The sequence below is a fragment of the Emydura macquarii genome, unplaced genomic scaffold, assembly GCF_026122565.2.
Source record: "Emydura macquarii macquarii isolate MOO-44397 ecotype Brisbane River unplaced genomic scaffold, CSIRO-AGI_Emac_v2 contig_3188, whole genome shotgun sequence".
In the NCBI taxonomy this organism is placed as follows: Eukaryota; Metazoa; Chordata; order Testudines; family Chelidae; genus Emydura; species Emydura macquarii.
The window spans coordinates 31,496-100,134 of record NW_027133325.1 but is presented as its reverse complement, the minus strand read 5'-3'; the positions used below and the strand labels follow the sequence as shown (position 1 = coordinate 100,134).

Below are 68,639 nucleotides of genomic sequence, written 5' to 3'. Positions count from 1 at the left end.
TCTGTGGCCAAGAAGAGATTGTCACACAGATACAGGCCATGCCCCACGCAGAGCCGGCTTCCGGCCCCACCGAGGGGGACTTAGTCAGGGGGTGGGAATGGGGCACGGGGACTTTCCCCTCTAGGAGGAGACAGCGCCGATCTGCCTCAGGGCAGGGACTGGCTGGCTCTGTGGTGTGGGGAATGGAGCACCGAGCCTTTGCCCCCTAGGGGACGCTGGCTGTGATACGCCCCAGGGTGGGGGACAGGCTGGCTCTGTGGGGTGGGAATGGGACCTGGGTGTCTCAGCAGGGGAGACATTTGCAAACCGCAGCCGATCAATAAGCACAAACGTTTGTTTTCTCTCTCTCGGTTCCTCAAACGACCTCACAATCACTAGGAACCCTGAGTCTGGGGCTGCCCCACAAAGGAGATTCCCAGTCATGTTCCACCATCATTGCCTGCCCATTATACTGATCAAGCACAGCCCCTCGGTTACAGGCTGTTTAAGCTTCCTCATAATTTCCACCCCATCTGGAACCTTTTCCAAAGTCTCCAAACTGGACCTTTCTAAAACTAAGTCAGTGAATCCATCCACATGTGAAAAACTGGCAGTTAGAAACTGAACCAAGTCCCTCTACATATAAACTGTTGCTTGCTACAGGCAGTGACTCATCCTGAGCCAACTTAATCAATTCGCTTTCACCCCCTTCACTTGCAGAAAACTGCTTGCAAAAGCCATCAGCAGGTTTAATTCCTTCAGGAGCAGTTTTAGGCAACAATCCATTTTCCACAGAAATGTCTTTTCCCTCTTCACCTAGAGGTTGCTCTAAAGAAACATTTTCCTGAGCCCTAACAGACTCTTTCTGGGTTTCAGTTAAGTCCAGGACTAACTCTGGTACAACTGACAAATCCTGCATCAGCATAAGCTGAGAGGTACTTTCTGCCTGCTTCACAGACAGAACACTGCAGACCAACTCTCCCCCAGCAGATCAACTGCTATTCTTAACATTCAAACAAATTGAAATTTTCTCCCCTTTGTCCCAGCCAACATGGCTGTTCCTGGACAAATTTTTGGAGATTGGGGTGGTTTCCTTAACAGGCAAAGCGCCACTCCCAACAGACAGCATTTGGAGACAGTTTCTCCCTCAGCAGATGAGCTGCTTTTCTGAACTGACAAGCTGCTGTTTTCCACAATCCCAAGGCTAGAGACACTCTCTTCCTTGTCACAGCATGCCTGCCTAGACACAGACAACTGGGAGTCATGCACCCCTCCTTCACAAACTTCCCCGTTGATTACAGGTAACACAGGAGATTTACATTCATCCTTTTTTTGGGACTGGGTTATGACATTGACACTCCTATTAATAACTACAATATCATTCCCTATTAAAACATCCGCTGGGAGAAGGTCTGGAACTCCCACCACCATGTCACCTAGAAAATCTTCCCACTCGAAATGGATCTTTGCTAAGGGCACCTTTACCTTGTATTCAGAGAGTGCCACCAAATTCACACTCCTATCTGGCAAATAATCCTCCTCCTGGACTAATTCCTTTTAGCTAAGGTAATTTCGGAGGTTGAATCCCTCCATCCAGTACATACAATCCCATTGACCCTGGCAGTCTATGAATGCCTTATTGCCCCTTCCCGTCTCTGCCCTCACATAGTTAGTGAGGCAACCCTCACTTCCCCCACCAGGGATTACTAACGTGGCAGCATTAACACCTGCCGTGTTTGTTTCCAGACACAAGGTGGCAGGGCCAACAGTTCTCTGGGCAATCTCTGTACCTAAGGTGACAGCATTTGAATTGATTGTGGGCTGGGGGGTTGCTGGCCTTGGATTATTCCTGTCCCCATGGTTTGGACAATTTGGCTTTATATGGCCAGCGAGTCCACACAGGTGGCATGTAACAGGTTTTCCCCCTGGGTGAGAGGTTTTAAATTCTGGGTCTGTATAAGACGTCCTAGCCATGCTGGGGCTAGTCTTATTCCTGAACCCATCCTCCCTTTCAACCTGCATTGAATAGAGGCTGCTTTTCCCTGAGGATTGTGCCTCTCATGGTTCCTATTCTCTATGAAAGCATCAGCAATTAATGCTCTTCCAAAATGGTATCAAGGTGTTATCAAGCACAGCTGCCTTGATCTGGTGGGGTGCTATTTCCAGGAGCTGTTCTCTAGCAAACAAATCAATAACTCTGCTATAGTTATTACAAGATTTTGCCCTCTCAATCCACTTTTTCATATACCCAAGCAGTTTATGAGCAGTTTCAACATAGGTAACATGATCAGACAGCTTAACATTTCTAAATTTCAGCCTTTAAAACTAGAGAATAATTTTAAACCTTTGCAATACCACTTCTTTAAACTTTACATAATCCAATGTATTCTCTAACTCCATTTCATTAAATACCTTCCTGACTCTTCCAGTCAATTTGGTGAGGAGAACGGGCATTCTTCTCTCGTCAGGCACCTGATGAATATCGCAAAGTCTTTCCAAAGTAGACAAAAACTCTTCAATATCCTCATTATTTCTGTAAATGGGACAGATTCTTTCCAGATCTTTGATGGTGAGAAGCGGACAATTCTCAGATGGCTGAGGCAGACCCTTTTCCCTTCCTGGATCCAGAACTGGATTCTGGCTGCTTCCATCAGTCTTTGATGAGCCCTTTCCTCAGCTCACTTTTCTATCTCAGCTGCCTTTTGCTTTTCCCACAAGCGAAATTCTGTCATTTTTCTCTCATGCTGAAGACGCCAGCTATCTTTCCAGGCTTGCTGCCCATCTTCCACAGCTGCTACCACTGTGGGGGAGTCAGCTGGAGACCCTGTTTTCAAGTCATTGTCTTTGAGCAGATCTCTCATTCTCTGCTCTGAGATTTCCCCCTTTAAGGTTTATTTTTCTCTTCATACATAACTGTTTAAGCTCTTTTGCATTCAAAGATAGATGGATCGCTGGGGTTTATGGGGATGGATAGATCCATGGGTAGATGGGTGGGTCGGTGGGTGGGATGTTAAGGGGGTTGGTGGCTGATTTACCATCTGTAATAGAGCAGGGTGAGGTAATAGGCCAGCAAGAATCCAGTCGCCATTAACACGAGTTTGCAGCTGATTTCAATAAATGCCCGAGTGCGGCCGCCTCTGGGAGCTGGAACACAGCAAGAGCCTGGGATAGATCCTGCAACCCCTGCCCTGACCCAGCCAGCCCCACCCTGGGGCCGGGTCGGAGCTAGCGCCCCCTAGAGGGGAAAGGCCCCGTGCCCCACTCCCTGCCCTGTAGCGATACCTGGGAATAGCTGGGGGTCGCTCCTGCTAGCTCTGCACACAGTGATTTGCAGATTCATCTCCAGCTCATGTTCAGCCGATTATCCCCCAAATCGTTTTCAGAGTCGCTGCCTCCCCAGGAGAGAGTTGTCCAGCCTGCAAATATCACCGACCTGTCCTCTTCCTTATTTACCACTCCCCCAGTTTTTGTGTCATCTACAAACTTGATCACGGATGATTTGATGTTGCCTCCCAGGTCATTAATAAAGGTGTTAAATAGCGCAGGGCCAACAACAGACCCCTGCGGGATCCCACTGGAAACACCCTCCCTCGATGGTGATCCCTCATTTACAATTACATGCTGAGATCTATCAGTTAGTCAGCTAGATTTGAAGCCATTCAATCAAGCCATGGTAGTTTTATATCCTTCTAGCTTTTTAATCTCAATGACGTGCGGTACCAAGTCAAAGGTCTGACAGACGGCGACGTATATTGCATCACCGCTATTACCTTTATCAACAGTGTGAAAACCTGGACGGACGACCTGCAAGGTCCTAGGCCTGCTTGGTATTTGTGCTGCTATCGTGCTTTTGAAACCTTGGCTGAGATTGGGCCTCCAGCCTATTGCGTGCTGCACAGACCCTGCGACTCAGATCACAGGCCCTGGTGAGATCCTCCAGGGGCTGCCCCCCTTTGTGCTGCACCTCGGAGAAGTCGATGGAGGCGTAGTGCAGCTCTGCCAGCTCCCCGGGGCCTGACGGACCCTGCGCTGCTGCGGCCCCGTCCTGGATTCCTTTGGTCCAGCGAGCTGCCAGAGTCGTGCCATCCTGAGCGAGAAGCAAGGCAAAGACACCAGGCAGTGCAGGAGACTTGCATCCATCCTGCTGAGCTGATTGCATGGGGTTCCCTGGACCTTGTTTCCCCCTCCCTCCATGCAAATGCATTTCCTGTACTGGGGATGGACTAGCACGACACACGGGCTTGGGTGCGTTTTAGAAACGCTGCAAGCACGAGCCGATCCCCTGCACCCTATGTCAGCACCAGCTCAGTTAACGCTTTCTCTGCATTGCCTGCATGGGCCATGCATTAGCAAGCTGCATGGGGCTGTGTACATTTCACGCACCGTGCATGCAGTATTTCATCCCACGCATCCCGTAGCTGCATAATCTACGCTGATGCATCCACTGCATTTTCTGCATGCTGCATATATTTGCAACACGCTCAGTGCACTGTGCATGCATTGGCTGATCACAGGCACCTCATACTAGTCACAGTCGCAGAAATGCATTTCTTGCCTGGTTGGTGTATTCGGGAGATGCCCAGGCGTTCGCAGCATTTCAGCCACGATCTAGTCCCGTTCACGTTGTGCAAGCACATGAATGCATTCGCTGCCTTTCCGCCTGTCTGAGTAAGACCCCTGGGATGAGATGCATTTTCTGCAGGCTGCACGCCGGAGGGGATCACACGCAGTTTACGGAACCCACGTTGTTGAGTGGGGAGTTTGTGCATTTCTTGCACCGGGCACGCCTGAAGAGTTGGATTCTCTGGTGAAAGGCTGGTTGATATTCGTGCATTAGTGAAGAGGGTTGGAAGCAGGGGGGAAGAGAAGAAGTGGGGGGCAGAGATGGGGTGGGGTGGGAAGGGCAGTCCCAGGTACCTTCCACGCGAAGGTTTATGATGTTACAATAGATCAGGCCAGCATCATCAGCCGGATTGTCCCCCTGAGTCCCATTAGCTGTTAGCCACTGCACTGGGGGGTGCCGGCCCCCACCTCCAGCCTGCAGGGAAACGGATCAAGGATGGACCCATGAGGTGCAAGCGGGAAGGGGAGGGGTAGACTAGCCATATGGGGGGGCACCCATGGGGGAAGCTAGAGGGAAGGGGACTGGGGTAGCCTGGGACTGGGGCTTGGGGGTCTCACTGTGGGGGAGGGCTGGCATGGCCCAGAGGAATGGCAGGGGATCTGTGAGGGATCATGGGGGAACAGCTGGGGGGTGGGGGGGGAGGCGTCAGACTCACTTGACCACACAGAACCCAAGTAAGAAGCAGCCTGGCCCCCCAGCACATTACCCCGCACGTGCTCATGCAGGGCCTGGCTGGCCGACCCGTAGGGATTCTTCGCCCAGCACTGATACTCCCCAGAGTCCCTTCTGCTGGGATTTGACAGCTCCAGGCACCCGACCCCTCCTGGGCCGGTACTCGGGGACTCATTGGCTTTGGTCTAGCTCAGGGTAGTCATGGGTTTGCTCCCAGCCTCAAAGTTTCGGGTCAGGAAGTCACCCTCTACATACAGGTCATCATCCTCAGCTCCCCGTACGACCGGGCCCAGCACTGGACAAGATGAGCAGGCAGGTTAGGTCCCGCCAAAGCTCTGTGTAACTGGAAAAGATGCTGTAGCTGTGTTTAAAAGATCCTCTCTCGACTCTAAGGAAATATCTCCCTCCATCCGTCCGTTGGGCGTCGTCGACTTGCAGGGAGCAGTCGCCACGCGCAGGATCCCCGACCAGCTGGAACCGGCCCCAGGTCTCCTGTGACACCCCCCGGCTGGGGTCACTGCTGGCCATGGGCGGATCAACGTAAAAATTAGCAGAACCCTTGTACCAGTGCCCATAGAGTTTGTCCTGGGGATTCTCTCTGTCGTACCGGGCTGTGTACGTGAAGTTGCAGGGGACGAGAACGCAGAGACCCTCCTGCACCGACACCGACTGCGGCACCGTCAGGGAATAACCAGGTACCTGGGCCAGGGACCCTGCGGGGACGGAGAGACCGAACTGGGACCGATGGAGAGAACAGACCAACCCTGAGCTCCCCCCGCCCCGCCCTGCCGGTGCCCCTCACTCCCGACCCGCAGCCCCAGCGAGCCCAGCCCTGGGTGACGGGTCCTCCACCAAATGTCACGACATTTAGTTTACATCCATACAACGAGCCCCCTCCTGCCGCTCAGAGTCCCTAGCGCCGCACTGGGGCACTGGGTTCCCCTCCCCCTTTGGCCAGTCTCCCTTCCAAGCCTTGGCACAGACCCGGCCCTGCTCAGCACGGGTCTGCTCCCCCCTGCGCTGGGGCTGCAGGCGCCGCTTACTTACCCCTCCAGAGCAGGGCGAGGAGCAGGGCCCTCAGTGTGGCTGCCAGAGGAGCCGCATCCCCTGTACGGTGGGAGGGCCCCTGAGCCACGATCTCCTGTTCCCCGGCATCCTGACACGGCGGCAGGACTCGGCCCATGGCTGGGGTGTCCGGCTGGAACAGACCTAGAGACAGACGGGTGGTGGGAATGTGAGAGCAGAGGCCATCTGGGGGGCACAGACCGTTAAGTGGATACACAGATGGTTAAACAACCACAAACAGAACCGCAAACGAAGAGTAACGATTCATGGAAGGATGTCAGATTGGAGGGAGGTCTCGAGTGGGATTCCACAGGGATCTGTTCTGGGTCCAGTGCTTTATTACTGCCCTGGACGCAGGCATAGAGAACAGACTGATCAGATCTGCTGATGACACAAAGCAGGGAGGGCTGCCAGCACTTTGGAGGAGAGAGCCAAAATTCAGAGGGATCTTGATAAATGGGAGAACCGGGCTATAGGCAACAAAATGAAATTGAACAAACTCCAATGAGAAGTCCTGCAGTTAGGGAAGAAAAACCAAATGCACAGATACAGTTTGGCAGCAGCCCTGTGGAGAAGGATCTGGGAGTCGGGGTGGATCACAACCTCAGCACACTAGAGCAGAGCAGAGTTAGAGGAAACTCAGGAAAAACGTCCTGACGGTAAGAGCAGCAGGACAGCGGAGCAGAGGTCTCAGCGATGGTGGCAGCTCCTTCACTGGAGGTGTGGAGAGGAGACTGGACAGCTTCTGTCTGGGGCGCGTTACACACAACAAACCCTGCATCCGGGCAGGGTTCAGACCAGACGACCCTCGAGGTCCCCTCCAGCCCTGTGGTTCTGTGGTGCCAGGATTCTGGGATCTGCTAAAACTCCCGAGATGTCAGGGAGCAGCACGGCACTGGCAGAAAATCCCCTGAAATTCACTGAAAACCCGCAGATTTACTCTAAACGTCGTGACATTGTCTGAAAATGCCCGAGATTGGCTCGAGAATCACGCGAGTGGCTACAAAAGGCTGGAAACTCCCGAGATCGGCTGTGACAATCGCCAGGTTTGGGCTTCGTCTCCAACACCCTGTTGTGTGCGGCCCGTCGGCTCCTCACCGCCCGGGGCTGGTGTCGCTCCCGCGGCGAGGGGCTCAGTTCTGCAGGGAGCCAGCAGGGCCGGGTGGCCTGGATGTGGGGAAAGCGACCCCGGACGGCAGCGGGGCAGAGGGGAAAGAGCTCACGGCCTCCGCCCCCTCTGACTGGGCTGTAAAGCTGCTCCTCCCGCCCCACACTGCCCCCCCTCCACCCTTCTCCTCCCAGCCAGGACTCTCCTTCCCTGTGAAAATGGTACAGGCCAATCTCTCCTCGCCCCCTCTTCTGAGAATGTCAGGGGCCACTTCTCACCCCGCTCCTGTGAGAATGGTATGGGCCAGTTCCTCCTTCTCCTCCCCTCCTCACCTGTTAAAATGGTACGGGCTTTTCCCTGCCTCTTTGCTCCGATTTTGTGAGAATGGTACGGGGGAATCACTCCTTGCACCCCCGTGAAAATGGTACAGGCCGCTCTCCACTTTCCCTCCCCTGCATGAAAACTCCTCCCAGCTCCTGAGGGGAGGGAGGAGCAGTTTCCCTCCTGGAACAATTCACATTGGCTACTTTTCCCCAGGAGGCGGGGCAAGTGGGCAGGGCAGCCAATCAAAGGGAGGCTCTTCCTCTGAGCAAGGCTGGAGTTCTAGCGCCTTGCAGCTGGTCACTGGTGCAGTGAACTGGTCAGGTCTCAGCCTGGATTCACCCAATGACCCAAGGTCTGCCACCAGCCCAGAGCAGGGTGGGATGGGTTCCTCTGACAGAGGCTGGGGGAGCAGGGGATTGGTGACCCCAAGAGACCCAACCCCCATCCCTGTCCTGGGGGGTCTGCCCTGCCCTGAGCGGGGTCTGGGATCCCCAGCAGTTTGTGTCCGGTATGGCCCCCTTTGAGCCAACCCACATCCCCAGGGGCAATGGGGTGTTTACACCTATGTGCTCCCCATGGGGACCTATAGCTGCCCCCTCCACAGTGCTGGCACCTCCCCTGCTCCAAATCCCACCCCCAGGGAAGGGGAACCCAACAGTTGCATTTCCCACTGTCCCTCGCTGTCCTCAGGCATTTTTGGGAAGGCGGCTCAGAGATGAGAGCTGGGGAAGTCCCTGCTCTACGCGCTTCCCCCTCCCGCCGGAGCCGACGGCTCCAGTGTGACCCCCGTGGTGGGGGAGCCCTGGGGTAGGACCCTCTCAGGTGTGAGGGGCCCTGGTAGATCTGTGGGGGTGGGGATCTCAGAGCTGGGGTATCAGGGGGTGTGGGTCAAGATTGAGGGGCACTGACCGGTCTCCTCAGACCATCCAGTTCCCCCCCCAGTTCTACTCACCCCTAGACCTTCCGCGAGGGGCCCAGTGCCTGCCCCTGCACCCTGCAGCCCTGCCTCCCCTGGGTCTGTGATTCAGAGCTGGGGAAGTGGCGTGCACAGGAACCCAAAAGCAGAAGTGGTGCTGGCGGGGCCGTGGGGGGAGGGGAGATGCACTCACAGAAATTCAGCACCAGCCTCCTGCCAACTTCCCCTGTTGGCCGTATCCTGTGTTAATGAAGTACACGAAGGAACAGAGCCACAAACAGCCCCTCCCCTCTTCCTACCAAGAGGCACTTCAGCCTGATACATGGCACCTTTAATCAAAAGCTAAAACCTCAACTGACTCGTATCGTTCTACCCTTTGAAATGTTCACTTCAGTCTTTTTAACATATCCATTTACTCTTTAGGAACAAGAGATCCCAGGTTTTTGTCTAAGCTATTCTCTGTAAGTCCTACATTCCAGTCCGACATGGTTATTCAGTAAGAATTCAAGTCTGTCTTTACTTTGATTAATTCTATCTGTTTTAAGATTATTTGTAAAACCACTCCACTGACCATTTTATCTGTTGATTTTACCCACCTTCAGAATATTTGTAAAAGTCCTATTTTATATGTGCTTAAGTATGAGAAGCCACACAGTGAAATGTAATTACATATACCGACCGAATTGTGAAAGACATTTGTAAAAATGAAATAATGTTTGCTTTAAAAGACATGTGAGTTCTTCAGCTAGGAGTTGGCACTGAGTGTTTGGAGTGTGAATGGCTGAGCAATTGAGGTGGGTGTAGACAGGGGGAGTGATCGAAGAATTGGTCTCAGAAAGGGATGTCGAAACATGATGAAGAAAACACCAGCCTCATCTCCAACGTTTGAGGGAGGAAGAAAGGAGCGAAGATAATAACTTTTACCACTCAACTGGCCGAAGAGGAGTCCACTCTGATAACTCTGGAGTCAGCCCACTTCAAAGGACAAAATCTGATCAGGCTTGCAACAATGTGGGTGATCGAGGATCATATTAAATGCAGATGCAGCAAGACAGAGCAAAAACCCATAGACTGACATGGGATCTTTTTTCTATAAAATGGGACAGAAAGATGCAGGCTGGAGGTTCGGGTTTACATCACCAACCATCCAGGAGAACCGGTGCGCATCAGCAGAACCTTGCTCCTCACCCTTGTGCTACAGTTACCTGGCCAGTGACTACCACGAGCACCAAGAGGCTGGTAAATATAACATCTCTGAGACCCCTATGTGTGTTGATCTGTCTCTCTGTCTGTGTATGCCTGTCTCTGTGTATGAGTGTAAATGAAGGTACCAGTTGAAGTATGTGTCAATGAAGTATACGTTATTAACAAGAGTCTCTGTATTTGCAATCACTGAGTAAAGCACAATATTGATTCAATTCACAATTAGATTCGCTGGGAAAACTTGGAGCCCAAGACCGAGATCAGAACCAGACATGGCTGGTGACATGGGATCCTGGTGACTGGGGTCCGTCTCTTACTGCTCTGGGAGGGCAAGAGTTAATTATCAGTCATTATCCCCAGTCACTATCTATCTATCTATCCATCTATCGAATGTTAATAATGAAAAAGTCCAGTTTTTTCTGTATCCGGAAGATATTTTAAAGTACGACAGATGGGCGTGAGGCAGGGGAACTGAAAAATTTGTGCTTTTTTGTGTGAAAAATTCCTATCCAGTGAATTTATTCCAGTGACCATTTGTTTTAAATAGCCAACATCTCTGTGAAACATTTCTAAAAACCAAATTATCATTGTAGGAGAGTAAAGAGTTAAAGGTTGGACAAATGGTCTGGCCTAAGTTACAGGGAATGGGGTCATGGCACAGGCAAACCTTGTTTCTGCTAAATTGGTGTGAATCTAATTAGAGTCTGTTATTTCTCTTCTTTTCCTCCCTTTCTGGCTATCCCTCTCCAGTGCCTCGATGGAAGGGCCCCTATTTGGTCGCTGACATGATCCATCCATCTCTGGTTTGCTTATCCCATGAGGGCCAGCACTGGTGGGCTCACATTTCTCAGGTGAAGCGTTACAGTTCATTAGCCAAAGGCCAAAAGGAATGAAGTGATTTTGTTTTTCAGAACTGTGGATGTTCCTGTGGGTGCATTCCATGGCTGCTTGGGTAGGATATGACCGACCTTGCTATCCACCCCTCGATCCAGTAGACCTCAGGGAGCAGCAAGAACCGAAGGAGAAATCAAAACCAGAACTAAAGCCAGAACCAAGGCCAGAGATAAGGCAGGAGCCAAAATACTACACCCCAGAGGAAGTCTGCCAATGGCCTTGGTACTGGAGGTGATCCATTCCCCGGTGGCAGAGAGGAACCTGTGGAACTGCAGGCTGCAGCGTGGGATGTTATCTGGGATTTATTCCCTATTCCCGAGGCTGTAGATTCGGGGAGGCGTGTGGATGTTCACCTTACCCAAATGGCCCAATTCTGAACCCAGGTTTCTGGAGCAGCAAAGTCCCCCAACCTTAGGTTATCCACCAACGTCCCCTGCCAAGCTGCATTCCTCTCTTCCCCTCGCAGCCCACCATTCCCAGACTCAGAAATCCTCAAAAAAGGGTGCCAAACCTACATGTGGAACAGGTGTGGCCTAGCTCATCGGATCATTGAATGGTTTAATAGTGGCTCCTTAAAAATGCATAATGTCACTCATTATACTTAGCAGGCAAAGGAATAATATGAACAGTTCAAGGGGGGGGGGGCGAGGCAAATATTTATTCAGAGCATTTGACACAGACAGTCCTGTTAGAAATAATCAAACAGGTTGTCCCGGGGGTGGATTGGGGAGACAGAACCCTTTATTGCCTACTTGTTTCACCTCGACGCCGCGAGTGAGCAATGAGGGGGTTACTTTACAATTCTTTTATCCATACCAGTATGTAAATGTATATATTTCCAGCAACTCCCCATAGACCCTCATTTGGTTACATTGACACCTATAAAATGAATATTAACAACTAATAATGAATACAATTATACCCGCCCCTGTTTGTTGTTTACAGGATTACCATACAGAGGGCAGGCACATCACCTTAAAAACTATACATTTTACACTCACAAACTTTGAAGTAAAGGCATGTCGGGGGAGAAGGAAGATAACGCTTTTTTCCCACCAAAAGGCCTTGCGTAGACTCATTCCCTGCGCAGATGGCCAGGAAGGAAGGAGAAGAAGAGAGAGAACAGACTAACTAAAATTCACACCAATTAACAGAAACAAGGTTTGCCCGTGCCATGACCCTGTTCCCTGTAATTTAGGCCTGACCACTTGTCCAGTTTTTAACTCTTTACTCTCTGTCACCGGGCTGCCCTCTCTAGCCTGGGTGTTGGGGTCCTCCCTCAGGCTCTGTCTCCGGAGGAGGCCACAGCGCCTTCCTACACAAGGGGAAATAGCTCGCTCTCAGTGAGCAAGCAGTCTATTGCTTGACCCTTAGGCAGGGGGAGCGAGCAGTCTGGCGCTCTGTGGAGCTGTAGGGAGCAGAAGGCTCTCCCCGGGGTGGCTAGGGAAGGGGAGGAGAGGTGGACGCAGGCCCACCCGTCTCCACTGCGTCCCAGCCCAGGGCCCTAGCAGTGGCAAAAGCGGTTGCGACCATGTCAGCGGGGCTCCCGCCACAACACACCGACCAGGCCTCAGATTCAGCCACAGGTTTGGCTGCCCCTGGGCTACTTCCTCCCCGCTGGCCCAGTACCTGTCTCCTCGGTATCGTGGGTACTCGGTCCAGGGTAGGCCCATCAGTCCCTCCTCATCCACGGGAAGCAATGCGGGGAGCACCTCCTCAAGGGGCAGCTCCTCCAGGTCGTTTGGCACGGGGAGGGGATCGGCTTCCAGCAGCTCCTCCAGGTCCTGTCCCAACTCAGGGAGCTTGGCGGCCGGCAGCTCCTCCAGGTCTGGTCCGGCCTCAGGGGGTATCCTCCACCCAGGTTGCTCTGGGGCCTCTGCCTAGTCCTGGGGTTCCAGTGACCTGGTCCAGTCCCAAGGTCAGGGTACCTCGGCCCAGTCTTTCTGGCCGGGTTGCCTGGTCCAGCTCCGGGAAGGCCCTACCCAGTCTCCAGGCCCGGGTGGGGCCGAGATTGGTTGGCAGCTCTGCTCCGGCCTAGGCTGCTGCTGGCGGGGCAGCACGTCTGTCTCCGGTGGCGGTCTACCTCTGACTGAGCTCAGGAGCTGGGCCTTTATACCGCCCCTTCCTGTGGGGGCTCCGCCCCGCTGCTGCTGATTGGACTGGCTGGGCGGTCCTATCGCGGCCCGGTTCCCTCGTTGCTGGGCAGACTTAGCGGCTGGGCCTGGTTTGGTCCATTCAGGCGGCTCGCGCTGTCCCTTGGGCTCTCTCTCCGGGGAAGGCCACTGCGGCTTCCTACACTCTCCTACAAGTCCGAGCCATCATTTATGCTGGAGAACTAGCCGCTGAACTGCCCGCTGACTGTGCTTGGACTGACGCAGCCTGTTGTGACCCTTCCATGCCTAGGGCAGCCACCTGATAATGCCAAGGTCAGGGCAGGCTGTAAAAGGAGAGCAGATTCTCCCAGCGCTGGTGGGAGGCGCTGAACCCAGGCTTCCCAACCAGCCACAAACAGCGCTTCTGATTCCCCAAACCAGTTATCAAGAAGCCAGTACACAAATACACACAGCCCCTTTACTGCATTTTAGTCTCCAGCCCCCCATCAGCCTCTGGGTCCAGTAAAGAGACCAGTTATTTAAACTCTCTGCTCTTTACTAAAAAGGTTGCTCCTGACCCCACAGGGTCAGCCACAGCACCAGATCACTACAAGTCTGGATCTTACCCAAAATACCACGCTGCCGGCCAATCCTTTAGTAACTAAAACTAAAGGTTTATTGTAAAAAGAAAGAAACAAACCATAAGAGAAATGTTAAAGGATTAAACAATCAGATGCATACAAATGATTTGAAAGTCCATATACATTGGGTTTCTGGAAGAAATGCGCAGTTACAGGCTTGTATAGTTCCCTCTGGTACACATCCAGTACCTGGATGGGTCTAAGTCCTTTGGTTCAGTTGCAAGATGAACTGATCCAGAGGTAGGTGTGTGTCTGCAGCTGGACAGGAACAAAGACAAAATGGTTTTTGTGGTTTGATCTTGTAAACCCTCTGTCCCTGGCCATGCGGCCTGTGGAATATTACAAGAACTAAAATGGAGCCCAGAGTCACATGGGCCAATCCTGGTAACTCTTCAGGTATGCCTTCAGCTTCTTCCTGGGCCCTTTGCTTCTGTAAAGGTTTTGATGGGCCATTAAGCGGGCGATTCACCTGCCGCCTCTGTCTGGGGTGTGTCCCAGCCAGCCCAAAATGACATACAGAAATATCAAATACATCCTTAACTTGCATTTCACATATACTACATGAACATGAGTATTATTATCTTACTCAGCACAATATATCCTTTCTAACAGTACCTGACATGGCATATCTCACACGAATTATTACGATTCTGACGTACTGATGTCACACAATATACTAAATGCCCCCACACAAGCCAGCCTGGGTGACAGCTGCCTCCCCAGGAGAGAGTCCCCCAGCCAGCAAATATCACCGACCTGTCCTCTTCCTTATTTACCACTCCCCTGGTTTTTGTGTCATCTACAAACTTGATCACGGATGATTTGATGTTGCCTCCCAGGTCATTAAGAAAGGTGTTAAATAGCGCAGGGCCGAAGACAGACCCCTGCGGGATTGCACTGGAAACACCCTCCCTCGATGGTGATCCCTCATTTACAATTACATGCTGAGATCTATCAGTTAGTCAGCTTTTGAAGCAGTTGAATCTGGCCACGGTAGTTTTATATTGGTCTAGCTTTTTAATCTCAATGACGTGCAGTACCAAGTCAAAGGTCTGACAGACGGCGACGTATATTGCATCACCGCTATTACCTTTATAAACAGTGTGAAAACCTGCACGGATGACCTGCAAGGTCCTAGGCCTGCCTGGTATTTGTGCTGCTATCGTTACTTTGGAAACCCTGGCTGAGATTGGGTCTCCAGCCAATTGCCTGCTGCACCGACCCTGCCACTGAGATCAGGAACCCGTTGTGCTAGGAGCTGCACGGACACACAGCGAGAGACCGTCCCTGCCCTGAAGAGTCTATAACCCAAGTAGGCCAGGGCGGGATTATTATCCCCATATTCAAGGGGGGGAAACTGAGGCCAGACAGATGCAGTGACAAGCCCAAACTTTTGTCTCTGGTGGCGCAGATAGTAGAAGCCAGGAACGCTGAGTCCCAGGCCAGCACCTTAGCCAGGAGCCCAACCCTGCGCTCCAGCCAGCTGCTGCCCCGAGCTTGAAAATCCTGTCCATCCGTGAAACGAGTTGGTGAGGGCTCAGGCAGGGTAGACGGGAGACGCTCTGTGGCTGAGGGATGAGAGGGTCTCTTTCCCCCTGGTGGGGTTTTGGGGGGTTGGGGGTTGTACATGAGGGGGCAGGCTTTTGGGACACAGCTGCAGAGGACCCTGGGATGCCTCCCCAGAATGCAGAGCTCCAGCACCTCCAAGGAATAGTTGACTCTGCCCTGAGTCCTGGGGAGGAGCAGGGATTTGCACCCATGTTTCCCACATCCCGGGCCCAACCCCCACCGCCTTCCCTCCTCACTGTGACCATTTGCCGCCTGCACAGGCCAGGTTGGAGACGCCCAGCCTGGGTCCACGGCGCAACAGGGCTATTTCAGCCGGATCTCAGAGTATTCCGTGGCAAGTTCCTCCGGGGACTGCCCCCCTTTGTGCTGCACCTTGGAGAAGTCGATGGAGGCGTAGTGCGGCTCTGCCAGCTCCCCAGGGCCTGACGGGTCCTGCGCTGCTGCGGCCCCGTCCTGGATGCCTTTCGTCCGGCGAGCTGCCAGAGTCGTGTCATCCTGAGCGAGAAGCAAGGTAGAGACACCAGGCAGTGCAGGAGACTTGCATCCACCCTGCTGAGCTGATTGCATGGGGTTCCCTGGGCCTTGTTTCCCCCTCCCTCCATGCAAATGCATTTCCTACACCTGGCATGGACTAGCAGGATACATGGGCTTGGGTGTGTTTTACACACGCTGCAGGCACGAGCCGAATCCCTGCACCCTATGGCAGCACCAGCTCAGTTAACGCATTCTCTGCATTGCCTGCATGGGCCATGCATTAGCAAGTTGCATGAGTCCGTGTGCATTTTATGCACTGTGCATTCAGTATTTCATCCCACACATCTTGTAGCTACGTAATCTACACTGATGCATCTATTGCATTTTCTGCATGCTGCGTATATTTGTAACACGCCCAGTGCACTGTGCACGCATTGGCTGATCACAAGAATCTCACACCATAGCAGGCAGCCACAGAAATGCATTTCTTGCCTGGTTGGTGCATTCGGGGTTTGTGCATTTCTTGCACCAGGCATGCCTGAAGGGTTGGATTCCCCTGCGAAAGGCTGGCTGATATTTGTGCATTAGTGAAGAGGGTCGGAAGCAGGGGGGAGAGAAGACGTGAGGGGCAGAGATGGGTCGGGGTGGAAGGGCAGTCCCAGGTACCTACCATGGGGAGGTTGCTGATGTTACTATAGATCAGGCCGGCGTCGTCGTCGGCTGGCTGCTCCCCCTGGGTCCCGTTAGCTGTCTCCTTAGCCACGGCAGTAGGAGATGCCGTCCCCCGGCTCCGCAGCCTGCAGGGAAACGGATCAAGATGGACCCAGGAGGTGCGAGCGGGGAGTGGAGGGGCAGAATAGCCATGGGGGGGTCCCCACTGGGGGAAGCTAGAGGGAAGGGGACTGGGATAGCCCAGGAGAGGGGCTGGGGGGGTCTCACTGTGGGGGAGGGCTGGCATAGCCCTGCGGGATGGCCGGGGATCTCCGAGGGATCGCGGGGGAGCAGCTGGGGGTCAGTGCGGGAGGCGTCAGACTCACTTGACCACCCAGCACACGAGAACGGAGCAGCCGACGGCGACCAGCAGCCCACAGGCCAACCCGAGGCCCAGCAGGCTGGCGGGTTCCTCCGCAACTGCAAAAATCACACAGCGTGAGGCATGGCTGGAGAGAGAACCCAGGTCTCCTGGACTCCAGCCCCCTGCTCTAACCACTAGCCCCCCACTGCCCTCCCTGAGCCCCAGACAGAACCCAGGAGTCCCCCCACAAGCCCCACTACCTGCAGCATGGCCCCCCCAGCACCTCACCCTGCACGTGCACACGGAGGGCCCGGCTGGCCGACCCGTAGCGATTCTTCGCCCAGCACCGATACTCCCCAGCGTCCCCTCTGCTGAGATTCGACAGCTCCAGGCGCCCGACCCCTCCCAGGCCGGGACTCAGGGACTCGTTGGCTTTCGCCCAGCGCAGGGTGGCCACGGGTGTGCTCCCAGCCTTACAGATCAGGGTCAGCGAGTCGCCCTCCTGGGTCTCCAGAGACAGGTCATCACCCTCAGCTCCCCGCACGACCGGGCCCAGCACTGGAATAGATCAGCAGGTGGGTTAGGTCCCGCCAGACATCCACTGTCAAGGAGCCAAGATGCAGCCACCTCTGGGGTGGAGCATGGCAGATGTTTCTACTGGGAACTCTCACCCAGTGTGAAGAGGAAGCTACCTCTGGGGTGGGGCGCGGGTTCTACAGGGACTCTCCCCCAGTGCAGAGACACGGCCCCTCTGCAGTGGGGCCCATAATCCCGGTGCCTCTCCATGGCAGCAGGTCTCCGTTGCAGAGATCACTTCCTAACCCATCTCCTGCTACTGGTCAGCGACTCCTAGCACCGCACTGGAGTCTGGAGACAGAGGGACCCAGGCCTGCCCCTCCCACCACCCTCCCTGCAGCCCTGTAGCTTTCCCCGGGGTCCTGCTCTGGGCTTGAACCGGCCTGGCCCGGCTGAGCCTGGCCCCTGGCCCTGAGCGCGGGCAGAGCAGGACCTAGGACGCACTCGCTGACACCCGGGACTCGCAGCGCGGCCTCTCACCGGGGTGTTTGTTCCTGGTCAGGGTCCAGGTGATGTTGGGGGGCCTGGGCGGGTCTGCAACACAAACCAGACGTGGGGTCAGGGGGGCTGGACAGCAACGGGAGGATCTCGTCATCACTGAGCCTGGACATTGACCCTCCTTGTGAGCCCAGCGGGGAGACGGGATCGTCCCTGAAGTGTCACAATCCCCTGGGCAGGAACCGTGGGTGGGACACGGAAGCAAGAGGCCCAAGTGAATCTGGCCCAAAAGGCGCCTGACGTAGCCCCAGGACCGAGTTAGGGTCACGCCTGGGAACCAGAACCGTGTGGGGTCGAAACCCAACGGGCCAAAATCGAGGGGTCCAAAATGAGGCCTAATTGGCAGACGCAGTAACGAGGGGCCGGGCTGCTCTGCCCATCGCTCGCTGTTGGGTCCTGAAAAAAATACCTGGTGCTGGGGCGAGCGTCACCGTCTCGGTGCCACCGTCTGCTGGAGCCGGGCGCTCAGCGTCCCGGTCCCCAAACACGTCCTCCCGAGGGCGGCAGAGACAGATCTGAACCACTCCGGCCCCTCCGCCGGCTCCGGCTGAATCCTCAACCCCACCCGGGACGTCAGACTCACCCCTTTGTGGGTCCCCTGCCTCCCCCCGATTCGTCTCTCTCCCATCCCTCGGTTTTTGCCAGGAGCCTGGCGTGGCCGGCCAGGCCGTGTATTTTGTAACGCTGCCGCGAGCCTGCGCCCAGAGGGGCGGCTAAAAGCCACGCCCGGAACAGCCGAGCTGGTACCCAGGGGCCAGGCCTGGGCGGGCAGGATCGCACGGCCATCAGAGACCCACGGCGCCGAGTCCCGGGGCCTGGGTCAGTTGGGTGGGGGTCGGGCTGCGGGTCTGTGCTGGCAGCCTGGACGTGTCGTGCGAGGCGGGTGCAGACGTGCGGGCTGGGGCTGGGGTCTGGGCTCCCACACGGGGTCCCTGTGAAATCTGTCTGGGGCTGACGGGAACAAGGGACGTGGCTACGATGCCAGACTTGATCCTTCTCATCACACAGGCGGTCGCTGCGTTTCCCTCTGCCCTGGATCTGCAACGTGGGGCTCACAGGCCATCAGTGGGGCTGTGCCTGGGGCGGGGCCGGCTGAGGTCTCTGGACACGGAGCCCGGCGCGGGTTTAACGCTGGTTAGTGCCGGACAGCGACGGGGTCGCGTTCACACTCTGCCCCACACAGAGCATCCACAGCTCCCGGCAGTGGTGGTGGTGGTGGAGGAGACGCGGTGGGATAGCCCAGGGGGATCTCAGGGGAACTGGGGTGGCTGGTCTGTGTGGGGTGAATCCCAGCAAGAGGGGGCTGGAATGTGGGGTGGATCCCAGCAGAGGAGGATTCTGGGAGATGGGGAGGCTGGGGCTGGGGAGGATCCCAGCAGAGGAGGGACAGGGATCTGAGGGTACGGCTGGGAGGGGTTGCCACAGCCAGGTGGGGAGGGAAGGGGTGATAACCCCAAGAGAGGAGGGGCTCCAAGATATCAGGGGGAGGGGGAGGGGCCGGGGTAATATTGGCTGGGGGTGACTGGTGGGGGGTGAGGATCCCAGCAGAGGGTGAGGTGGGAGGAGGCTGGGGGCAGGTCTGGGGTAGCGCAGGGGTGGGGATCCCAGCAGAGGGGGCTGGGGCAGCCGGGGTGGAGGGGCCGGGGTCACTCACAGACGACTTGGAGGCTGACGGCTCTGCTGGTGGAAGGTCCCGGTGCTGGGCTGTAAGTGACGGTGCAGGTGAGATTCTTCCCATCATCGCCCCAGGCGGGTGTGAAGCGCAGCTCGGAGCTGTGGGCCCTGGTGCCATTCGCCAGTGAGACCCAGACGTCCCTGGCTGTGTCGCTGAACGGCCCCGTCCAGGTGATTCGGGGAGGGGTCCCGGAGCAGCGCCCGGGGGCCGTGCAGGTCACAGTCACCGGATCCCCGGCCACCAGCATCTCTGGCAGCCCCTGCACCGGTGAGATCTGGATCTCTGGCTTCTCTGTCAGCTCTGAGACATGGGGAGAGAATGACCATGGGGCACAGGGCCTTCACCTCCAGTGGGGCTGGCCCCAACCGGGCCCCAGGCAGGGCTGGCTCAGGGGATGTGAGGAGAGGTGGATGCGGCTCCACTTACTCAGCACGGAGATCCGAGGCTCAGTGTAACCGGGCTTTTTAATATAACTGTATTTAAATGTTCCTCTCTCGACTCTAAGGAAATAGCTCCCTGTATCCGTCTGTCGGGCGTTGTCGATTTGCAGGGAGCAGTCGCCATGCGCTAGATCCCCCACCAGCCGGAACTGGCCCCGGGTCTCCTGCGACAACTCCCGGCTGGGGTCACTGCTGGCCACGAGCTGATCCTGGCCCACGTTAGCAGAACCCTTGTACCAGTGTCCATAGAGTTCGTCCTGGGGATTCTCTCTGTTGTACTGGTCTGGGTACGTGAAGTTGCAGGGGACGAGAACGCAGAGACCCTCCTGCACCGACACCAACTGCGGCACCGTCAGGGAATAACCAGGTTCCTGGGCCAGGGACCCTGCAGGGACGGAGAGACCGAACTGGGGCCGATGGAGAGAACAGACCAACCCTGAGCCCCCCCCGCCCCGCCCTGCCGGTGCCCCTCACTCCCGACCCGCAGCCCCAGCGAGCCCAGCCCTGGGTGACGGGTCCCCCACCAAATGCCACGACATTTAGTTTCCATCCATACAACCAGCCCCTCCTGCCGCTCAGAGCCCCTAGCGCCGCACTGGGGCACTGGGTTCCCCTCCCCCTCTGGCCAGTCTCCCTTCCAAGCCGTGGCACAGACCCGGCCCTGCTCAGCACGGGTCTGCTCCTCCCTGCGCTGGGGCTGCAGGCGCCGCTTACTTACCCCTCCAGAGCAGGGCAAGGAGCAGGGCCCTCAGCATGGCTGCAGCGGGGTTCGCACCCCCTGTTCTTTCAGGGGGTCCCTGAGCCACAATCTCCTGTTCCCTGGCATCCTGCCACGGCGGCAGGGCTCGGCCCATGGCTGGGGTGTGCGGCTGGGACAGACCTAGAGACAGACGGGTGGTGGGAATGTCAGAGCAGAGGCCGTCTGGAGGGGACAGATCTGGCCTTGGGGCCATCAGTGTTGCCGGGCTCTGCAGGGGCTGATCCTGGAGCTGCTGGCAGCTGGGTCACCCCCCAAAATCCCCAAATCACTAGACGGTTCTGACATGTTGGGCCAAAGAAATCCTTAAATTGGGTAAAAATCCTGAGATTTTGTGTAGGAATCCTGTGATTGGGCAGACAATCCCGAGCTGGTAACGGGAGCTGATCGGCAGCAGAACTGCTCAGTGCCGGCCTTGCTTCAGTCTTCTCACAAAAACAGCCCGTGACCGGAGGGACGGTGAAGTTACCGCAGGCAATGGGGGGAAGGGAAGCAGATCAGGACAACCAAAAAATATGTCAGAGACCTTCTGAGCAATTTGAATAAATTCAAATCAGCGGGGCCGGGTGCTATTCACACGAGGGCACTGAAGGAATTAGCTGAAGAAATCTCAGAGCCACTGGAAATATTTACAAACTCCTGGATGACAGGAGAAGTCGCAGAAAACTGGAGAAGGGCTAGTGTAGGGCCGATGTATGACAGGGTAAAGGAGGATCCAGGGAACTACAGACCAGTCAGCCTGTTCTAGATACCTGGGGAGCTGCTAGAGCAAAGTATAAAACACTCGATTTGCGAATAGCTGGAGGGTGACGGGTGATCACTAGCAGCCAGCATGGACTGACCAAGGACAAGTCCTGCCGAACCAGCTTGATTTCCTTCCTCGGCAGGACACCTGGTTTGGTGGATGGAGGAATGCGGGGGACATAATATACCTGGACTTCAGCAAGGCTTTGACACATTCCCACGTGACATTGCGCTACGTGAGCTGGAGAAATGTGGGCTCGGCAGAACAACTGTTAAGTGGATACACGGATGGTTAAAGAACCGCAAATGAAGAGTAACGATTCATGGAAGGATGTCAGATTGGAGGGAGGTCTCGAGTGGGATTCCACAGGGATCTGCTCTGGGTCCGGTGCTTTATTACTGCCCTGGATACAGGCATAGGAACAGACTGATCACATTTGCTGAAGACACACCTGCAGCCCTGGTTCCTCTGGGTCTGTGACTTGGAGCCGGGGAAGTGGCGTGCATAGGCACCCAAAAGCAGAAGTGGCGCTGGTGGGGTTGCTCTCACAGAAATTCAGCACCAGCCTCCTGCTGACTTCCCCTCCCTCTGCCTGGGGCTGCCCGCAGCCTCCCTGCAACAGGGACAGTTTGCTTTTGGGGTTCGATATAGAACCCAGCAGTCCTGGCTCCCTGCCCCCATCCCCAGCACTAACCCAGTAGACTCTCCTCCCCTCCCAGAGCCAGGGACAGAACCAAGGTTTCTGGCTCTGAGCCCCTCTACACTCCACTCTCCTCCCAGAGCTGGGATAGAACCCAGGAGTCCTGCTCTCCTCCCCTCTCACCCTGTAACCCTTTATTGCTGATTCTTCCAGTAACAAGATAATATTTTAATGTCAGCAACTCACACCTCTGAACGTATTGTACGTGCTGCAGACACGAAACACTTACCCGGAGCTGAGATGCGTCCGTCTCTGGTGCGGGTGGGCTGGGAACAGCGCACTGGAACAGCAGGTGCCCGGTTAGGATGGACGGTGAATCCTGGCTCCAATGGCAAGGACTGGGTGTGAGGAGACGTGCCTGGCAGGGAGTGGGTGTGAGCGTCAGGGCGAGGGCTGGTTGAGATGAGAGATTTCAAGGCAGGAAGGGGAAGTCAGTGTGTGAATCTGACCCTAGAACGTCTTGTCCAACCCGGTTCCAGTCGCTGGAAATCTCTGTGGCCACGAAGAGAGATTGTCACACAGATACAGGCCATGCCTCATGCAGAGCCGGCTTCCGGCCCCACCGAGGGGGACTTAGTCAGGGGATGGGAATGGGGCATGGGGACTTTCCCCTCTAGGAGGAGACAGCGCCGATCTGCCTCAGGGCAGCGGACTGGCTGGCTCTGTGGGGCAGGGAATGGAGCACGGAGCCTTTGCCCCCTAGGGGACGTTGGCTGTTATACGCCCCAGGGTGGGAGGCAGGCTGGCTCTGTGGGGTGGGAATGGGACCTGGGTGTCTCAGCAGGGGAGACATCTGCAAACCGCAGCTGGTCACTGAGCACAGACGTTTGTTTTCTCTCTCTCGGTTCCTCAAATGCCCTCACAGCGTCTAGGAACCCTGAGTCTGGGGCTGCCCCATAAAGGAGATTCTCTGGTGATGGGAACCGGCTCAGCTGGTGTCAGTAGAGGGAGCTGCATTCCAGGGACAGCCACATCTGCTGTCTGTCCATTGAAGAGCTGTCCATCTCAGCGCTGGCCGAGGGATCCCTGTTTGTTGTATTGAGCTCAGCATTTGACTCGTGTGTTTTTCCTGGTCTTGGGAATCACCAGGTGCAGATTGTGGGAAAAACGAGATTCACTCGGAAAATTTGGAGTCCCAAGGTTGAGATCAGAACCAGACATGGCTGGTGAGATGGGATCCTGGTGACTGGGTCCGTCTCTTACTGCTCTGGGAGGGCAAGAGTTAATTACCAGTCATTATCCCCAGTCACTATCTCTCTAATGTTAATAATGAAACAAAACACTCCGTATCTTCAAATTATTTTAATGCATGAGAGATGGGCGTGAATCTGGGGAACTTGTGCTTTTTTTTGTGAAAAATTCCTGTCCAGTGAATGTTTTCCAGTGACCATTTGCTTTACATAGCCAACATCTCTGTGAAACATTTTTTTAAACAAAAGATCTTGTTGTGATTGTTTGTTAGGAAATGGAAGATTTACACAAAACTTTTCTTTTAAAACACAACCAGAATGCAGTGCTGTAATGTTAATACCACCAACCAAACCTCATTGTAAGCAGGGTCTGAGTGAGCTCTGCCCTGCTGAACTGGCTGGGTGTGGCCGGGGAGGGCTTCAGGACCGTGCTGTATTGGCATGAGCAGACCCCTGCCTAGGTGCGCAGCATGACTGGCTTCTTTGCCCCAATGATCCCCTTTGCTGGGGCTGGGTTACAAATCCCTTCAGTGCAGGGTACCAAAATGTTTCCGCCTTCTGTATGAACAAATGGCAGCAGAACCGTGCCTAGCCTGGGCTGTGGGAAGGGTCACTGTCATCTGAACAGAACTGGCTACGCAAGGGGATGAGATGCCAGAGCACCATGAAGGTGTGTGGGGGGGGACAATGGGGTGGGTGGGGGGCAGGGAACAACAGGGAGGGCTTCAGAGCCCCAGCTGTGGTTTAACCATCTCCTCCCACTGCTCAGACTGAGCTGTGCAGCCAAGCAAGATGCCAGGAGCAGTGTTTTCTTTTGTTACGTGTTTTCCAGATACCGACATCGTCTCTCGTGGCAGAGGGCGGCTGCGACCTGCTCCCGCCGCGCTTCGGCCGCACAGTGACTGAAAGGGGAAGGAGACGGAGCCGATCAGCCTAGCACCTGCGCAAGGAGGAGGTGGGAACTCGGGAAGCGTTTCAGCCGGGAGTGAGGATCTCCTCCCGAGAGCTGGCAGCAATCACTGAGAGCTGGGAATCAGAGAGCTGGGTGGTGTCACGCGGGCTGGCTTGAGTGGGGAGGGGGCATTTAGTATATTGTGTGACATCAGTATGGCAGAACCATGATAATGCGTGTGAGATACGTCATGTCAGGTACTGTTAGAAGGGATATATCGCAATGAGTGAGATAACAATACTCATGTTCATGTAGTATATGTGAAATGCAAGTTATGGATGTATTTGATATTTCTGCATGTGAGTTTGGCCTGGCTGGGACACACCCCAGACACAGAGGCAGCAGGACAATAGCCTGCTTAATGGCCCATTAAGAAACTCACAGATGCAAGGGGCCAGGAAGAGACCCCAGGCACACCTGAAGAGTTACCAGGATTGGCCCATGTGACTCTGGACTCCATTTTAGTTCTTGTGACTTTCCACAGGCCACATGGCCAGGGACAGAGGGTTTATAAGATCAAACCACAAAAACCAGTTTGTCTTTGTTCCTGTCCAGCTGCAGACACACACCTGCCTCTGGATCAATTCATCTTGCAACTGAACCGAAGGACTTAGACCCATCCAGGTACTGGATGTGAAGCAGGGGGAATTATACAAACTGCAACTCCATATTTCTTCCAGAAACCTGAAGTATAGGGACTTTCAATAATGTGTATGTATCTGATTTACTTTAACCCTTTAACATTTCTCTCATGGTTTATTTCTTTCTTTTTACAATAAACCTTCAGTTTTAGTTTCTAAAGGATTGGCTGGCAGCTTGGGATTTTAGGTAAGATCCAAACTCATATTGATCTGGTGCTGTGGCTGACCCCTTGGGGTCAGAGGGAACCTTTGTAGTAAAGAGCAGAGAGTTTAAACAACTGGTCTCTTTACTGGACCTGGTGCTGATTTGGGAGCCAGGAACTGGAATGCAGTAAAGGGGCTGTGTGTATTTGTGGACTGGCTTCTTGATATCCAGTGTGGGGGAAAGCAGAAGCAGTTCGTGGCTGGTTCAGAAGCCGGACTTCAGTGTCACCCACCAGTGCTGGGAGAATCTGCTCTCCTTTTTCAGCCGGCCCTGACCTTGGCATTATCAGTTGGCTACCCTGGGCACAGACAGGTCACAAGTGAGACCTCGAGAGAGCGACCCGCCGGGGTCATAGTAGGAGCAGGGGCTGTGGGAGGTGACAGCGTGTGATGGAGCAGCTGGTGAAGCAGCCAGCAGGGTGGCCGACGGAGCACGGCTGACAGAGGGGCAGTCGGTGAGGCTGGCAGGCCAAGTAAAGTGTCTCCCCCAGCCCAGCACGGCGGGAGGGGAACTGACTCAGAGGCACCCCCGAGCCCTAGGCCATCAGGAACCAAGCACAGCTGTGAGTGGGGTGTGGGGAAGCAGAAGGGAGGCAAAGGACACGGCTCAGCTGTGCCGGGGTACCACGCGGACACTGCTGGGGAAGCTGTCGGGGTGAAGCCAGGCCGGACCCCAGTGGACGGGGTCTCCCCTCGGGTCCCTGCTCACTGAGGCAGCCACCTCCTGAATCTGCCTCGGAGCGTTCGGCCCCCCTGCTCCGCCGTGAGCTCCCTGCAGTGTGAGCCCCTGGACGGGACCCTGGGGAGCTGTGACACCCCCCAAAGGGGCTGAGCGCCCGCCCTGCAGTCAGAAGCGATTCACAGCCCGCGTGGGGGGCAGAAGGGTTCATTCGTTGTCAGGATCCCGGCGCAGAATGACTTTGTTAGCAGATGAATCAGAAAGTTGCACTGACGACCAACTGGGCAGCCCCAGAGCCCCATTCTCAGGCTCTGCCCCCTGAGATCCCCCAGAGGACTGGCCCTTCCAGCCGGCCACCCCCAGCCACGCCTCCTTTTCCCTCCCCAGTCCTTTGTCTCTTTCCCAGGCAGAGTATCCACCTCTCCTTGTTTCCACCTGTCGCAGGTGGCAGTGGGGTACGGTGGGTCTCCAGCAGAACTGCCCCTAGAGTACGATGAATTGGGACGACCGCCTATGGGGGGCTCCACACTTCCTGCCAGTACTGCCTGGGAGGCGGGTGGTTCAGTCCTATTCCAGCCGGGAGGGGCTGGCCGGGAGGTGGGTGGCTGCCACCAGAGTCTCTGGTCTGTACTTCCTTCTCCTTCCATGACAGCAGCAGGGAGTCCTGGGAGAGAAACAGATACTGGGCTATGTAGGCAGCTGGATAGACAGACAGACAGATAGATGGATCGCTGGGGTTTATGGGGATGGATAGATCCATGGGTAGATGGGTGGGTCGGTGGGTGGCTGGGGGGGGGGGTTGGTGGCTGATTTACCGTCTGTAATAGAGCAGGGTGAGGTAATAGGCCAGCACGAATCCAGTTGCCATGAACACGAGTTTGCAGCTGATTTCAATAAATGCTCGAGTGCGGCCGCCTCTGGGAGCTGGAACACAGCAAGAGCCTGGGATAGATCATGCAACGCCTGCCCAGACCCAGCCAGCCCCACTCTGGGGCCATAATGGAGCTAGCGCCCCCTAGAGGGGAAAGGCCCCGTGCCCCACACCCTGCCCTCTAGCGATACCTGGGAATAGCTGGGGGTCGCTCCTGTCAGCTCTGGAGACGGTGATTTGCAGAGTGCTCTCTAGGGCTGAAATACCCACGGGAACGTATAGATTGGAGAGCGACCCCCACATACCCCAGCCCCACACCCCGACAAAGCCCCCACCCCTTCCCCTGCAGCCCTGCCCTGTTCCCCCATATACCTTCTGTCCCGCACCCGTGACGGAGTCCCCTCTCTACCTCTCGGAACACAGCCCCCCACGGCCCCAGCACCTCACCCTGCACGTGCAGACGCAGGGCCCGGCTGGCCGACCCATAGGGATTCCTCGCCCAGCACCGATACACCCCAGCGTCCCCTCTGCTGAGATTCCACAGCTCCAGGCGCCCGACACCTCCCAGGCCGGGACTCAGGGACTCATTGGCTTTGGTCCAGCTCAGTGTGGCCACAGGTTTGCTCCCAGCCTCACAGATCAGGGTCAGCGAGTCACCCTCCTGGGTCTCCAGAGACAGGCCATCGCCCTCAGCTCCCCGCACGACCGGGCCCAGCACTGGAAGAGATCAGCAGGCGGGTTAGGTCTCGTCAGGCATCCCCTGTGAAGGAGCCAAAATACAGCCACCTCTGGGGTGGAGCATGGCAGATATTTATACAGGGAACCCTCACCCAGCATGAAAATGCAGCTACCAATGGGGTATACGGAGACTTTCCGCCAGTGCGGAGACACGGCCCCTCTGTGGTGGGGCACACAATCCCGGTGTCTCTCCATGGCAGCAGGTCTCCGTTGCACAGAGCGCTCCCTGACCCATCTCCTCCTGCTGGTCAGCGGCCCCTTGCGCCACACTAGGGTCCGGAGACAGAGGGACCCGGGCCTGCGCCTCCCACCACCCTCCCTGCAGCCCTGCGGTTTTCCCCGGGGTCCCCCTCTGGGCATGAACCGGCCTGGCCCGGCTGAGCCTGGCCCCTGGCCCTGAGCGCGGGCAGAGCAGGACCTAGGACGCGCTCGCTGACGCCCGGGACTCACAGCGCGGCCTCTCACCGGGGTGTTTGTTCCTGGTCAGGGTCCAGGTGATGTTGGGGGGCCTGGGCGGGTCTGCAACACAAACCAGACGTGGGGTCAGGGGGCTGGACAGCAGCGGGGGGATCTCGTCATCACTGAGCCTGGACATTGACCCTCCTTGTGAGACCAGCGGGGAAATGGGAACGTCCCTGAAGTGTCACAATCCCCTGGGCAGGAACCGTGGGTGGGACATGGAAGCGAGAGGCCCAAGTGAATTCAGCCCAAAAGGCGCCTGACGTAGCCCCAGGGCTGAGTTAGGGTCATGCCTGGGAACCAGAACCGTGTGGATCAAAACCCAATGCGCCAAAATCGGGGGGTCCAAAATGAGGCGTAATTGGCGGACGCAGTAACGAGGGGCCGGGCTGCTCTGCCCGTCGCTCGCTGTTGGGTGCTGAAAAAAATACCTGGTGCTGGGGCGAGCGTCACCGTCTCGGTGCCACCATCTGCTGGAGCCGGGCGCTCAGCGTCCCAGTCCCCAAACACGTCCTCCCGAGGGCGGCAGAGACAGATCTGAACCACTCCAGCCCCTCCGCCGGCTCCGGCTGAATCCCTGCCCCCACCCGGGACGTCAGACTCACCCCTTTGTGGGTCCCCTGCCTCCCCCCGGTTCATCTCTCTCCCGTCCCTCGGCTTTTTCCAGGAGCCTGGCATGGCCGGCCAGGCCGTGTATTTTGTAACGCTGCCGCGAGCCTGCATCCAGAGGGGCGGCTAAAAGCCATGCCCAGAACAGCCGAGCTGGCACCCGTGGGCCAGGCCTGGGCGGGCAGGTCTGCACGGCCATCAGAGACCCACGGCGCCGAGTCCCAGGGCCTGGGTCAGTTGGGTGGGGGTCGGGCTGCAGGTCTGTGCTGGCAGCCAGGACGTGTTGTGCGAGGCGGGTGCAGACGTGCGGGCTGGGGCTGGGGTCTGGGCTCCCACACGGGGTCCCTGTGAAATCTGCCTGGGGCTGACGGGAACAAGGGACGTGGCTACGATGCCAGACTTGATCCTTCTCATCACAAGGGCAGTTGCTGCGTTTCCCTCTGCCCTGGATCTGCAACGTGGGGCTCACAGGCCGTCAGTGGGGCTGTGCCTGGGGCGGGGCCGGCTGAGGTCTCTGGACATGGAGCCCGGCGTGGGTTTAATGCTGGTTAGTGCCGGACAGCAACAGGGTCGTGTTCACACTGTGCCCCACACAGAGCATCCACAGCTCCCGGCAGTGGTGGTGGTGGTGGAAGAGACGCGGTGGGACAGCCCAGGGGGATCTCAGGGGAACTGGGGTGGCTGGTCTGTGTGGGGGGGAATCCCAGCAAAAGGGGGCTGGAATGGGGGTGGATCCATGCAGGGGAGGATTCTGGGAGATGGGGAGGCCGGGGCTGGGGGAATCCCAGCAGAGGAGGGCCGGGGATCTGGGGGTACGGCTGGGAGGGGTTGCCACAGCCGGGTGGGAGGGAAGGGGTGATAATCCCAAGAGAGGAGGGGCTCCAAGATATCAGGGGGAGAGGGAGGGGCCGGGGTAATATTGGCTGGGGGTGCATGGTGGGGGGTGGGGATCCCATCAGAGGGTGAGTTGGGAGGGGGCTGGGGGCAGGTCTGGGGTAGCGCAGGGGTGGGGATCCCAGCAGAGGGGGCTGGGGCGGCTGGGGTGGAGGGGCCGGGGTCACTCACAGCCGACTTGGAGGCTGACGGCTCTGCTGGTGGAAGGTCCCGGTGCTGGGCTGTAAGTGACGGTGCAGGTGAGATTCTTCCCATCATCGCCCCGGGCGGGTGTGAAGCGCAGCTCAGAGCTGTGAGCCCTGGTGCCATTCGCCGGTGAGACCGAGACGTCCCTGGCTGTGTTGCTGAACGGCCCCGTCCAGCTGATTTGGGGTGAGGTCCCTGAGCAGCGCCCGGGGGCCGTGCAGGTCACAGTCACCGGCTCCCCGGCCACCAGCGTCTCTGGCAGCCCCAGCGCCGGCAAGATCTGGATCTCCGGCTTCTCCGTCAGCCCTGAGACACGGGGAGAGAATTACCATGGGGCACAGGGCCTTCACCTCCAGTGGGGCTGGCCCCGACCGGGCCCCAGGCAGGGCTGGCTCAGGGGCTGTGAGGAGAGGTGGATGCGGCTCCACTTACTCAGCACGTAGATCTCAGGCTCCGTGTAACCGGTAGAGACGCGGTAGCTGAGTTTAAATGATCCTCTCTCGACTCTAAGGAAATAGCTCCCTCCGTCCGTCTGTCGGGCGTTGTCGATTTGCAGGGAGCAGTCGCCACGAGCAGAATCCCCCACCAGCCGGAACCGGCCCCGGGTCTCCTGCGACACCTCCCGGCTGGGGTCACTGCTGGCCACGGGCGGATCCCGGCCCACATCAGCAGAACCCTTGAACCAGTGTCCATAGAGTTTGTCCTGGGGATTCTCTCTGATGTACCGAGCTGGGTACGTGAAGTTGCAGGGGACGAGAACGCAGAGACCCTCCTGCACCGACACCGACCGCGGCACCGTCAGGGAATAACCAGGTTCCTGGGCCAGGGACCCTGTGGGGACGGAGAGACCGAACTGGGACCGATGGAGAGAACAGACCAACCCTGAGCTCCCCCCACCCCGCCCTGCCGGTGCCCCTCACTCCCGACCCGCAGCCCCAGCGAGCCCAGCCCTGGGTGACGGGTCCTCCACCAAATGTCACGACATTTAGTTTCCATTCATACAACGAGCCGCCTCCTGCCGCTCAGAGCCCCCTAGCGCCGCACTGGGGCACTGGTTCCCCTCCCCCTCTGGCCAGTCTCCCTTCCAAGTCGTGGCACAGACCCGGCCCTGCTCAGCACGGGCTCTGCTCCTCCCTGCGCTGGGGCTGCAGGCGCCGCTTACTTACCCCTCCAGAGCAGGGCGAGGAGCAGGGCCCTCAGCATGGCTGCAGCAGGGTTCACACCCCCTGTCCCGTGCGAGGGCCCCTGAGCCACGATCTCCTCTTCCCCGGCGTCCTGACATGGCGGCAGGGCTCGGCCCATGGCTGGGGCGTCCGGCTGGGACAGACCTAGAGACAGACGGGTGGTGGGAACGTCAGAGCAGAGGCCGTCTGGGGGGGACAGATCTGGCCTTGGGTCCATCAGTGTTGCCGGGCTCTGCAGGGGCTGATCCTGGAGCTGCTGGCAGCTGGGTCACCCCCCAAAATTCCCAAATCACCAGACGGTTCTGACATGTTGGGCCAAAGAAATCCTTAAATTGGGTAAAATCCTGAGATTTTCTCTAGGAATCATGCGATTGGGCAGACAATCACGAGCTGGTAACGGGAGCTGATCGGCAGCAGAGCTGCTCAGTGCCTGCCTTGCTTCAGTCTTCTCACAAAAAACAGTTGGTGACCGGAGGGACGGCGAAGTTACCGCAGGCAATGGGGGGAAGGGAAGCAGATGCGGACACGTAAAGAACACGTCAGAGACCTTCTGAGCAATGTGAATAAATTCAAATCAGCAGGGCCGGGTGCTATTCACACGAGGGCACTGAAGGAATTAGCTGAAGAAATCTCCGAGCCACTGGAAATAATATTTACAAACTCCTGGATGACAGGAGAAGTCCCAGTAAACTGGAGATGGGCTAGTGTAGGGCCGATGTATGACAGGGTAAAGGAGGATCCAGGGAACTACAGACCAGTCAGCCTGTTCTTGATACCTGGGGAGCTGCTAGAGCAATGTATAAAACATTCGATTTGCGAATTCCTGGAGGGTGACGGGTGATCACTAGCAGCCAGCATGGACTGACCAAGAACAAGTCCTGCCGAACCAGCTTGATTTCCTTCCATGGCAGGACACCTGGTTTGGTGGACGGGGGAATGCGGGGGACATAATATACCTGGACTTCAGCAAGGCTTTGACACATTCCCACGTGACATTGCGCTAAGTGAGCTGGAGAAATGTGGGCTCGGCAGAACGACCGTTAAGTGGATACACGGATGGTTAAAGAACCACAAACGAAGAGTAACGATTCATGGAAGGATGTCAGATTGGAGGGAGGTCTTGAGTGGGATTCCACAGGAATCTGCTCTGGGCCCGGTGCTTTATTACTGCCCTGGACGCAGGCATAGAGAACAGACTGATCACATTTGCTGATGGCACAAAGCAGGGAGAGCTGCCAGCACTTTGGAGGAGGGAGCCAAAATTCAGAGGGATCTTGATAAATGGGAGAACCGGGCTATAGGCAACAAAATGAAATTGAACAAATTCCAATGTAAGGTCCTGCAGTTAGGGAAGAAAAACCAAATGCGCAGATACAGTTTGGCAGCAGCCCTGCGGAGAAGGATCTGGGCGTCGGGGTGGGTCACAGTCTCAGCACACTAGAGCAGAGCAGAGTTAGAGGAAACCTCAGGAAAAACGTCCTGACGGTAAGAGCAGCAGGACAGCGGAGCAGAGGCCTCGGCGATGGTGGCAGCTCCTTCACTGGAGGTGTGGAGAGGAGGCTGGACAGCATCTGTCTGGGGCAGGTTACACACAACAAACCCTGCATCCGGGCAGGGCTCAGACCAGACCCCCCTCGAGGTCCCCTGCAGCCCTGTGGTTCTGTGGTGCCAGGATTCTGGGATCTGCTAAAACTCCCGAGATGTCAGGGAGCAGCACGGCACTGGCAGAAAATCCCCTGAAATTCACTGAAAACCCTCAGATTTACTCTAAACGTCGTGACATTGTCTGAAAACGCCCGAGATTGGCTCGAGAATCATGCGAGTGGCTAAAAAAGGCTGGAAACTCCCGAGATCGGCTGTGACAATCGCCAGGTTTGGGCTTCGTCTCCGACACCCTGTTGTGTGCGGCCCGTCGGCTCCTCCCCGTCCGGATTTGGTGTCGCTCCCCTGCCCTACTTGAAAACTCCTGCCAGCTCCCGAGGGGAGGGAGGAGCAGATTCCCTCCTACAACAATCCTGATTGGCTGCTATTCCCTGGGAGTCAGGCAAGCGGGGAGGGCAGCCAATCAGAGGGAGGTTCCCCCTCTGGGCAAGGCTGGAGTTCTGGAGCCTTGCAGCTGGTCACTGGTGCAGCGAGCTGGGCGGGTCTCAGCCCGGATTCCCCCAATGGCCTATGCCCTTCCCCCAGCCCAGAGCAGGGTGGGACGGGTCCCTCTGAGTGGGGCTGGAGGAGCAGGGGATTATTGGCCCCAAGAAACCCAACCCCCATCTCTGTCCCGGGGGGTGGGGGGGGCTGCCCTGTCCCTGAGCGGGGTCTGGGATCCCCAGGGGTTTGTGTCTGGTATGTCCCCCCTTTGAATGGACCCACATCCGCTGGGCCAATGGGGTGTTTACACCGATGTGCTCCCCGTGGGGTACCTATAGCTGCCCCCTCCACAGTGCCTGCACCTCCCCCGCTCCAGACCTGCCTCCTGGGCAAGGGGAACCCAGCAGCTGCATTTCCCACTGTCCCTCGCTGCCCTGTGGTGTTTTTGGGAAGGATGCTCAGAGATGAGAGCTGGGGGAATCCCTGCTCTATGCCCCTCCTCTGAGCTGATGGTCTAGTGTGACCCCCGCCATGGGGGGAGCCCTGGGTTAGGACCCTCTTGGGCATGAGGGGCCCTGGCAGAGCTGTGGGGGTGGGGATCTCAGAGCTGGGGTAGCAGGGGCTGCGGGTCGGGATTGAAGGGCACCGACGAGTCTCCTCAGACCAACCAGTTCCTTCCCCCCAGTTATACTGACCCCTAAACCTGCAGAGAGGGGCCCAGCGCCTGCCTCTGCAGCTCTGGCTTCCCTTGGTCTGTGACTTGGAGCCAGGGAAGCGGCGTGCACAGGAACCCAAAAGAAGAAGTGGGGCTGGTGGGGGAAGTAGTGGGGAGACTTTTTCATAGAAATTCAGCACCAGCTTCCTGCCGACTTCCCCTCCCTCTGCCTGGGGCTGCCCGTGGCCTCCCTGCAACAGGGGCAGGCGGCACATTGCTTTTGGGGTTCGATATAGAACCCAGGAGTCCTGGCTCCCCGCCCCCATCCCCATCCCCAGCTCTAACCCAGTAGACTCTCCTCCCCTCCCAGAGCCAGGGACAGGAGCAAGGTTCCTGGCTCTGAGCCCCTCTGCACCCCACTCCCCTCCCAGAGCTGGGATAGAACCCAGGAGTCCTGCTCTTCTCCCTCTCCCCCTGTGACCCTTTATTACTGCTTCTTCCAGTAACAAGATAATGTTTTAATGTCAGCAACTGGCACTTCTGAAGGTCTTGTACGTGCTGCAGACATGAAACACTTACCCGGAGCTGAGATGCGACTGTCTCTGGTGCGGGTGGGCTGGGAACAGCGCACTAGAACAGCAGGTGCCCGGTTAGGATGGACGGTGAATCCCGGCTCCAATGGCCAGTACTGGGTGTGAGGAGACGTGCCTGGAAGGGAGCGGGCACGAGTGTCAGGGCGAGGGCTGGGGTGAGATGAGAGATTTCAAGGCAGGAAGGGGAAGTCAGTATGTGAACTAGAACATCTTGTCCAACCCGGTTCCAGTCGCTGGAAATCTCTGTGGCCACGAAGAGAGATTGTCACACAGATACTGGCCATGTCTCACGCAGAGCCGGCTTCCGGCCCCACCGAGGGGGACTTACTCAGGGGGTGGAAATGGGGCACAGGGACTTTTCCCTCTAGGAGGAGACAGCGCCGATCTGCCTCAGAGCAGGGGACGCTGGCTGTGATATGCCCCAGGGTGGGGGACAGGCTGGCTCTGTTAGGTGGGAATGGGACCTGGGTGTCTCAGAAGGGGAGACATCTGCAAACCGCAGCCGGTCACTGAGCACAGACGTTTGTTTTCTCTCTCTCGGTTCCTCAAATGCCCTCACAGCGACTAGGAACCCTGAGTCTGGGGCTGCCCCATAAAGGAGATTCTCTGGTGATGGGATCCGGCTCAGCTGGTGTCAGTAGAGGGAGCTGCATTCCAGGGACAGCCACAGCTTCTATCTGTCCATTGAAAAGCTGTCCATCTCAGCGCTGGCCGAGGGATCCCTGTGTGTTGTATTGAGCTCAGCATTTGACTCGTGTGTTTTTCCTGGTCTTGGGAATCACCAGGTTCAGAATGTGGAAAAAACGAGATTCACTCGGAAAATTTGGAGTCCCAAGGTTGAGATCAGAACCAGACATGGCTGGTGACATGGGATCCTGGTGACTGGGTCCGTCTCTTACTGCTCTGGGAGGGCAAGAGTTAATTACCAGTCATTATCCCCAGTCACTATCTCTCTAATGTTAATAATGAAACAAAACACTCCGTATCTTCAAATTATTTTAATGCACAAGAAATGGGCGTGAATCTGGGGAACTTGTGCTTTTTTTTGTGAAAAATTCCTATCCAGTGAATGTTTTCCAGTGACCATTTGCTTTAAGTAGCCAACATCTCTGTGAAAGATTTTTTAAAACAAAAGATCTTGTTGTGATTGTTTATTAGGAAATGGAAGATTTGCAAAAAACCTTTCTTTTAAAAAACAACCAAAATGCAGTGCTGTGATGTTAATACCACCAACCAAACATCTTTGTAAGCAGGGTCTGAGTGAGCTCTGCCCCGCTGAACTGGCTGGGTGTGGCCGGGGAGGGCTTCAGGACCGTGCTGTATTGGCATGAGCAGACCCCTGCCTAGGTGCACAGCGTGACTGGCTTCTTTGCCCCAATGATCCCCTTTGCTGGTGCTGGGTTACAAATCCCTTCAGTGCAGGGTACCAAAATGTTTCCGCCTTCTGTATGAACAAATGGCAGCAGAACCGTGCCTAGCCTGGGCTGTGGGAAGGGTCACTGTCATCTGAACAGAACTGGCTACGCAAGGGGATGAGATGCCAGAGCACCATGAAGGTGTGTGTGGGGGGACAATGGGGTGGGTTGTGGGCAGGGAATAACAGGGAGGGCTTCAGAGCCCCAGCTGTGGTTTAACCATCTCCTCCCACTGCTCAGACTGAGCTGTGCAGCCAAGCAAGATGCCAGGAGCAGTGTTTTGTTTTGTTACGTGTTTTCCAGATGCCGACATCGTCTCTCGTGGGAGAGGGAGGCTGCGACCTGCTCCCGCCGCGCTTCGGCCGCACAGTGACTGAAAGGGGAAGGAGACGGAGCCGATCAGCCTAGCACCTGCGCAAGGAGGAGGTGGGAACTCGGGAAGCGTTTCAGCCGGGAGTGAGGATCTCCTCCCGAGAGCTGGCGGCAATCACTGAGAGCTGGGAATCAGAGAGCTGGGTGGTGTCACGCGGGCTGGCTTGAGTGGGGAGGGGGGCATTTAGCATATTGTGTGACATCAGTATGGCAGAACCATGATAATGCGTGTGTGATACATCATGTCAGGTACTGATAGGAGGGATATATCGCAATGAGTAAGATAACAATAATCATGTTCATGTAGTATATGTGAAATGAAAGTTACGGATGTATTTGATATTTCTGCATGTCAGTTTGGGCTGGCTGGGACACACCCCAGACACAGAGGCGGCAGGACAATAGCCTGCTTAATGGCCCATTAAGAAACTCACAGATGCAAGGGGCCAGGAAGAGACCCCAGGCACACCTGAAGAGTTACCAGGATTGGCCCATGTGACTCTGGACTCCATTTTAGTTCTTGTGACTTTTCACAGGCATCATGGCCAGGGACAGAGGGTCGATAAGATCAAACACAAAAACCATTTTGTCTGTGATGCTGTCCAGCTGCAAACACACACCTGCCTCTGGATCAATTCATCTTGCAACTGAACCAAAGGACTTAGACCCATCCAGGTACTGGATGTGAACCAGGGGGAACTATACAAGCGGCAACTCCACATTTCTTCCAGAAACCTGATGTACAGGGACTTTCAATAATGTGTATGCATTTGATTTACTTTAACCCTTTTACATTTCTCTCATGGTTTATTTCTTTCTTTTTACAATAAACCTTTAGTTTTAGTTACTGAAGGATTGGCCGGCAGCGTGGTATTTTAGGTAAGATCCAAACTCATATTGATCTGGTGCTGTGGCTGACCCCTTGGAGTCAGAGGGAACCTTTTTAGTAAAGAGCAAAGAGTTTAAACAACTGGTCTCTTCACTGGACCTGGTGCTGATTTGGGAGCCAGAAACTGGAATGCAGTAAAGGGGCTGTGTGTATTTGTGGACTGGCTTCTTGATATCCAGTGTGGGGGAAAGCAGAAGCAGTTTGTGGCTGGTTCAGAAGCCGGGCTTCAGTGTCACCCGCCAGTGCTGGGAGAATCTGCTCTCCTTTTGCAGCCTGCTCTGACCCTGGCATTCTCAGTTGGCTGCCCTGGGCACAGACAGGTCACAAGTGAGACCTCGACAGAGCGACCGGCTGGGGTCATAGCAGGAGCAGGGGCTGTGGGAGGTGACGGCGTGTGACGGGGCGGCTGGTGAAGCGGCCGGCAGGGTGGCTGGCGGAGCATGGCCGACAGAGGGGCAGCCAGTGAGGCTGGCAGGACAAGTAAAGTGTCTCCCCCAGCCCAGCACGGCGGGAGGGGAACTGACTCAGAGGCACCCCCGACCCCTAGGCCATCAAGAACCAAGCACAGCTGTGGGTGGGGTGTGGGGAAGAAGGAAGGGAGGCAAAGGACATGGCTCAGCTGTGCCGGAGTCCCACGCGGACGCTGCTGGGGAAGCTGTCGGGGTGAAGCCAGGCGAGATTTAAGTGGACGGGGTCTCCCCTCGGGTCCCCGATCACCAGGGCAGCCGCCTCCTGAATCTGCCTCGGAGCATTTGGCCCCCCTGCTCCGCCGTGAGCTCCCCACAGTGAGTGCCCCTGGACGGGGCCCTGGGTGCTGTGACACCCCCCAAAGGGGCCGAGTGCCCGCCCTGCAGTCAGAAGCGACTCACGGCCCGTGTGGGGGGCAGAAATGTTCATTCGTTGTCAGGATCCCGGCGCAGAATGACTTTGTTAGCAGATGGATCAGAAAGTTGCACTGACGACCAACTGGGAAGCCCCAGAGCCCCATTCTCGGACTCTGCTCTGCCCCCTGAGATCCCCCAGGGGACTGGCCCTTCCAGCCGGCCACCCCCAGCCACGCCTCCTTTCCCCTCCCCAGTCCTTTGTCTCTTTCCCAGGCAGAGTAGCCACCCCTCCTTGTTTCCACCTGTCGCAGGTGGCAGTGGGGTACGGTGGGTCTCCAGCAGAACTGCCCCTAGAGTACGGTGAATTGGGACGACCGCCTATGGGGGGCTCCACACTTCCTGCCAGTACTGCCTGGGAGGCGGGTGGTTCAGTCCTATTCCAGCCGGGAGGGGCTGGCCGGGAGGTGGGTGGCTGCCACCAGAGTCTCTGGTCTGTCCTTCCTTCTCCTTCCATGACAGCAGCAGGGAGTCCTGGGAGAGAAACAGATACTGCGCTATGTAGGCAGCTGGATAGACAGACAGACAGATAGATAGATAGATGGATCGCTGGGGTTTATGGGGATGGATAGATCCATGGGTAGATGGGTGGGTCGGTGGGTGGCTGGGGGGTGGGGTTGGTGGCTGATTTACCGTCTGTAATAGAGCAGGGTGAGGTAATAGGCCAGCAAGAATCCAGTCGGCATGAACACGAGTTTGCAGCTGATTTCAATAAATGCCCGAGTGCGGCCGCCTCTGGGAGCTGGAACACAGCAAGAGCCTGGGATAGATCCTGCAACCTCTGCCCCGACCCAGCCAGCTCCGCTCTGGGGCCGGGTTGGAGCTAGTGCCCCCTAGAGGGCAAAGGCCCCGTGCCCCACTCCCTGCCCTGTAGCGATACCTGGAATAGCTGGGGTTCGTTCCTGCTAGCTCTGCAGACAGTGATTTGCACAGTGCTCTCTGGGGCTGAAATACCCACAGCAACGTATTAGACTGGAGAGCGCCCCCAATAGACCCTCTGTCCTGCACCCGTGACGGAGCCCCCGCCCTGCCCCTTGCAGCATAGCCCCCCACGACTCCAGCACCTCACCCTGCACGTGCACACGCAGGGCCCAGCTGGCCGACCCGTAGCGATTCTTCGCCCAGCACCGATACACCCCAGCGTCCCCTCTGCTGAAATTCCACAGCTCCAGGCGCCCGACACCTCCCGGGCCGGGACTCAGGGACTCATTGGCTTTGGTCCAGCTCAGGGTGGCCACGGGTTTGCTCCCAGCCTCACAGATCAGTGTCAGCGAGTCGCCCTCCTGGGTCTCCAGAGACAGGCCATTGCCCTCAGCTCCCCGCATGTCCAGGCCCAGCACTGGAAGAGATGAGCAGGTACATTAGGTCCCGCCAAGATCCCCTGTGAAGAAGAGAAAATGCAGCCACCTCTGAGGTGGAGCATGGCAGATGTTTATACTGGGAACCCTCACCCAGTGTGAAGAGGCAGCCACCTTTGGGGGTGGGGTGCAAGTTACACAGGGACTCTCCCCCAGTGCAGAGACACGGCCCCTCTGTGGGCCCCACAATCCCGGTGCCTCTTCCTGGCAGCACATCTCCGTTGCAGAGATCGCTTCCTAACCCATCTTCTCCCGCTGGTCAGCGGCCCCTAGCGCCGCACTGGAGTCCGGAGACAGAGGGACCCGGGCCTGCGCCTCCCACCACCCTCCCTGCAGCCCAGCGGCTTTCCCCGGGGTTCCCCTCTGGGCATGAACCGGCCTGGCCCAGCTGAGCCTAGCCCCTGGCCCTGAGCCCGGGCAGAGCAGGACCTAGGACGCGCTCGCTGACGCCCGGGACTCACAGCGCGGCCTCTCACCGGGGTGTTTGTTCCTGGTCAGGGTCCAGGTGATGTTGGGGGGCCCGGGCGGGTCTGCAACACAAACCAGACGTGGGGTCAGGGGGCTGGACAGCAGCGGGGGGATCTCGTCATCACTGAGCCTGGACATTGACCCTCCTTGTGAGCCCAGCGAGGAGACGGGAACATGCCTGAAGTGTCACAATCCCCTGGGCAGAAACCGTGGGTGGGACATGGAAGCGAGAGGCCCAAGTGAATCCAGCCTAAAAGGTGCCTGACGTAGCCCCAGGGCCGAGTTAGGGGCACGTCTGGGAACCAGAACTGGGTGGGGTTGAAACCCAATGGGCCAAAATCGGGGGGTCCAAAATGAGGCCTAATTGGCGGACTCACTAACGAGGCGCCGGGCTGCTCTGCCCGTTGCTCGCTGTTGGGTCCCGAAAAAAATACCTGCTGCTGGGGCGAGTGTCCCGGTCCCCAAACACGTCCTCCCGAGGTCGGCAGAGACAGATCTGAACGACTCCGGCCCCACCGCTGGCTCCGGCTGAATCCCCGCCCCCACCCAGGATGTCAGACTCGCACCTTTGTGGGTCCCCTGTAAGGGCTAGTGGCTTTGAGGGCTTTGTGGGTCCCCTGTAAGGGCTAGTGAGGACATTGGAAATCATCGGGCAGGGTGGGGATGGTAATTCAGGTAATAATACACTCGGTTTTGCTTGGTGTTGGGAATCACAGAGGGCATATGGCTGCAGCAGGGAGGGTATGGTGTGTAAGGGGAGGGTGCAACATAACCATTGTTAAAGGGAAGAAGAGAAAGCCAGAAGTGGGAAGTGACACGTGTTGGATCCTGGAACCAGGGACCAAGGGACTATGGATAACAGGTGGTGCAAGGGAACCCAGGAGACCCTCAGTATTTTGGGACAAATTGTCAAAAACACATATATATCCCAGTGGGATCTCTGGGGCACCCGGCCCAACAAATTGCAGCTACAGTTCGGGCTGTAAACAAAATACAGGATGCCCTTAAAGCGGCTGTAATAGCCTTCGGTAACAACAGCCGAGTGCGTGACCTGCTCCAACATGGCCACACCCTAGCCACACACATTTCATTTTGGTCTAAGAAAATTTCCTTTCTCCAGTGAGCGAATGGGCAGCAAGTGAGCACCCAATGGGAGAGTTCATGTGCCTGGTACACCCTATTATGCCATGTAAACATCGGTCAAAAAGAATGCTCCACCTGGGACTTTCTGTGTCGTTTCGGGGTAATGGACGCCTTGGCAGGAGTGAAAAAGGACGTCTTTTCAGGGTTAGGAATTACTGCAGCAATTCCATTGCTTGTGCTGGGCTGTGGATGCTTTCTTGGGTCGTGCAAGGTGCTGCCAGTAGGGCTCTGTGACCCCAGGTCACGGCCCTGCAGTGTGAGGTATGTGCCGTGCAGCCCTAGGTCTATCAGAGTAAAAAGGGGGGAATGTGGGCGTGGGGACAAAGGGTGTCAGCGCTGGGCCACAGTCCTGGGGGGCTGGGAGTTGGGCCCAGGCTTTGGACACAAATTGTCCTCCGCGGGACCCCTGACCTGGGCTAAAAAGGCCACGTCCGACACAAGCAATAACCATGTGCAAACCACAACAACTTTCTAGCCCTGAAGTTAGGGAAGGAGGGAGCGAATCAGAGCAACTGTCCAGCCGTGTCCAGACCAGGGCAAACCTGCCCAATGGGCACCATGGTAACGGGATCGTAACAGGGGCAGGCTATGTCCCCCACACCCGACCATTCCTCCCCCCACCACCTGGACAAAGACTGGGGTAAAACTGTTCTCTCTTCTTTCCAGGCAGCGTGTCTGTTAGGGACGGCTCGGGATCTCCCCCTAGTGCTTCCCTGGTTGCTAGTTTGTTAAGGGGCTTCATGGTCATTCCTGCTGTTCAGATCAATGTATCTGCTCCGCAAGTCGCGTGGGAACTAACAAACAGGGGCAGGTTTAATTATACGCCTTCCCGAGCCTTTAATATTCATTTTATCACCATTTATATCACTCATAGGGATGTTCTGGGGCGCTGTAGGCGGGTGTGTTTACATGTTATTGTAGGTAACAAGCTGTGAAGTCCTGAACTCGGGGCTCACGTCGTTGGGCGTGAGGCAAAGGGAACGAGGGAACGAGAAGCTGTAACCGAACAAACGCTGCTTATCACGGCACCCGGCTCGATCTCTCTTCAACCGCCCTGCACCAGCGACAATCACTGCGAGCTGGGAATCAGAGAGCTGGGTGGGACCTCGACAGAGCGACCCGCCGGGGTCATAGCAGGAGCAGGGGCTGTGGGAGGTGACGGCGTGTGGCAGGGCGGCTGGTGAAGGGGCCGGCAGGGTGGCCGGTGGAGCACGGCCGACAGAGGGGCAGCCGGTGAGGCTGGCAGGCCAAGTAAGATGTCTCCCCCAGCCCAGCACGGCAGGAGGGGAACTGACTCAGAGGCACCCCTGAGCCCTAGGCCATCACGAACCAAGGACAGCTGTGAGTGGGGTGTGGGGAAGCAGAAGGGAGGCAAAGGACACGGCTCAGCTGTGCCGGGTCCCACGCGCACGCTGCTGGGGAAGCTGTCGGGGTGAAGCCAGGCGAGATTTAAGTGGACGGGGTCTCCCCTCGGGTCCCTGCTCACCGGGGCAACCGCCTCCTGAATCTGCCTCGGAGCGTTCGGCCCTCTGCTCCGCCGTGAGCTCCCCACAGTGTGAGCCCCTGGACGGGGCCCTGGGGAGCTCTGACACCCCCCAAAGGGGCCGAGCGCCTGCCCTGCAGTCAGAAGCGATTCACGGCCCGCGTGGGGGGCAGAAGGGTTCATTTGTTGTCAGGATCCCGGCGCAGAATGACTTTGTTAGCAGATGGATCAGAAAGTGACACCAACGACCAAATGGGCAGCCCCAGAGCCCCATTATCGGGCTCTGCCCCCTGAGATCCCACAAGGGATTGGCCCATCCAGCCAGTCACCACCAGCCACGCCTCCTCACCCCTCCCCAGTCCTTTGTCTCTTTCCCAGGCAGAGTGGCCACCCCTCCTTGTTTCCACCTGTCGCAGGTGGCAGTGGGGTACGGTGGGTCTCCAGCAGCCGCCCCTAGAGTACGATGAATTGGGGTGACTGCCCTGGGCCCCAGCCTGCGGATGGCCCCGCGCTTCGTACCAGTACTGCCCAGGAGGCCGGTGGTTCAGTCCTCTTCCAGCCCAGAGGGGCTGGCCGGGAGGCGGGCGGCTGCCGCCAGGGTCTCTGGTCTGTCCTTCTTTCTCCTTCCATGACAGCAGCAGGGAGTCCTGGGAGAGAAACAGATACTGGGCTATGGAGGTGGCTGGCTGGATAGACAGATAGATAGATCGCTAGGGTTTAAGGGGATGGATAGATCCATAGGTCGGTGAGTGGGTGGGTGGGATGGTGGCCGGGGGGATCGGTCATTGATTTACCGTCTGTAATAGAGCAGGGTGAGGTAATAGGCCAGCAAGAATCCAGTCGCCACGAACACGAGTTTGCAGCTGATTTCAATAAATGCCCGAGTGCGGCTGCCTCTGGGAGCTGGAACACAGCAAGAGCCTGGGATAGATCATGCAACGCCTGCCCAGACCCAGCCAGCTCCACTCTGGGGCCAGGTCAGAGTTTGTGTCCCCTAGAGGGGAAAGGCCCCGTGCCGCACTCCTGACATGTCGCGGTACCTGGAATAGCTGGGGTCGCTCCTGTTAGCTCTGCAGACAGTGATTTGCAGAGTCATTTTCAGCTTGTGTTCAGCAGATTATCCCCCAAATCGTTTTCAGAGTCGCTGCCTCCCCAGGAGAGAGTCGCCCAGCCTGCAAATATCCCCGACCTGTCCTCTTCCTTATTTACCACTCCCCCGGTTTTTGTGTCATCTACAAACGTGATCATGGATGATTTGATGTTGCCTCCCAGGTCTTTAATAAAGGTGATAAATTGCGCAGGCCAAGAACAGACCCCTGCGGGATCCCACTGGAAACACCCTCCCTCGATGGTGATCCCTCATTTACAATTACATTCTGAGATCTATCAGTTAGCCAGTTTTGAAGCCGTTGAATCTGGCCACGGTAGTTTTATATCCGTCTAGCTTTTTAATCTCAATGACGTGCGGTACCAAGTCAAAGGTCTGACAGACGGCGACGTATATTGCATCACTGCTATTACCTTTATCAACAGTGTGAAAACCTGCACGGATGACCTGCAAGGTCCTAGGCCTGCTTGGTATTTGTGCTGCTATTGTGCTTTGGAAACCCTGGCTGAGATTGGATCTCCAGCCAATTGCATGCTGCACCCACCCTGCCACTGAGATCAGGGCCCCGTTGTGCCGGGAGCTGCATGGACACACAGCGAGAGACTGTCCCTGCCCCAAAGAGTTTATAACCTAAGTAGGCCAGGGTGGGATTATTATCCCCATATTCAAGGGAGGGAAACTGAGGCCAGACAGATGCAGTGACAGGCTCAAACTTGCGTATGGTGTCTTTGCTGGCACAGGTACTAGAAGCAGGAAGCCTGAATTCCAGGCCAGCACCTTAGCCACGAACCCAACCCTGCGCTCCAGCCAGCTGCTGCCCCGAGCTTGAAAATCCTGTCCATCCGTGAAACGAGTTGGTGAGGGCTCAGGCAGGGTAGACGGGAGACGCTCTGTGGCTGAGAGGGTAAAAGGATCTCTTTCCCCCTGGGGCAGTGGGGTTTTGGGGAGTTGGGGGTTGTGCGTGTGGGGGCAGGCTTTTGGAACCCAACTTCAGAGGACTCTGGGATGCCTCCCCACAATGCAGCGCTCCAGCACCTCCAAGGCGTAGTTGACTCTGCCCTGAGTCCTGAGAGGAGCAGGGATTTGCACCCAGGTTTCCCACATTCCGGGCCCAACCCCGACCACCTTCCCTCCTCGCTGTGACCATCTGCCTCCCGCATGGGCTGGGCCAAAGATGCTCAGAGGGAGAGGGAGATGGCTCCCCTGCAACTGCAAAAATCTCACAGCATGAAGAATGGCTGGGAAGAAAACCCAGGAGTCCTGGACCTCAGCCCTCCTGCTCTAACCACTAGCCCCCACTCCCCTTCCTGAGCCCCAGACAGAACCCAGAACTCCGAGTGTCTCACCTGCCCCCGGGGGGCTGATGTCGAAGTGCAGGGCGGCGTAGATCCCGTAGGGGTTGGAGCCGAGGCAGAAGATCCTGGGGCCGCTGTCCCCGCTCCCCGTCCAGTTCAGGGTGCTGATGGCCTCGTCCCCATCAGCCCAGGAGCTGACCTGCAGGGCCCCCCGTGAGTCATTCCCAGCCCAGGCCTCCCCGTCCACCTGCCACTGGAGCCGGGGCAGGGGGTGGGAGCGCAGGGAGCAGCTGCAGCTGACGCGGGGCCCCTGGCGCTGGCAGGATGAGTTCAGCCTGGTCCCCAGCCGGGGGCTGTCTGGGGAGAGCAGGAGACACAGCGGCAATAGTCAGAGAGAAACCCAGTGGCAGGGAGTCCCGTGGGTTAACCTTAGTAACACCCAGTGGCAGGGAATCCCATAGGTTAACTAGCTAATATCCAGTGGCAAGGAGTCCCACAGGTTAGCCCCACTGGAACAAGTCACCCGCAAACCTCCACTCTCCCCCCCTCCAGGGTAAGAAAGGCCAAGCTGAGAGGACCAAGAAACAGGAAGGTTCTTCTGCCCTGGGGTGTCTCTTTGGCTGGCATCTCAGCACTGATCTAGCCCCATCCTTGGCTAGCTGCATTTCACACCAGCCCACCTGCTGCTCCGCCATCAGCCTGAGCGCTCATGACCCTTGGAGCCACCTTGTTAATGCTGGGAAGCAGATAATTAATAATGGCCAAGGCAGGGCTGGCCCTGTCTCTGTTTAAAGGGGTCAGGCACCATGTGACAGCTGCTAGTACGCAGTGGCAAGGAGTGCCACGGGTTAACACCACTGCTCTCCAGCATCAGTGTCTCAGGTGTTAGCTCTACTCACACCCAGTGGTGAGGAGTCCCGTGGGGTAACCCCTATAATGCCCAGTAGGGGGAATGCTGTGAGCTTGCCCGGCTGATAACCAGGGTCAGGGAGTCCCACAGATCAACCTGCTAGTACCCTGGGTCAGGGAGTCACACAGGTTAACCCCACTCACACTTGACGAGGAGCTGGAACGACCCCTGGGCAGAGCTGTCCTGGCTCCGGGCCTGGCACCCGTACAGACCCCCGTCCTCGGCCGTCACGTTGCGCAGCTCCAGCTGCAGCCAATTCTCCCCCACTGAGATTGTGTCCTTGATGGCTCGGCCCCCCCACACCCAGGCCAGCGTGGCCGGGGACCTGCTGGCGATGGAGCAGAGGAACCGCAGGGAGTCGCCCTCCCGGGCCGTGAGCTGCGAGCCGTTCGCCACCGGGGTGGAGAGCTCTGGGGACGGGAATAACACGGAGCCACTCGCACCTGAGCCAGCCAGTCTCTGCCCTGGGGCTGGATCAGGGCCAGCGTCCCCTAGAGGGGAAAGGGCCCTTGCCCCACACCCTGCCCTGTAGCAATACCTGGGAATAGCTGGGGGTTGCTCCTGTTAGCTCTGGAGACGGTGATTTGCAGAGTGCTCTCTAGGGCAGAAATACCCACGGGAAGGTATTAGATTGGAGAGCGACCCTCACATACCCCAGCCCCACACCCCGACAGAACTACCACCCTTCCCCCTGCAGCACAACCCCCCACGGAGCCCTGCCCAATGCCCACCAATGACCCCCGACCCCACTCCTGCAGCCAAGCACTTCTACTGACCCCGCCACCCCACTCCCTACAACACGGCCCCCCAGCACCTCACCCTGCACGTGCACACGCAGGCCCATGGCAGGGCTGGCCCAGGGGCTGTGAGGAGAGGTGGATGCGGCTCCACTTACTCAGCACGGAGATCCGAGGCTCAGTGTAACCGGTAGACATGCGGTAGGTGTATTTAAATGTTCCTCTCTCCACTCTAAAGAAATAGCTCCCTGCATCCGTCTGTCGGGCGTCGTCGATTTGCAGGGAGCAGTCGCCACGCGCAGGATCCCCCACCAGCCGGAACCGGCCCCGGGTCTCCTGCGACACCTCCCGCCTGGGGTCACTGCTGGCCACGGGCGGATCCCGGCCCGTATCAGCAGAACCCTTGTACCAGTGTCCATAGAGTTTGTCCTGGGGATTCTCGGTGTCGTACCGGGCTGGGTACGTGAAGGTGCAGGGGACGAGAACGCAGAGACCCTCCTGCACCGACACCGACTGCGGCACCGTCAGGGAATAACCAGGTACCTGGGCCAGGGACCCTGCGGGGACAGAGAGACCGAACTGGGACAGATGGAGAGAACAGACCAACCCTGAGCTCCCCCCGCCCCGCCCTGCCGGTGCCCCTCACTCCCGACCCGCAGCCCCAGCGAGCCCAGCCCGGGGTGACGGGTCCTCCACCAAATGTCACGACATTTAGTTTCCATCCATACAAGGAGCCCCCTCCTGCCGCTCAGAGCCCCCTAGCGCTGCACTGGGCACTGGTTCCCCTCCGGCCAGTCTCCCTTCCAAGCCGTGGCACAGACCCGGCCCTGCTCAGCACGGGCTCTGCTCCTCCCTGCGCTGGGGCTGCAGGCACCGCTTACTTACCTCTCCAGAGCAGGGCGAGGAGCAGGGCCCTCAGCATGGCTGCAGCGGGGTTCACACCCCCTGTTCTGTGAGGGGGCCCCTGAGCCACGATCTCCTGTTCCCCGGCATCCTGACACGGCGGCAGGACTCGGCCCATGGCTGGGGTGTCCGGTTGGGACAGTCCTAGAGACAGACGGGTGGTGGGAATGTGAGAGCAGAGGCCGTCTGGAGGGAGAGATCTGGACTTGGGTCCATCAGTGTCGACGGGCTCTGGAGGGCCTGATCCTGGAGCTGCTGGCAGCTGGGTCATCCCCCAAAATCCCCAAATCACCAGATGGTTCTGACATGTTGGGCCAAAGAAATCCTTAAATTGGGTAAAAATCCTGAGATTTTCTCTAGGAATCATGCGATTGGGCAGACAATCACGAGCTGGTAACAGAATACTAACGATTCATGGAACGTTGTCAGATTGGAGGGAGGTCTCGAGTGGGGTTCCACAGGGACCTGTTCTGGGTCCGGTGCTTTATTAATGCCCTGGACGCAGGCATAGAGAACAGACTGATCACATTTGCTGATGACACAAAGCAGGGAGGGCTGCCAGCACTTTGGAGGAGAGAGCCGAAATTCAGAGGGATCTTGATAAATGGGAGAACTGGGCTATAGGCAACAAAATGAAATTGAACAAATTCCAGTGTAAGGTCCTGCAGTTAGGGAAGAAAAACCAAATGCACAGATACAGTTTGGCAGCAGCCCTGCGGAGAAGGATCTGGGAGTCGGGGTGCGTCACAACCTCAGCACACTAGAGCAGAGCAGAGTTAGAGGAAATCTCAGGAAAAACGTCCTGACGGTGAGAGCAGCAGCACAGCGGAGCAGAGGCCTCGGCGATGGTGGCAGCTCCTTCACTGGAGGTGTGGAGAGGAGGCTGGACAGCGTCTGTCTGGGGAGGGTTACACACAACGAACCCTGCATCTGGGCAGGGCTCAGGCCAGATGCCCCTCGACGGCCCCTCCAGCCCTGTGGTTCTGTGGTGCCAGGATTCTGGGATCCGCTAAAATTCTCGAGATGTCAGGGAGCAGCACGGCACTGGCGGAAAATCCCCTGAAATTCACTGAAAACCCGCAGATTTACTCTAAACGTCGTGACATTGTCTGAAAACGCCCGAGATTGGCTCTAGAATCGCGCAAGTGGCTAAAAAAGGCTGGAAACTCCCGAGATCGGCTGTGACAATCGCCAGGTTCGGGCTTCGTCTCCGACATCCTGTTGTGTGCGGCCCGTCGGCTCCTCCCTGCCCGGCGCTGGTGTTGCCCTTGCAGCAAGGGGCTCGGTTCTGCAAAGGGGCCGGGGGTCTTGGATGTGGGGAAGGTAACCCCGGAGGGCAGGGGGAGTAAAGAGCTTACAGCCCCCCCCCCTCCCCCAGCAGGCTGGGCTGGGCTGTAATGCTTCTCCCCACACCCCACATTGCCCTGCCCGCACCCTGCTCCTCCCAGCCAGGACTCTCCTCCACCATGAAAGTGGTACAGGCCAATCCCTCCTCCCTCCTCTTGTGAGAATGTCAGGGTCCACTTCTCACCCTCCTCCTGTGAAAATGGTATGGGGCAGTTCCTCCTCCTCCTCCCCTCTTGAAATGGTACGGGCTGATCCCTGTCTCTTTGATCCCCTCCTATGACAATGGTACAGTGGTGGCCAACCAGTCAGAGACCAAGAGCCACATTTTCCTTCCCCTCTGCAGACAATTGGAACTTTCCCCTCCGCAGCTACTTGTCAATTTCAGAGCAAAAAGCCACAAAGAGCGGCATTCAGAGGAGCAAGAGCCACCCCTGCCCTCCTGTGACAATGGTACAGGGCAATAGCTCATTGCACCCCCAGGATAATGGTACAGGCCACTCCCTGCTTTTCCTCCCCTACCTGAAAACTCCTCCCAGGTTCCCTCCTGCAACAATCCTGATTGGCTGCTATTTCCCAGGGGGTGGGACAAGTGGGCAGGGCATCCAATCAGAGGGAGTTTCCCCCTCTGGGCAAGGCTGGTCACTGGTGCAGCAAGCTGGGCAGGTCTCAGCCCGGATTCCCCCAATGGCCCATGCCCTGCCCCCAGCCCAGAGCAGGGTAGGATGGGTCCCTCTGGGGGAGCAGGGGATTGGTGGCCCTAAGAGACACAACCCCCATCCCTGTCCTGGGGGGCTTCCCTGCCCTGAGCGGGGTCTGGGATCCCCAGGGGTTTGTAGCCGGTATGGCCCCCCTTTGAACAGACCCACATCCCCAGGGGCAATGGGGTGTTTACACTTATGTGCTCCCCGTGGGGTACCTATAGCTGCCCCCTCCACAGTGCCTGCACCTCCCCCACTCCAGACCCACCTCCTGGGGAAGGGGAACCCAGCAGCTGCATTTCCCACTGTCCCTGGCTGCCCTCAGGTATTTTTGGGGAAGAACGCTCAGAGATAAGAGCTGGGGAAGTCCCTGCTCTACGTGCCCCACCCCCCCTCCGCATGAGCTGATGGCTCCAGTGTGACCCCCATGGTGGGGGAGCCCTGGGGTAGGACCCTCTCGGGTGTGAGGACCCTGGCGGAGCTGTGGGTGGGGGGGATCTCAGAGCTGCGGTAGCAGGGGCTGCAAGGCGGGATTGAGGGTCACCGACCGGTCTCCGCAGACCATCCAGTCCCCTCCCCCCAGTTCTACTCACTGCTAGACCTGCAGAGAGGGGCCCAGCACTTGACCCTGAAGCTCTGGCTCCCCTGGGTCTGTGACTCGGAGCCCAGAGAAGCCGTGTGCACAGGAACCCAAAAGCAGAAGTGGTGCTGGTGGGGACTGTGGGGCAGGTGTGGGGGAGATTCTCTCACAGAAATTCAGAACCAGCCTCCTGCCGACTTCCCCTCCCGCTGCCTGGGAGTCCTGGCTCCCCGCCCCCATCCCCAGCTCTAACCCAGTACACTCTTATCCCCTCCCAGATTCAGGGACAGAAGCAAGGTTCCTGGCTCTGAGCCCCTCTACACCCCACTCCCCTCCCAGAGCTGAGATAGAATCCAGGAGTCCTGCTCTCCTCCCCTCTCCCCCTGTAACCCTTTATTACTGCTTCTTTCAGTAACAAGACAATGTTTTAACGCCAGCAACTGTCATCTCTGAACGCATTGTACGTGCTGCAGACACTAAACACTTACCTGGAGCTCAGACGCGTTGCCTCTGGTGCGGGTGGGCTGGGAACAGCGCACTGGAACAGCAGGTGCCCGGTTAGGATGGACGGTGAATCCCGGCTCCAATGGCCAGTACTGGGTGTGAGGAGACGTGCCTGGCAGGGAGCGGGTCCGTGTGTCAGGGCGAGGGCTGGGGTGAGATGAGAGATTTCAAGACAGGAAGGGGAAGTCTGTGTGTGAATCTGGCCCTAGAACGTCTTGTCCAACCCGGTTCCAGTCGCTGGAAATCTCGGTGGCCAAGAAGAGAGATTGTCACACAGATACAGGCCATGCCCCACGCAGAGCCGGCTTCCGGCCCCACCGAGGGGGAACTTAGTCAGGGGGTGGGAATGGGGCATGAGGACTTTTCCCTCCAGGAGGAGGCAGTGCCGATCTGCCTCAGGGCAGGGGACTGGCTGGCTCTGTGGGGCAGGGAATGGAGCATGGAGCCTTTGCCCCCTAGGGGACGCTGGCTGTGATATGCCCCAGGGTGGGGGGCAGGATGGCTCTGTGGGGTGGGAATGGGACCTGGGTGTCTCAGCAGGGGAGACATCTGCAAACCGCAGCCGGTCCAATGAGCACAGACGTTTGTTTTCTCTCTCTCGGTTCCTCAAACGCCCTCACAGCGACTAGGAACCCTGAGTCTGGGGCTGCCCCACAAAGGAGATTCCCTGGTGATGGGAACTGGCTCAGCTGGTCTGAGTAGAGGGAGCTGCATTCCAGGGACAACCACAGCTACTGTCTGTCGAGTTAAGGGTCGAGATGCAGCTGAGTCTGGGGTGGAGTGTTGTGGTTGTTTACAGAGGGACCACTCGCCTTGTGCTAAGATGTAGCCATCTCTTAGTTGGGGCGTGGGGGCTACTTATACAGGGATCCCTCTCCCACTGCTGATGTGCAGCCACCTCTGGGGTGGGGCGTGGGGTCTTGTTATAAAAGGGCACCTCACCCAGTGCTGAGATGCATTAGAGAAAAACCTATAACTGAAAGAAACACAGCCCCCTCGGGGTATTGGGCCAGCCCCGATGGCTGGTCCTGAACAAATCTCTCACCCTGGCTTGTCTCCCCACCCAGATTCTGGTGCACTCTGCCCCTCGCCATCGGCACGTCAGCTCTGCCCCTCTGCGTGTGGCACCGCGGCTGTGCTGGGAGCTGGTTGCTGAGCTGTTCCTGCACAACAGGAAGTTTCCAGTTGGGGAGTTTGTTCCATTTCCAGCCTGAGAGCCCCATTTGGGGCCGGGCGAGAGCTGCAGCGAGCAGGTAAGTGGGTCCCATCCAAGGCTGGGGTGTGGCCACCTGAACACCTGTCCTCAGCTGGCTGTGCAGGGAGGGAGCGCAGGGAAGACTCCTGCTGGGCCAGTGGCTGCCAGGTGTAGTGGTTATAACTTGCCACATTGGAGCCTTGTTAGCCAGGGCAGTCCCCTGGTCATTGGGTGAGATCCGGGACAGGAACCCAGTGTCCGGGCCACAGGGGCTGGCCCCTGGTTTGGTGAGTTACATTCAGCCTCTGGTTAATCCCCATTTGGTTTCAGACTCTTTTTTAATTATCTGCCTGTGAGGTGTCCCTGGGTTGCTGTTAAACAGAAGCTCCACCCCAGAGGTGGCCACATCTCAGCGCTGGCCGAGGGATCCCTATGTGTTGTATTGAGCTCAGCATTTGACTCGTGTGTTTTTCCTGGTCTTGGGAATCACCAGGTGCAGACTGTGGAAAAAACGAGATTCGCTTGGAAAACTTGGAGCCCCAAGGTTGAGATCAGAACCAGACATGGCTGGTGACATGGGATCCTGGTGACTGGGTCCGTCTCTTACTGCTCTGGGAGGGCAAGAGTTAATTACCAGTCATTGTCCCCAGTCACTATCTATCTATCTATCTATCTAAAATGTGAATAATGAAAAAATGTTCTGTATCTTCAATTTATTTTAATGCACTAGAGATGGGCGTGAGACTGGGAACTGAAAAAATTGTGCTTTTTTTTAAAAAAAAAAAAATTCCTATTCAGTGAATTTTTTCCAGTGACCTTTTTCTTTAAATAGCCAACATCTCTGTGAAACATTTTTTAAAATAAAAGATCTTGTTGTGATTAGCTGTTAGGAAATGGAAGATTTGCACAAAACTTTTCTTTTAAAAAACAACCAAAATGCAGTGCTGTAATTTTAATACCACAAACCAAACATCTTTGTAAGCAGGGTCTGAATGAGCTCTGCCCTGCTGAACTAGCTGGGTGTGGTGCGGGAAGGCTTCAGGACCGTGCTGTGTTTGCATGAGCAGACCCCTGCCTAGGTGTGCAGCATGACGGGGCTGATTCGCCCCAATCGATCCCTTTGGCGGGTGCTGGGTTTCAGATCCCTTCAGTGTTAATTGCAGGGTAACAAAATGTTTCCGCCTTCTGTATGAACAAATGGCAGCAGATCTGTGCCTAGCCTGGGCTCATGAAAGGGTCGCTGTCATCTGAACAGAACTGGCTACGCAAGTCGATGAGATGCCAGAGCGCTGTGAAGTGTGTGTGTGTGTGGGAGGGGGACAATGGGGTGTGTGGGGGGCAGGGAACAACGGGGTGGGCTTCAGAGCCCCAGCTGTGGTTTAACCATCTCCTCCCACTGCTCAGACTGAGCTGTGCAGACAATCAAGATGCCAGGAGCAGTGTTTTGTTTTGTTATGTGTTTTCCAGATGCCGACATCGTCTCTCGTGGCAGAGGGAGGCTGCAACCTGTTCCCGCCGCACTTCGGCTGCACCGTGACTGAAAGGGGAAGGAGACGGAGCCGATCAGCCTAGCACCTGCGCAAGGACGAGGTGGGAACTCGGGAAGCGTTTCAGCCGGGAGTGAGGGGCTCCTCCCGAGAGCTGGAGTGAGTGGGGGAGTGTAGGAGAGTAAAGAGTTAAAAGCTGGACACGTGATCAGGCATAAGCTACAGGGAACGGGGTCATGGCACAGGCAGACCTTGTTTCTGTTACTTGGTGTGAATTCTAGCTAGAGTCTGTCCTCTCTTTTCTTTCCCTCCCTACCTGGCCATCTGCGCAGAGGATGAGGCTAACAAATAACTGTTCTGCCTCCCGCTCAAGGTCTTTGGTGGGAACAGAGCATTATCTTCTTTCCCTCCCTGGCATCTGGTATATTTTAAAGAATGTTAGTAAGTTTCAAGGTGATGTGCCTGCGTTCTGTGAAATAATCCTGTAAACAACAAACAGGGACGGGTATAATTGTATTCCTCGTGTAGTTGTTAATATTCATTTTATAGGTTTCAGTGTAACCAAATAAGGGTCTATGGGGAGTTGCTGGAGATGTATACATTTACAGATCGTTATGGATAAAAGAACTGTAAAGTAACCACCTCGTTGCTCACTCGCGGCGTCGAGGTGGAACAAGCAGGCAATAAAGGGTTCTGTCTCCCCAATCCACCCCCGAGACAAGCTGTTTGGTTTTGTCTAACATCTGGCGTCACGAACAGGATCCCAGGGTAGAAAAGTGCATGATCACCACTCCTCACCATGCATATGGATATGTTGGATGGGCCCTTTATAGTTACCACGGTTAGGGAATATATTAAATTGGTAGGGAAGTTTGCGGGGCCGGATGGGGTGCTTTGCGAGGAACGTCAGGACTGGCCAGCCATCCAGGGGTGGGTGGAAGCTTTCCTCACATTCAGGTTTTCCCAGGATAAGGAAAAGGCTATTTTGATACCAGCTCTCTGGGAGAGCTTGTCTGGGTTATGGAACGAAGTTATAAGTCTTAGAAGCCCAGTTAAAATCTTGCAAGAAATCATGGAGGAGCAGCGCACAGTTAATCCTCACAGTGTGCTTGCGGTTAGCATGGCTGAGAGCCATATGGAAGATTTAAACTGTGTTAAATCAGAGAATCTGGTCCTGAAGGGTCAAGCAGACACCTTAAAGTAAACTCTGTTACCCCGTCACCTTTTTATCCTCCCCTTCCGTCTAGTCCCTGTGCCCCCCATCCTATGGGGATAAACTCAGTCACAGTAACTCTGTTTGTCCTATGGTGGGCTGTTCCCAATGCCCTCCGCTAACACGGATCTTCTTTGCTGGTCTGGTATCCAAATTCCCACTTGTCCCCAATCGGACGGAGAAGAGGGACTCACCGTCCATCAAAACGGGGACAGCCAATCTCATCTGGAGGAGCTAGTGAATCAGCCAAGAATGTTAGCAGAAAAATCCTGGAGCGCAGCCTTGGGATGGCTGGCAAGGATTGCTGACACCCCCAGTTTCACTCCGGTGGCTGTGGCAGCAACTCCCACTCTTCTCTCAGAGCCAGGATAAAGGTTTAGGGGTGCGAGTTTCCAAGGAGCCCCACTTCTGAAATTTTAATGGAGGGAAATTTGGATACACTTTGTATGTGAAATGTTTTTGACAAAGCACAAACTAAGGTAGCTGTGTTGTAAAGATTTTACTTGGTGGTTCCGGTTTTTACAAGCACAATACGCCATCTTAAAACTGCAGCTCAGTAAAAACGGTGGCTGAGTAAAACAAAAAACAAAAAAAAACCCCAGCACTCTACGTGAAAAAATGGCAAGTTTGAAGTCACAGAACTCTGTTGCCGGTGAAGTGTTAAAGCTGTGGCAGCAAAAACTAATAAAATGAAGCTGAAATATGGTTAGTTGAATGCAGGGGTAGGTGATTTAGGGAAAGGAGAGGGGTTAAAGGTAGTTTTTGTAAAAATTGGATCCTACAAGGGTTGAGGACAATTGAAGAGTTGGAAGTTGTGGAATTGCTGGAGGGTGATAGTCGTGGCAACGGTATAAGGGTAACAGTGTTATAAAAATACTTTGGTTTAATAATATTCAGTATGGTAAATCTATGTATAATTTGGTACAGTCACATTGCGTGGAAACCTAACAGTTAAACAAATTACACAAAGGGTCAGGTAGTGGCTACAACCATGTTTTTGTCCCCAGGAGCCTTTACAGCTATTCTGAAGGGAAATGGGCCCTTTTCCTGAAGGAATCGTCTGTAAACAATGAATTGTAAATAGCTGCTGTACGCAGCAGGCAAAGGAACAATCTGATTTAACTCATTTGATTACTAAACCATTGGTCAAATTTACAAAAGGAAATAAAGAGTTTCCATTAAAACTCGACTGTCTCTAAATGTACGAGATGGGAATCTGGGTCCAGGTGTGTAAAAAAATATTCAAGTAGTGTAAGGGATGTGAAGCGAACATGGCAGCTAGGGGTGCATGGCTTTGTTATTAAATATTTAATTTTTTTGGATACCTCAATGACAATAGGACATAATTTTAGCAGGGTCTTCTCAAAGTGCTACGCTAATACCGGCATGGTTCAAGGCGGCTTCCTCGGGCCACCGTGTCCATGGTACCTGGGCAGTGGGTCCCCATTTAACTATTAACATTGTGGGGAGTATTGCCAGCAGATGGAGGGAAGTGATTATTCCCTTCTATTCGGCATTGGTGAGGCTGCATTTGCAGTATTGTGTTCAGTTTTGGGCCCCCCACTAGAAAAAGGATGTGGACAAGTTGGAGAGAGTCCAGTGGAGGGCAACAAAAATGATGAGGGGGCTGGAGCACAGGACTTATGAGGAGAGGCTGATGGAACTGGGCTTGTTTCGTCTGCAAAAGAGAAGAATGAGGGGGGATTTGATAGCAGCCTTTAACTACCTGAAAGGGGGTTCCAGGGAGGATGGAGCTAGGCTGTTCTCAGTGGTGGCAGATGACAGAACAAGGAGCAATGGTCTCAAGTTGCAGTTGGGAAGGTCTAGGTTGGACATTAGGAAAAAGTTTTTCCCTAGGCGGGTGGTGAAGCACTGGAATGGGTTACCTAGGGAGGTGGTGGAGTCTCCATCTTCAGAAGTTTTTAAGCTGTGGCTTTACAAAGCCCTGGCTGGGATGATTTAGCTGAGGTTAGTCCTGCTTTGAGCAGGGGGTTAGACTAGATACCTCCTGAGGTCCCTTCCAACTCCAATATTCTATGATTCTATAATCCTCCAGGGCTGTACAATTAATATGGCTAATGGTCGTCTGTGGTTACACAACCCGGGAATGGGAACGGTTCCTGGGTAATTGAGCGCTCACAATGTGAACCTGGGAAGGTGGAGGGAAGGGAGCAAGTAAAAAATTTCTGCTCAGACATCCAGGACTGGAACGTGGGTCGTACCGTGCCGCTCTGTGCACCCTGGGAACCCCAATACTCTGTAGGCCTTTAGACGTTTATTGTAAACACCCCATTCCGTACCAAGTGCTCAGTGTCCGTGTGTCTGGATTTCTACCCCCGATTCTGCTGCAAGCACTAAACTCATCGCTGTATCTCCAAGGTAAAGCTGTTCAGTATACTACCAACACGGCCAACCAACTTCACCAAGCAATCTTCAGCCTCACCGTGAAAACCCACCATGGAGTCATCGGAGTGGGACAGCTCGCTGTGACGGCACAAACACTGGCCCACTGTCACTTGGTGCAGGCCACATTGAACTCTTTTCTCATATGAATGAACTCAGCTTCCCATGGACTAACTAACACAGACTCGCACCGAACAAAATGCACCATGTGGGAGGGGATGTGATATGTCTGTCTGTGATGGAAATTCTCACAAGTTGTTGGAGGGGCGAAGGTGTCTATTTGCCCAGTTATTGCCGTGGAAGGAAAGGGCTGGTGGGGACATTGGAAATCATCGGGCAGGCTGGGGGTGGTAATTCAAGGTAATAATGCACTTGGTTTTGCTTTGTGTTGGGAATCACAGTTCCACAGAAGTGGGGGGCAGTGGTGGTTAAGGGGAGGGGTTACCCAAATGCTGCTCTCCAACCCCCCAAAAATAAAGTATAAAGCCCCACAGGGCATATGGCTGCAGCAGGGAGGGGTATGGTGTGTAAGGGGAGGGTGCAACATAACCATTGTTAAAGGGAACAAGAGAAAGCCAGAAGTGGGAAGTGACACGTGTTGGATCCTGGAACCAGGGACCAAGGGACTATAAATAACAGGTGGTGCACAGGAACCCGGGAGACCCTCAGTATTTTGGGACAAATTGTCAAAAACGTGTATATATCGCAGTGAGACCTCTGGGGCACCCGGCCCAACAAATTGCAGACACAGTTTGGGCTGTAAACAAAATACAGGATGCCCTTAAAGCGGCTGTAATAGCCTTTGGTAACAACAGCCGAGTGCATGACCTGCTCCAACATGGCCACACCCTAGCCACACACATTTCACTTTGGTCTAAGAATATCTCCTTTCTCCAGTGAGCGAATGGGCAGCAAGCGAGCACCCCATGGGAGAGCTCATGTGCCTGGTACACACTATTATGCCATTTAAACATCGGTCAAAAAGCATGCTCCACCTGGGATTTGCTTTGTCGTTTCGGGGTAATGGACGCCTTGGCAGGAGTGACAAAGGACGTCTTTTCAGGGTTAGGAATTACTGCAGCAATTCCATTGCTTGTGCTGGGCTGTGGATGCTTTCTTGGGTCGTGCAAGGTGCTGCCAGTAGGGCTCTGCGACCCCAGGTCACGGCCCTGCAGTGTGAGGTATGTGCCGTGCAGCCCTAGGTCTAGCAGAGTAAAAAGGGGGGAATGTGGGGACAAAGGGTGTCAGCGCTGGGCCACAGTCCTGGGGGACTGGGAGTTGGGCCCAGGCTTTGGACACAAATTGTCCTCTGCGGGACCCCTGACCTGGGCTAAAAAGGCCACGTCCGGCACAAGCAATAACCATGTGCAAACCACAGCAACTTTCCAGCCCTGAAGTTAGGGAAGGAGGGAGCGAATCAGAGCAACTGTCCAGCCGTGTCCAGACCAGGGCAAACCTGCCCAATGGCACCATGGTAACGGGATCGTAACAGGGGCAGGCTATGCCCCCCCCACACCCGACCATTCCTCCCCCCACCACTTGGACAAAGACTGGGGTAAAAGGCTGTTCTCTCTTCTTCCCAGGCAGCGTGTCTGTTAGGGACGGCTCGGGATCTCCCCCTAGTGCTTCCCTGGTTGCTAGTTTGTTAAGGGGCTTCATGGACATTCCTGCTGTTCAGATCAATGTATCTGCTCCGCAGGTCGTGTGGGAACTAACAAACAGGGACGGGTTTAATGATACTCCTCCCTGAGCCTTTAATATTCATTTTATCACCATTTATATCACCCACAGGGATGTTCTGGGGCGCTGTAGGCGGGTGTGTTTACATGTTATTGTAGGTAACAAGCTCTGAAGTCCTGAACTCGGGGCTCACGTCGTTGGGCGTGAGGCAAAGGGAACGAGGGAACGAGAAGCTGTAACCGAACAAACGCTGCTTATCACGGCACCCGGCTCGATCTCTCTTCAACCGCCCTGCACCAGCGACAATCACTGCGAGCTGGGAATCAGAGAGCTGGGTGGGACCTCGACAGAGCGACCTGCCGGGGTCATAGCAGGAGCAGGGGCTGTGGGAGGTGACGGTGTGTGATGCGGTGGCTGGTGAAGCGGCCGGCGGAGCACGGCCGATAGAGGGGCAGCCGGTGAGGCTGGCAGGCCAGGCAAGGTGTCTCCCCCAGCCCAGCACGGCGGGAGGGGAACTGACTCAGAGGCACCCCTGAGCCCTAGGCCATCACGAACCAAGGACAGCTGTGAGTGGGGTGTGGGGAAGACACGGCTCAGCCCCCTCAGATCCCCCAGGGGACTGGCCCTTCCGGCCGGCCACCCCCAGCCATGCCCCCTCGACCCCCCAGTGGCCACCCCTACTTGTATCCACCTCCTGCAACCTGTCACAGCTGGCAGTGGGTGCGGTGGGTCTCCAGCAGAGCCATCCCTAGGGTACGGTGAATTGGGGCGACTGCCCCGGGCCCCGGCTTATGGGGGGGCCTCACGCCTCGCCCCAGGACTGGCTGGGAGGCGGGTGGCTTCACTCCACCTCCCAGTCGAGAGTGGGGCTGGCCGGGAGGCGAGCAGCTGCTGCCAGGGTCTCTGGTCTGTCCTTCCTTCTGCTTCCAGGACAGCAGCAGGGAGTCCTGGGAGAGAAACAGATACTGGGCTATGGAGGCGGCTGGATAGACAGATAGATAGATAGATAGATAGCTCGATCGCTGGGGTTTATGGGAATGGATAGATCCATGGGTGGGTAGGTGGGTGGGATGTTAGGGGGGTCGCTGGCTGATTTACCGTCTGTAATAGAGCAGGGTGAGGTAATAGGCCAGCAAGAATCCAGTCGCCATGAACACAAATTTGCAGCTGATTTCAATAAATGCTCGAGTGCGGCCGCCTCTGGGAGCTGGAACACAGCAAGAGCCTGGGATAGATCCTGCAACCCCAGCCCCGACCCAGCCAGCTCCACCCTGGGGCCAGGTCGGAGCTAGCGCCCCCTAGAGGGGAAAGGCCCATTCCCCACTCCCTGCCCTGTAGTGATACCAGGAATAGCTGGTACCCAGAGGCCAGGCCTGGGCGGGCAACGTGGGGCTCACGGGCTGTCAGTGGGGCTGTGCCTGGGGCGGGACCAGCTGAGGTCTCTGGACACGGAGCCTGGCGTGGATTTAACGCTGATTAGTGCCGGACAGCGACGGGGTCACGTTCACACTGTGCCCCCCCATGCTGCATCATTATTAATGCAGCAACCCCCACGGGGGGTGATATGGGGGGGTGCAGGTGAGGTGGGTTCGCAGGGATCCCAGCAGAGGACGGTTCTGGGGACCTGCGGGTTTGTGTAGATGTGGGCTGGGTAGGACTGGTGAAGGGTGGGGGTGGGGATCCCAGCAGAGGGTGAGGTTGGAGGGGGATGGGGGCAGGTCTGGGGTAGCGCAGGGGTGGGGCTCCCAGCAGAGGGGGCTGGGGCGGCCGGGGTGGAGGGGCCGGGGTCACTCACAGCCGACTTGGAGGCTGACGGCTCTGCTGGTGGAAGGTCCCGGTGCTGGGCTGTAAGTGACGGTGCAGGTGAGATTCTTCCCATCATCGCCCCGGGCGGGTGTGAAGCGCAGCTCGGAGCTGTGGGCCCTGGTGCCATTCGCCAGTGAGACCGAGACGTCCCTGGCTGTGTCGCTGAACGGCCCCGTCCAGCTGATTTGGGGAGGGGTCCCGGAGCAGCGCCCGGGGGCCGTGCAGGTCACAGTCACCGGCTCCCCGGCCACCAGCGTCTCTGGCAGCCCCAGCCCCAGCGCCGGCGAGATCTGGATCTCTGGCTTCTCTGTCAGCCCTGAGACACGGGGAGAGAATTACCATGGGGCACGGGGCCTTCAAATCCAGCGGGGCTGGCCCCAACCGGGCCCCAGGCAGGGCTGGCTCAGGGGATGTGAGGAGAGGTGGATGCGGCTCAACTTACCCAGCACGGAGATCTCAGGCTCAGTGTAATGGGATTGGAAAAAGAAATGGAAAGAGAAGGGGTTTCTGTATATAAATGTTCCTCTCCCCATTCTAAAGAAATATCTCCCTTCATCCGTCTTTCGGGCATCATCGATTTGCAGGGAGCAGTCGCCACGCACTGGATCCCCCACCAGCCGGAACCGGCCCCGGGTCTCCTGCGACACCTCCTGGCTGGGGTCACTGCTGGCCACGGGCGGATCCCAGTCCACATTAGCAGAACCCTTGTACCAGTGTCCATAGAGTTTGTCCTGGGGATTCTCGGTGTCGTACCGGGCTGTGTACGTGTAGGTGCAGGGGATGAGAACGCAGAGACCCTCCTGCACCGACACCGACTGCGGCACCGTCAGGGAATAACCAGGTTCCTGGGCCAGGGACCCTGCGGGGACGGAGAGACCGAACTGGGACCGATGGAGAGAACAGACCAACCCTGAGCTCCCCCCGCCCCGCCCTGCCGGTGCCCCTCACTCCCGACCCGCAGCCCCAGCGAGCCCAGCCCTGGGTGACGGGTCCTCCACCAAATGTCACCACATTTAGTTTCCCGTCATACAACGAGCCCCCTCCTGCCGCTCAGAGCCCCCTAGCGCCGCACTGGGGCACTGGTTCCCCTCCCCCTCTGGCCAGTCTCCCTTCCAAGCCGTGGCACAGACCCGGCCCTGCTCAGCACGGGCTCTGCTTCTCCCTGCGCTGGGGCTGCAGGCGTCGCTTACTTACCCCTCCAGAGCAGGGCGAGGAGCAGGGCCCTCAGCATGGCTGCAGCAGGATTCACACCCCCTGTTCTTTGAGGGGGCCCCTGAGCCACGATCTCCTCTTCCCCGGCATCCAGACACGGCGGCAGGGCTCGGCCCATGGCTGGGGCGTCCGGCTGGGACAGACCTAGAGACAGACGGGTGGTGGGAATGTGAGAGCAGAGGCCGTCTGGAGGGGACAGATCTGGACTTGGGGCCATCAGTGTCACCGGGCTCTGCAGGGGCTGATCCTGGAGCTGCTGGCAGCTGGGTCACCCCCCAAAATCCCCAAATCACCAGACGGTTCTGACATTTTGGGCCAAAGAAATCCTTAAATTGGGTAAAAATCCTGAGATTTTCTCTAGGAATCATGTGATTGGGCAGACAATGACGAGCTGGTAACGGGAGCTGATCGGCAGCAGAGCTGCTCAGTGCCGGCCTTGCTTCAGTCTTCTCACAAAAACAGTCGGTGACCGGAGGGACGGCGAAGTTACCGCAGGCAATGGGGGGAAGGGAAGCAGATGCGGACACGTAAAGAACACGTCAGAGACCTTCTGAGCAATTTCAATGAATTCAAATCAGCGGGGCTGGGTGCTATTCATGCAAAGGCACTGAAGGAATTAACTGAAGAAATTTCAGAGCCACTGGAAATAATATTTACAAAGTCCTGGATGACAGGAGAAGTCCCAGAAAACTGGAGAAGGGCTAGTGTAGGGCCTGTCATGCTGGGTAGACTGGGGAGGGGGGTTTTAACATATGAGTTAACATCAATATGTCAAAATCATAATAATCCATGTGAGATACGCCATGTCAGGTACTGTTAGAAAGGCTGTAACGTGCTAAGTCAGATGGTAATACTTAGTTCATGTGTAACATGTGAAATGGAAATTATAGATATATTTGAGATATCTGTGTTTCAAATTGTGCTGCCTGGGCAACACCCCAGACAGGATGGAGGCTGGACGATGGCCTGCTTGATGGCCTATTAAGACATCCCAGGTGCAAGGGGCCCAGGCGGAAAAGCTGGAGATACGCCTGATAAGGCACCAGGACTTGCCCATGTGAGCCTGAACTCCATTTTGGTTCCTGTAAAATTCCAGGAGCAGCATGCCTGACATAGGCGTGCGCACGGGGTGTGCCGGGTGTTCCTAGGCACACCCTAATGCAGAAGTCTCAAACATCCGGCCCTCGTACCTTTTTGATGTGTCCCGCGGCACCATCTTGCTGTGCCACCGAAAGATCGGAGGGGGCGCTATTTCTCGGTGGACACAGCGAGCTGCGTGATTTTGCGGTGGAGGCCAGGAAGCCGCGAGAATTCCGCTGGCGGGTAATTCAAATGGGGCCCACCAATGGAACTGAGTTTTTTCTCTGTGTGCACACCCTAATGAAAATTCCCTGGGTGCACACCCTAATGAAATGCACTGAGCACGCCTATGATGCCTGATGAGGCACCAGGCCTGGCCCATCTGGCTCTGGACTCCATTTTAGTTCCTGTAAAACTCTACAAACCGCATGACCAGGGCCAGAGGGTATATAAGGCAGAGGCCTGGGGAATCCATTTTGTCTTCAGTCACCAGTTTTCAGCCAAGATTCAGCTTCAGGTACCAACTTACCTCTGGATCAGCTCATCTACAACTGAACTGAAGCTGTGAAACAAAGGACTGAGACCCACCCAGAGATTGGGTGCACACCAGAGGAACTATACAAGCCTGCAACCCTACAATTCTCCCAGAGACTTGATGTATGTGGACTTTCAAATCATGTGTATGTATCCAATTTGCTTTGACCCTTTAACATTTCTCTTATGGTTTATTGCTTTCTGTTTACAATAAACCTTTAGTTTTAGTTACTAAAGGATTGGCCGGCAGCGTGGTATTTTAGGTAAGATCCAAACTTGTATTGCTCTGGTGCTGTGGCTGACGCCTTGGGATCAGGAGGAACCTTTTTAGTAAAGAGCAGAGAGTTTAAATAACTGGACTCTTTACTGGACCAAGTGCGGATTTGGGAACCAGGAGCTGAAATGCAGTAAAGGGGGCTGTGTGTATTTGTGTACTGGCTTCTTTGGGGGTTCAGAAGTGCAGTTTGTGGCTGGTTGGGAAGTCTGGCTTCAGTGCCACCCACCAGTGCTGGGAGAATCTGCTCCCTTTTTACAGCCTGCTCTGACCTAGGTATTTTCAGGGGGCTACCCTGGGCACGGGAGAGGTCACAGGGCCGATGTATAACAGGGTAAAGGAGGATCCAGGGAACTACAGATAAGTCAGCCTGTTCTTGATACCTGGGGAGCTGCTAGAGCAAAGTATAAAACACTCGATTTGCAAATAGCTGGAGGGTGACGGGTGATCACTAGCAGCCAGCGTGGACTGACCAAGAGCAAGTCCTGCCGAACCAGCTTGATTTCTTTCCTTGGCAAGGCACCTGGTTTGGTGGACGGGGGAATGCGGGGGACATAAGATACCTGGACTTCAGCAAGGCTTTGACACATTCCCACGTGACATTGCGCTAAGAGAGCTGGAGAAATGTGGGCTCGGCAGAACAACCGTTAAGTGGATACACGGATGGTTAAAGAACCGCAAACGAAGAGTAACGATTCATGGAAGGATGTCAGATTGGAGGGAGGTCTTGAGTGGGATTCCACAGGGATCTGCTCTGGGTCCAGTGCTTTATTAATGCCCTGGACGCAGGCATAGAGAACAGACTGATCACAATTGCTGATGACAGAAAGCAGGGAGGGCTGCCAGCACTTTGGAGGAGAGAGTCAAAATTCAGAGGGATCTCGATAAATGGGAGAACTGGGCTATAGGCAACAAAATGAAATTGAACAAATTCCAGTGTAAGGTCCTGCAGTTAGGGAAGAAAAACCAAATGCGCAGATACAGTTTGGCAGCAGCCCTGCGGAGAAGGATCTGGGAGTTGGGTGCGTCACAACCTCAGCACACTAGAGCAGAGCAGACATTCAGGAAATCTCAGGAAAAACGTCCTGACGGTGAGAGCAGCAGGACAGCGGAGCAGAGACCTCGGCGATGGTGGCAGCTCCTTCACTGGAGGTGTGGAGAGGAGGCTGGACAGCATCTGTCTGGGGCGGGTTACACACAACAAACCCTGCATCCGGGCAGGGCTCAGACCAGACGCCCCTCGAGGTCCCCTGCAGCCCTGTGGTTCTGTGGTGCCAGGATTCTGGGATCTGCTAAAACTCCCGAGATGTCAGGGAGCAGCACGGCACTGGCAGAAAATCCCCTGAAATTCACTGAAAAGCCTCAGATTTACTCTAAACGTCGTGACATTGTCTGAAAACGCCCGAGATTGGCTCTAGAATTGCGCAAGTGGCTAAAAAAGGCTGGAAACTTCCGAGATCAGCTGTAAAAATCGCCAGGTTTGGGCTTCGTCTCCGACACCCTGTTGTGTGCGGCCCGTCGGCTCCTCCCCGCCCAGCGCTGGTGTGGCTCCCCCGTGCTACCTAAAAACTCCTGCCAGCTCCTAAGGGGAGGGAGGAGCAGTTTCCCTTCTAAAACAATCCTGATTGGCTGCTATTCCCTGGGAGTCAGGCAAGCGGGGAGGGAAGCCAATCAGAGGGAGGTTCCCCCTCTGAGCAAGGCTGGAGTTCTGGAGCCTTGCAGCTGGTCACTGGTGCATCGAGCTGGGCGGGTCTCAGCCCGGATTCCCCCAATGGCCTATGCCCTTCCCCCAGCCCAGAGCAGGGTGGGACGGGTCCCTCTGACTGGGGATGGGGAAGCAGGGGATTGGTGGCCCCAAGAGACCCAACCCCCATCTCTGTCCCGGGGGGGCTGCCCTGCCCCTGAGCGGGGTCTGGGATCCCCAGGGGTTTGTGTCCAGTATGGCCCCCCCTTGAACTGACCCACATCCCCAGGGGCAATGGGGTGTTTACACCGATGTGCTCCCCATGGGGTACCTATAGCTGCCCCCTCCACAATGCCTGCACCTCCCCCACTCCAGAGCCACCTCCTGGGGAAGGGAACCCAGCAGCTGCATTTCCCACCGTCCCTTCCTGCCCTCAGGCCTTTTTGGGAAGAACGCTCAGAGATGAGAGTTGGGGAAGTCCCTGCTCTACGTGCGCCCCTCCCTGCAAACTGATGGTTCCAGTGTGACCCCCGTGGTGGGGGAGGCCTGGTGTAGGACCCTTCTGGGCGTGAAGGACCCTGGCGGAGCTGTAGGGGTGGGGAATCTCAGAGCTGGGGTAGGAGGGGGGTGCGGGTCGGGATTGAGGAGCACCGACCAATCTCCAGAAACCATCCAGTGCCTTCCCTCCCAGTTCTACTCACCCCTAGACCTGCAGAGAGGGGCCCAGCACCTGCCTCTGCACCCTGCAGCTCTGGCTCTCCTGGGTCTGTGACTCGGAGCCAGGGAAGCAGCGTGCACAGGAACCCAAAAGCAGAACTGGGGCTGGCTGGGGACGTGAGGGGGGAGGAGAGATGCTCCCACAGAAATTCAGCACCAGCCTCCTGACAACTTCCCCTCCCTCTGCCTGGGGCTGCCCGTGGCCTCCCTGCAACAGGGGCAGGCGGCACATTGCTTTTGGGGTTCGATATAGAACCCAGCAGTCCTGGTTCCCCGCCCCCATCCCCAGCTTTAACCCAGTAGACTCTCCTCCCCTCCCAGAGCCAGGGACAGGAGCAAGGTTCCCGGCTCTGAGCCCCTCTGCACCCCACTCCCCTCCCAGAGCTGGGATAGAACCCAGGAGTCCTGCTCTCCTCCCCTCTCACCCTGTAACCCTTTATTACTGCTTCTTCCAGTAACAAGATTATATTTTAATGTCAGCAACTTGCACCTCTGAAGGTCTTGTACGTGCTGCAGACACGAAACACTTACCCGGAACTGAGATGCGTCTGTCTCTGGTGCGGGTGGGCTGGGAACAGCGCACTGGAACAGCAGGTGCCCGGTTAGGATGGACGGTGAATCCCGGCTCCAATAGCAAGTACTGGGTGTGAGGAGACGTGCCTGGCAGGGAGTGGGCGTGAGCATCAGGGTGAGGGCTGGGTGAGATGAGAGATTTCAAGACAGGAAGGGGAAGTCTGTGTGTGAATCTGACCCTAGAATGTCTTGTCCAACCCGGTTCCAGTCGCTGGAAATCTCTGTGGCCAAGAAGAGAGATTGTCACACAGATACTGGCCATGTCCCATGCAGAGCCGGCTTCCGGCCCCACCGAGGGAGACTAGGAGGAGACAGCACCGATCTGCCTCAGGGCAGCGGACTGGCTGGCTCTGTGGGGCAGGGAATGGAGCACAGAGACTTTGCCTCCTAGGGGACGCTGGCTGTGATATGCCCCAGGGTGGGAGGCAGGCTGGCTCTGTGGGGTGGGAATGGGACCTGGGTGTCTCAGCAGGGGAGACATCTGCAAACCGCAGCCGGTTACTGAGCACAGACGTTTGTTGTCTCTCTCTCGGTTCCTCAAACGCCCTCACAGCGACTAGGAACCCTGAGTCTGGGGCTGCCCAGTAAAGGAGATTCCCTGGTGATGGGAACCGGCTCAGCCGGTGTCAGTAGAGGAAGCTGCATTCCAGGGACAGCCACAGCTACTGTCTGTCGATTGAAGAGCTGGGATGCAGCTGAGTCTGGGGTGGGGCGTTGGGGATGTTTACAGAGGGACCACTCGCCCTGTGCTAAGATGCAGCCATCTCTTGGATGGGCGTTGGGGCTGCTTATAGAAAGGCCCCTCACCTAGCACTGAGAAGAAAAGAAAACACTGAAAAGAAACAGAGCATCCCAGGGGTATTGGGGCCACCACCAATGGCCGGGCCTGAACAAATCTCTCAGCCCAGCTCAGCCAGACCCCAGCCCACTCTGCCCCCCGCCATAGGCATGTCAGCTCTGCCCCTCTGTGTGTGGGCGCCGCAGCTGTGCTGGGAGCTGGTTGCTGAGCTGTTCTTGCACAACAGGAAGTTTCCAGTCGGGGAGTTTGTTCCACTTCCAGCCTGAGAGCCCCAGCTGGAGCTGGGCGAGAGCCGCAGAGAGCAGGTGAGCGGGTCCCATCCAACACTGGTGTACGGCCACTTGAACTCCTGTCCTCAGCTGGCTGTGCAGGGAGGGAGCCTGGGGCAAGCTCCGGCTGGGCCGATGGCTGCCAGGTGTAGTGGTTATAACTTGCCGTGTGGGAGCCATGTAGGCCAGGGCAGTACCCTGGTCGTTGGCTGAGATCCAGGGCAGGAACCCTGGTGTCCGGGCCACTGGGGCTGGCCTCTAGTTTGGTGAGTTACATTCAGCTTCTGGTTAATCCCCATTTTGTTTCGGACTCTTTTTTAATTAGCTGCCTGTGAGGTGTCCCTGGATTGCTGTTAAACAGACGCCCCACCCCAGAGGTGGACACATCTCAGTGCTGGCCGAGGGATCCCTGTGCATTGTATTGAGCTCAGCGTTTGACTCGTGTGTTTTTCCTGGTCTCGGGAATTACCAGGTGCAGACTGTGGAAAAAACGAGATTTGCTTGGAAAACTTGGAGCCCCAAGGTTGAGATCGGAACCAGACATGGCTGGTGACATGGGATCCTGGTGACTGGGGTCCGTCTCTTACTGCTCTGGGAGGGCAAGAGTTAATTACCAGTCATTATCCCCAGTCACTATCTATCTATGTAATGTTAATAATGAAAAAATCCAGTGTTTTCTGTATCCTGAAGATATTTCAGAGCATGACAGATGGGTGTGAGGCAGGGGAACTGAATTTTTTTCCAGTGACCCTTTGTTTTAAATAGCCAACATCTCTGTGAAACGTTTTTAAAAACCAAGAAATCTTTGTAGGAGAGTAAAGAGTTAAGAGTTGGACAAATGGTCAGGCCTAAATTACAGAGAATGTCAGCGCATGGGCAAACCTTGTTTCTGTTAATTGGTGTGAATTCTAGGTAGATTCTGTTCTCTCTTTTCTTTTCCTCCCTTCCTGGCCATCCCTTCCCAGTGCGTTGTTGGGAGGGATCCTATTTGGTCGCTGACATGATCCATCCATCTCTGGTTTGCTTATCCCATGAGGGCCAGCACTGGTGGGCTCACATTTCTCAGGTGAAGCGTTACAGTTCATTAGCCAAAGGCCAAAAGGAATGAAGGGTTTTTGTTTTTCAGAACTGTGGATGTTCCTGTGGGTGCATTCCATGGCTGCTTGGGTGGCATACAACCAACTTCGCTATCCACTGCTCGATCCAGTGGACCTCGGGGAGCAGCAAGAACCGAAGGAGAAACCAAAGCTGGAACCAAGGCCAGAGATAAAGCAGGAGGCAAAATACTACACCCCAGAGGAAGTCCGCAAGTGACCTTGGTATCGGAGGTGATCCATTCCCTGGTGGCAGGGAGGAATCTGTGGAACCGCAGGCTACGACGTGGGAGGTTATCTGGGATTTGTTCCCTGTTCCCGGGGCTGTAGATTTGGGGGGGCGTTGGGGTGTTCGCCCTTACCTGAATGGCCCAACCCTGAACATAGGTTCCCGGAGCAGCAAAGTACCTCAGCTTCAGGTTATCCAGCAACGTCCCCGGCCAAGCTGCATTCCTCTCTTCCCCTCGCAGCCCACCATTCCCAGACCCAGAGATCCTCGGAAAATGGTGTCAGATCTACACATGGAACAGGTGTGAGCTGACTCATCGAATCACTGAGTGGTTCAGTAATGGCTCCTTAGAAATGCATAATGTCACTCATTATACTGTAGCAGGCAAAGG

The 68,639-nt window shown here is 56.3% G+C and overlaps 3 protein-coding genes across 3 annotated transcripts; all 3 read right to left on the bottom strand.

The window, feature by feature from the left end:
• Window positions 1-3,010: 3,010 nt before the first annotated feature.
• On the bottom strand, window positions 3,011-20,620 carry LOC137142160 (sialic acid-binding Ig-like lectin 13). Its single transcript, XM_067531384.1, has 7 exons — window positions 20,485-20,620; window positions 19,760-20,151; window positions 19,698-19,712; window positions 19,306-19,624; window positions 17,634-17,687; window positions 16,866-17,135; window positions 3,011-3,123 (listed from the first exon to the last, which is right to left on the bottom strand). The coding sequence occupies exons 1-7, from the start codon at window positions 20,618-20,620 to the stop codon at window positions 3,011-3,013; spliced, it is 1,299 nt and encodes a 432-aa protein (XP_067387485.1).
• Window positions 20,621-26,201: 5,581 nt separating this feature from the next.
• On the bottom strand, window positions 26,202-40,354 carry LOC137142159 (sialic acid-binding Ig-like lectin 13). The gene is made up of 11 exons (XM_067531383.1): window positions 40,264-40,354; window positions 39,300-39,353; window positions 38,535-38,804; window positions 33,895-34,023; window positions 30,558-30,719; window positions 29,829-30,222; window positions 29,377-29,708; window positions 27,709-27,762; window positions 26,953-27,222; window positions 26,450-26,558; window positions 26,202-26,298 (listed from the first exon to the last, which is right to left on the bottom strand). The coding sequence occupies exons 1-11, from the start codon at window positions 40,352-40,354 to the stop codon at window positions 26,202-26,204; spliced, it is 1,962 nt and encodes a 653-aa protein (XP_067387484.1).
• Window positions 40,355-41,324: 970 nt separating this feature from the next.
• LOC137142158 (sialic acid-binding Ig-like lectin 16) lies at window positions 41,325-61,301 on the bottom strand. Its single transcript, XM_067531382.1, has 12 exons — window positions 60,978-61,301; window positions 60,226-60,642; window positions 59,773-60,099; window positions 59,076-59,184; window positions 58,828-58,924; window positions 54,089-54,128; window positions 46,284-46,524; window positions 46,041-46,093; window positions 45,769-45,825; window positions 45,374-45,640; window positions 44,372-44,677; window positions 41,325-42,564 (listed from the first exon to the last, which is right to left on the bottom strand). Exons 1-12 carry the CDS (start codon window positions 61,210-61,212, stop codon window positions 42,371-42,373), a joined length of 2,343 nt encoding a protein of 780 aa, XP_067387483.1. The 5' UTR covers window positions 61,213-61,301; the 3' UTR covers window positions 41,325-42,370.
• Between the last annotated feature and the right edge of the window lie 7,338 nt (window positions 61,302-68,639).

What these genes read in the sequence shown, in the direction of transcription:
- LOC137142160 (XM_067531384.1), bottom strand. Translation starts at nt 20,620, where the DNA reads ATGGGCCGAGCCCTGCCGCCGTGGCAGGATGCCAGGGAACAGGAGATT. An exon ending in CCTTGCCCTGCTCTGGAGGG is followed by an intron (nt 20,152 to 20,484) that starts GTAAGTAAGCGG and finishes CCGTCCCTGCAG; the next exon opens with GGTCCCTGGCCCAGGAACCT. An exon ending in CGTCAGCCTCCAAGTCGTCT is followed by an intron (nt 17,688 to 19,305) that starts GTGAGTGACCCC and finishes TTTGTGTTGCAG; the next exon opens with ACCCGCCCAGGCCCCCCAAC.
- LOC137142159 (XM_067531383.1), bottom strand. Translation starts at nt 40,354, where the DNA reads ATGTTGGAGCAGGTCACGCACTCGGCTGTTGTTACCGAAGGCTATTAC. An exon ending in GACCAGGAACAAACACCCCG is followed by an intron (nt 38,805 to 39,299) that starts GTGAGAGGCCGC and finishes CATCTCTTCCAG; the next exon opens with TGCTGGGCCTGGACATGCGG. An exon ending in CCTCGCCCTGCTCTGGAGGG is followed by an intron (nt 30,223 to 30,557) that starts GTAAGTAAGCGG and finishes CCGTCCCCACAG; the next exon opens with GGTCCCTGGCCCAGGAACCT.
- LOC137142158 (XM_067531382.1), bottom strand. Translation starts at nt 61,212, where the DNA reads ATGGCCCCAAGTCCAGATCTGTCCCCTCCAGACGGCCTCTGCTCTCAC. An exon ending in GCACGTGCAGGGTGAGGTGC is followed by an intron (nt 45,826 to 46,040) that starts TGGGGGGCCGTG and finishes CTGCCCTAGAGA; the next exon opens with GCACTCTGCAAATCACCGTC. An exon ending in CAACCCCCAGCTATTCCCAG is followed by an intron (nt 45,641 to 45,768) that starts GTATTGCTACAG and finishes TCCCGTCCCCAG; the next exon opens with AGCTCTCCACCCCGGTGGCG.